The 72089-nt window shown below is 32.1% G+C and overlaps 4 protein-coding genes across 4 annotated transcripts in view; all 4 read right to left on the bottom strand.

Annotated features, from left to right (window-relative positions):
- Positions 1–472, bottom strand: part of LOC129003384 (zinc finger protein 425-like) — a 20379-nt gene extending 19907 nt beyond the window's left edge. The window contains exon 1 of the mRNA XM_054431677.1: positions 433–472. Within this exon, the coding sequence (XP_054287652.1) occupies positions 433–472 (40 nt within the window). The remainder of the gene's footprint in view (positions 1–432) is intronic.
- A 12489-nt stretch (positions 473–12961) lies between these two features.
- Positions 12962–22108, bottom strand: LOC129003383 (zinc finger protein 761-like). Its single transcript, XM_054431675.1, has 6 exons — positions 22099–22108; positions 20899–21147; positions 19412–19588; positions 18302–18436; positions 14954–15055; positions 12962–13125 (listed from the first exon to the last, which is right to left on the bottom strand). The coding sequence occupies exons 1-6, from the start codon at positions 22106–22108 to the stop codon at positions 12962–12964; spliced, it is 837 nt and encodes a 278-aa protein (XP_054287650.1).
- A 2767-nt stretch (positions 22109–24875) lies between these two features.
- On the bottom strand, positions 24876–33463 carry LOC129003382 (zinc finger protein 62 homolog). Its single transcript, XM_054431674.1, has 5 exons — positions 33211–33463; positions 32122–32172; positions 29741–29842; positions 28243–28455; positions 24876–25141 (listed from the first exon to the last, which is right to left on the bottom strand). Exons 1-5 carry the CDS (start codon positions 33461–33463, stop codon positions 24876–24878), a joined length of 885 nt encoding a protein of 294 aa, XP_054287649.1.
- A 677-nt stretch (positions 33464–34140) lies between these two features.
- On the bottom strand, positions 34141–71840 carry LOC129003381 (oocyte zinc finger protein XlCOF6-like). The gene is made up of 12 exons (XM_054431673.1): positions 71768–71840; positions 65281–65478; positions 64541–64645; positions 62608–62712; positions 62171–62275; positions 58824–59021; positions 56498–56772; positions 55492–55662; positions 44215–44374; positions 37839–37976; positions 37365–37462; positions 34141–34500 (listed from the first exon to the last, which is right to left on the bottom strand). The coding sequence occupies exons 1-12, from the start codon at positions 71838–71840 to the stop codon at positions 34177–34179; spliced, it is 1950 nt and encodes a 649-aa protein (XP_054287648.1). The 3' UTR covers positions 34141–34176.
- Positions 71841–72089: the final 249 nt, after the last annotated feature.

Here is a 72089-nt window from a genome sequence, read left to right as displayed (position 1 = left end):
ATAGATAGATAGATTAGTTCCAATTGTTTAGTTAATATATTTAAATACTGTCTTCAGTGGCGCAATTTCATTATTTTACCAAACAACGCTGTAAAAAGGGTTTGTAAAGAAACATGCACAATTCTTTTCAACTTTTTATTGATATAAAAATACAACAGGTTGTATAAAAATCTTCAACAAATAAATTAAGTTTTTATAAATATGTATATCTTTAGTTTTAATGTATCTTATTTCTTTAAAGTGTCTAACGTTACTTACAATCTTTACTTAAATATATCACAGAGTTGTTAATTTAGAAAAAGGCCATGTTTAACAGCGCAATGTCTCTTAAGGTCAGATTTACGTTTCGACTTGTAAGGACATAGAGTACATGGGAACTGACACGGTACGCCGCATTCCCATTTCAAATGTTTCTTCAGGTTACCTTTATACTTGTAGTTGCCGTTGCATCTTGGACAGTAGAACCGCCCATCCTTCACTAAGTAGTCAGAACTATCGTCACCTAGGGACCAACTTTAAAGTAAGTTTTACATTTATAAGGAATCAGATGTAATAAATCTTAAGTATAATAATACTTATTTAGTGCTAATGAATTAGCGGTGTTAGTAATAATTACATTGTATAGAAAAGCCTAAAGACAATAGTCAGAAACATATTTTCTTTCAGTTACCCGACAAAGCGGGCTTTCTTAGCTAATTGATGCAATTACAGTACTTACTTTTGCAACACTCATTTTACTTTTGCAACACTCATTTTACTTTTGCCACACTCATTTTTTGTCGCACTCCAGTATAAGGCAAGTAATACGTGTAGGCCTACGCTTGAAAAAATAAGTTGGCAACAACTTCCCATTTCACGTTCACGCTTTTTATTTAACCTAACCTAACACGTGTTGTTTACTGTTTTTTACTAATTATTTCCATGCTTTATAGAAACTGTTGGGAAAATGTTAATGAGTAACGTAAGTGCCACATTGGACTTTACCACTATACGTAGTAACTAAACACTTTGCACACTACATATACAAATAATTATTGTATATTAGATCCAATTATTTAGTTAATATATTATAATACTCTCTTAGGTGGTGCAATTTAATTACTTTACCAAACAACGCTGTAAAAAGGGTTTGTAAAAAAGCATACAGAAATCTTTTAAACTTTTTATTGATATAAAAATACAACAGGTTATATAAACATCTTTAAATAAATAAATTAAGGGTTTATGAATACATCTTTAGTTTTTTTATGGAAGAAAAGGTGAGAAAAACTTCCTATTAAATTAGCAGAACTCGACAACTAAGAAAAGTATATATTTTCTTATTTTATTGATAGAAGTTGTCCATGTGCAATACCTTTTTACAGTTGAAGTCCATCACAGTATTGTATTATTGGAAAACATAGCCACATTATACCGATTACCATTTATAGAAACCATTAATCTAAACTGATAATACAAAATAAAATTCATTTAATATTTAAAGGCGGTCAAGTATGACTGCAATTATGTAACGAAATGAACAGACTTTTATAATTAATTTTATTTCTTTGAAATAGTGGTCTAGTGTTACTTACAATCTCTACTTAAGAGTCCTTGTAGCCTAGATGTTCTAACTCGTTAAACAATTAAAAAACTACAAACACAATTTCTAATCTCGCAGTATACTAGATATTTAAATTACAATCACTGTGGTGTTTCTACAAATATTTTGAGATGGTAAAGAACTCCTCAGCGGCTGTTTGAAATGAACAAAATCAATATTGCTCTTATGGCGGGCAAATTCAATAGACTCAATAAACTTTGTGGACTCCTTTGGAGAACAATCCAAAACTACAAAGAACATTTCTAATCTCACAGTATACTAAATATTAAAATTATGATCACTTAGGTGTTTGAAAAAATATGTTTAGCCAATAAATAACTCTTCAGCAGGTGTTTTAAACTATCCAAGATGGCCGCTAGCCTCCAAGGACTCTTAAATCACGGATTTGTTATTTTAGAAAATGGTTATGTTTAACAGCGCAATGTCTCTTTAGGTCAAAGTTACGTTTCGACTTGTAAGGGCATAGAGGACATGGGAATTGACAAGGTACACCGCATTCCCATTTCAAATGTTTCCTCAGGTTACGTTCATACTTGTAGCTGCCGTTGCATCTGGGACAGTAGAATCGCCCGTCCTTTTCTAAGAAGTCAGAACTGTCTTTACCTAAGATCAAATTTAGAATAAGTTGAATTAATAAATTCTAAGTTTTTTAATTACAGATATAGAGATTATTAAGATATGGTTCTTGTAGCATAAAAATAAAACTAGGTGTAAAATGCAGTTATCTGCTTGCAATATTGAGCTATCATATTAATCCAATAGTTTTGGGAAATGTAACCACGAAATAGTTCTTAATGGGCTCGGGTTCACATACAAATGGGTTGTCTATTTGCAGAATCTTAAGTCAATGGTTCATAGGCTCTAATTGGTATTTCATTTTTATGATACGCTCAACAGTATCAGACCGTTCTTTCTTTTTATTTTGTACATGACAAGCACTAGCTTGTATGCATTGTTTGTCAAAGACATGTGTTAAAAAACCTTTTGTTTACCTTTGTATCTATTACAAAAACTCAATCAGGACCATGGACTAATTAATAAGCCCAACAGTCCGATTTATACCATTTCACAATTCTACTTTTCCATAGTTAGTTACTATGACTACTCTGAATTCCATGTTGATCCTTTCAGCCGTTCTGGAGAAGCATATGGAAAAAGCACGAGTGTAGTATACGAATTTCGCTCAGCTCAGTTAAAAACTTTTGGTTGGTAAAAAAATTAATAAATCCTTCCTTAATGTACACGGTGGCAACCAGGTGCATATTATTTCCAATTAGATTAACTGCAAAAGAAGATGTTATAAACAATAACAGTACTGTATGTATTTTCTCTTATAGTACCTAAAAGTTTTTGTTCTTGATTCTTGATTAACATAACTTAAAATACTTAAAAGGCATGTCAGTTAAATACTATTGCAGTATGGTATTGTAAAAAAATACAATACAATGATCTCCAAATAAAAAACACTATTCTACCAAATAAAGTTCGGTAAATAGATAAAGACGTAATATAACAACAAAACATAACATTTTATTTCATAGTAAAACATATTCTAATAATATTTTTAGTTTCCAAAGGTTTCCAACGTCACATAACATACAAAAAACTATAACAAAAGTGTTAATCTAGTAAACTATTATGTTTAACAGCACAATGTCTCCTGAGGTCAGAGCTACGTTTCGACTTGTAAGGACATAGAGGACATTGGAATCTATGAGGTACACCACATTCCCATTTTAAATGTTTATTCAGGTTGCGTTCATACTTGTAGCTGCCGTTACATCTGGGACAGTAGAATCGCCCGTCCTTTTCTAAGAAGTCGGAACTCTCTTTACCTAGATCAAATTTAGAGTAAGTTAAATTAATAAATTTGAAGTATTTTAACCACTATGGTTCTTGTAGAAAAAAATTAAATCTAGGTGTACAATGCAGTTCACACAAAATAGTTCTTAAAAAGCTCAGGTTTAAATAAATGGGACATAAATGGGATATTTGCAGTATCTTAAGTCAATGGTTCATAGGCTGTAATTGGTATTTAATTTTTATATTATGCCATTGACTATGCTCAACAGTACTAATCAGACAGTTTTTTTTCTTTTTGTTCTGTACATGACAAGCACTAGCTTGTATAAATTGTTTGTCAAAGACATGTGTTACAAAACCTTTTGATTACCTCTGTATCGTGTTATAGCAAAAAATTGCATAAATGAAATGACTTGATTCTTGATTGGCCTGACTTAAAATACTTATAAGTCATGTCACTTAAATACTATTACAGTTCGGTATTGTTGAAAAACAGACAATACTATGGTTTCCGCATCAAAAACATTATTCTACACTAATACTGTAATCACAAATATATTTCAGTAAATAGATAAAGACGTAGTATAACAACAAAGCATAAAATGTTATTTCATAGAAAAACAGATTCAAATAACATTTCTAGTTTCCAAAGGTGTGGTCTAACGTCGCATAACGTATAAAAAACTATAACATAAGTGTTAATCTAGTAAATGATTATGTTTAACAGCACAATGTTTTCTGAGGTCAGAGTTACGTTTAGACTTGTAAGGGCATAGAGGACATTGGAATCGACGTGGTACACCACATTCCAATTGTATATGTCTCATAACGCCACCTTTACTCTTGTAGTGGCAGGGGCATCTTGTACAGTGGAACCGCTCTTCCTTAACAAAGAAGTCGGAGCTATCTTCACCTAAGGGATAATAAACAGTAAGTTCAACTTAATTTATTGTTGGATATTTAAAAATCCAAACCAAAAGAAGAACATTTTGTAAGTCAAAGAGTGATGTTAATGCTATAAATTATTAGAAGTTGGGCCCTTATGCTGTGCTTTAAAAAACTTCCAAATCCTACTTAGATATGTTTATTTTTGGTCACAGAATAAACAAAACTTGAATGTTATTTGAATAAATGCAATCATCAACAAAATATGTAATTCACGAGAATATGTAAGAATTGTTAAACCCATAAGGCCCATGTTGAATTTCCAAGTTCGAATCCAAGTAGATTATAAGAAGGAGAATATATGTAACTAATTCACTAGCATCTGATATGTAAAAAAAGTTACAGCACATCAAGACTTAATAGCACTTTTTCAATTGATGAAAACTATTTGCTTTAAAACTTGAAAAAATATTCACAACCAAGATAAGAAAAACAATAGAACAAAATAAACAATATACCTACCAATATAACAATACATTAGAATCTATAACTAACGTTTTTTAAAGATAAATTTTAATAGTTTTTTTTCTCTTGTTAGAGTATAATTAGATTAAGGAACCTTGATATAAATTAGATATAAATTGACCATGTACCAGCTTGGGAATTACTTGTGTAATTATTGTATCAGGTGTCATGTACAATAAAGCTTCGTCTATTGTCTATTGTCTAATTTATATATCTGGCCAGGGTGTAAAATTCCTGGGGTAAAAATTCGGGGGGTAAAAATCTGGGGGGTAAAATTCTGGGGGTAAAAATCCGGGCCGTATATTCTAAGTTTTTATAATTTGATGTGTTCTGATTAAATATGCTTATTTCCGCGTTTAATCCATCAAGCTGATGTCTCGAAACTCAAAAGTTCGCGGCCAGAATTTTACCCCCTGGTTTCTGAGATCACGTTTGCCCAGGGGGAAAAAATCAACTACCCCAGAGATCAGTGCAACAACCGCGCGCCGGTGTCAGTGACCAATGACAGTGACAGTGACAGAGTAGTGACAGAAATAGTAATAAATCCTGTAAAGGGGTTGGTAGAAGCATTGCAAATTAGAATAATCTCGGCATTAGTTAGGTTTAGGTAGGCTTAGTTAGGTTATTATAATTACTGTTTTTAAAGAATATTAGTGTTAATAAATAGCTATTATAAAATCGCCAAGTGTTATTTGTGTATTTATAAGTATTTATTTATAAGTGTATTTGTAAAGAACCTGTAAGCCTGCAACAATAGGCAACCTTTAACTCAACTAAACGTTATAAATTATTTCTCAAGGCACTGCCATCAATTAAAATTCCCTTTTACATAGTTTGAAAGCCATTGTAGTATTTTTTTGAAACTTAATATTGCTATGTATACCATATAAAACTATAATTCCTACAAACAATAAATAAATTTAAGTAAATAATTAAAGATGGTAACTGCAATGCATAATATACAGGGTGAATTTTAAATGAGTTCCCCCCCCCCTACTTTTTTCTACATTTCTTAAGACATCAACTGCGAACCACGTCAGATCATTGTAGAGTAGTAAGTACTTCATTTTGACTAGGGGTTAAAATTTTTGGCCGCCATCTTTTTTCAAATGCACAATGTTATAATGGGCTAAAAATAAAGTTAAAAAAGTTCTCATAACTTTAGAATGGATCAATATTTTTTTTAACGGATTGCAGCATCGTATTCAGCTTAAAAATCTAGTTTGAAACGGTGGGTAACAACCCTACCTTTACATTTGAAAAAATAACTTTGTATCCAATATGGCGGATCCAAGATGGCGGGCAAAAATCTAAACCCAGTCAAAATGAAGTACTTACTACTCTACAATTATCTGACGTGGTCCAGAGTTGATATCATAAGAAACTTAGAAAAAAATAGGGGGGAACTCATTTAAAACTCACCCTGTATATTTCCATAGCAAAATAAAAATTATTATAGTCTCTAATTTCCCAAAAGTGTGGTCTAACGATACATTATTTAAACGTGTGTGTCAATTTACAACATGGTTATGTCTAAGAATGCAATGTTTCCTGAGGTCACAGTTGCGTTTAGACGTGTAAGAACATAAGGGACATGGGAATTGACGAGGTACACCACATTCAAATCTTGTATGTCTGATGATGCATCTTCTATTCTTGTAGTTGCAGAAGCATCTTGAACAGTAGTACCGCTCGTCCTTTTGTATGAAGTCAGAACTATCATCATCTAAAAATAGAAAGCAAGTTTGGAATTTGTAATTATATATGTTATTTTTTATTTCTTGGCAACAAGAGAAGATGATGTAAGTTGAGTTGCATCATCCTAGGGCACTTGTGCTACTCGGAAGTCGAATAAAAGTAATAAAAATATGCATTAAAACTTCTATATACAGTACAATTATTTATTATAAATTATTATTAAAACTAGAATATGTTTATGGTTTATATGAGGTAGCCAATAGGAAAAATATAAAACCTTCGCTGAAATGTAAAAACAACCGTTAAATTCTGCTTTTTGTTGATCAGAAAATATAAATAAACATAAAATCCTTTATCTGAGAGGGTGAAAATAAATAATTAAATCATTGGTTAGTATAAAAATATATTTTTACATTTTATTTATCAATTGTTACTATTGATAAACTTTGGAACACTAATTGTATTCGTCAGGATTTGAATCCAAACTTCGGTTCCTAACATTAAGTACTTTAATATGTAATACTTTAAAACAATTACTGAAAAAAATAATAAAATCAGTCAAATAAAAAAAAAATAAATTAATTGTGATGTAATTATTGTGACAGTCAAACTTAATTGTTATTTCACAGCCTAAGAGCAAAAGTGAACAAAGACATTAATTATTTTACAGAATAAAGTTTTGCAAAAATATATAAAAAATGCTTACAGCACACAATTGCATTTTAGTAAACATATTGTTGTTTTGCTAAAATATAGTTCAAACATTCTTCTCGTTCGTTTGAATCAATTTTTAAATGTTGTATAATCTCCTATTAATCTTAAGGTAATAAGATTAAATCCAGATGTCATTCTATTAAACTACCAATAAATAACCTTAACAAAGTATGCATATTTTACAATGCATGCTTCATAAAGAGGACTTACTTTAAAGACTTGTAAGGCGAGTTCTAGTTTTAAATGTCCTGGTATTTAAATATGTGTTTAAAGGCCATTTGAATATTGTCTTGATGAAATACAAAATGGGTTGTTATATTTACTAGACCAAAATCATTACTCCATATAACAATCCATAAGATTAATTTTGGTAAATAATCATGGCAGTGTAAATATATAAATGTGAAATGTATCATATTTACATAGCAAAAAATTGCTATTACAACTCTTTCATTCAGAAACGAATGGCCAAAACTTACGTAAATTACTAACCATAACAATTGTGTTAAGTTAATTTACTAAATACTATGTTTAAGGACACAATGTTTCTTAAGGTCTTCTTTGCGTTTTGTTTTGAAAGGGCATAGAGAACAGGGGAATTGAGGAGGTACGCCACATTCCCATTTCAAATGTTTCTTCAGGCTACGTTTATACTTGTAGCTGCCGTTGCATCTTGGACAGCAGAATCGCCCGTCCTTCATAAAGAAGTCAGAACTTGCTTCTCCTAAAGATCAAATTTAAAGTAAGTTCAACGTTTAATGAAATATAAGTTTTTCTTTACCACAATATCTGATTATTTATCTTATTATCTGACTACAACCGATACGTGTCGATACATAACTACTACGTAGTAGCATAGACAAAAATAATTTAATATTGACCGTCAGCTGTGCTGTGGTTACCATGGTTACCATAGGTTCTGGCGCACACCGCTGGGAGCGCCGTGTTGTATGTAGCACGTACGCTGTAACTACATCACGCTCCCAGCAGTGTGCGCCAGAACCTATGGTAACCACAGCACAGCTGAAGGTCTATATTTAATTCCTTTTTTGCCTATGGCAGTAGTTATAAAACTGTTACGTTGTTTGGTTTCTAATCTGAAGAGTTGGTTTAGGGGTTTTACGAACTTTTATCTGGCACTAGAGAAACATATTTAGCGTCCTAGGAGTCAATGATTTAAAAACATGATTTAAGCTAAAATTGGTTAAATTCTAAAATGTACTAAGAAAATGTCTACAGATTTAAATTAAAGTGACTTTAGATACTTATACAGCTTTACTGTATATCTAAATCTTAATATACGTAAAACAAACACATTACATCTTGTTAAAACAAATATACTGTATTGTATACGACCAAAAAAATTATTGGTGCATGAATAATAACAATAACTGTAGATAGTGGAGTAGGCCTAGATAAGTTATATTGAAAATAAATAACATTTTAAAATTTTATAATCTCAGAATGGTTAAAATTTCAAAATTTAAATGCTCTCACAAATTATAATTAGCAGGTTGTTTTTACAATAAAAGATTCATAAAAATAGTAAAACTGAAACGGTTTGTCTTAACAATAAAAGATTCATAAAAATATTAAAACTGAAAAGCACCTTAGTTAAAGAAAAGTACAACACAACTTGTGCTACAGGGTTTCAAGATTCTCAAAGGACACAATACTTGTACAGTACATTATGATTGTGTAATCGCTGTCATTTGATGAGTTTTTTAAATGTTTTTGGGGTATGCAAGATATTAAGGCATAGAGGCCAAAATCCAAGTTTAAATATATGACATTAGAGTTAAGCATGAAAGAGTGATTCACCAACTGAACTTTTTTGTGTACAATTAAATCGTAACGCATATTTTAAATAAATTGTATTGGCAAGTAATGGACAAAAAATAATATAAACTAGGGTAAGAAGGAGAATAAAACAAAAAAGCATGTTCATAAATATTTGAAAGAAAACATTTAATGAATTGAAATGACTAACAATAACAAATTGAGTTATGAAAACCCGAAATAAACTAAAAATTAGGAACTTCGAAAATTCTTAAGTACTACAATCGAGTTTAGAGATACTGTAGATGTGCTCTAACATTCAGAGTAAAAAACCTTAATTGCAATAAATGGAAATATTTTTGTGAGTTTGAACTAAACAAACGGATTTATGATAATAAGTAATCATAAACACAGTATTATGCATAATCTAAGTGCAAACATGAGTGCGAATAGCACAAAACGCTATGAACCAGTAGCACGAAACATACCACCAGTACGGTATTACTTTTTTCAACAACCAAAATACAAGGGTATACTTTTTTGGGTTTTGATTACAATCGTTTTATTCATTGCATGTAAGAGAGAGAAAAGTAAGTGTTCATAATTATAACTTATCTCTCTATCAACATTCAAACAAAACATATCTTAACAACTTTGTTCGAAAACGTAACATTACAAAAAGCCTAAATTAAACAAAACATAATGGCTTACAACATGAAAACATCACATTCTCATTGCACTTTGATTGGAATGAACCAAAATCACATGAGTATTTTAAAATGTAGTTTAGTTTTGAGACATTTTAAGGCTAGTTTCACAGTTGGACAGGTGGTTTTCACCATTGGAACTTTCTCACAACGCAATATGGGCATTTGAAACCGAAAATTATTCAAATTATCTGAAAACCAAACAGATAATATTTATGTTAACCGTATGTTTAACAGTGATTTTAACATTTTCAAACTGTTAACATAAAATAATTAGGTTACTGGTGGAAAGAACATTAGCTTTTTAAACAGTGATTCATTGTATAAAAACACTAAGTTTTAATTTTTGAAATATATTTTGTAAGTACATTTGTAGTTAGCCTTTTAATGCTATAAAAAGAAGATATAGTAAAATATGGAAACTACCACGTCTTGAAATGGTTGATAATATATTCGCACCATTTTTAAAAAAGCTATCAAACTAACAATGAGTGATCAGATTAACAATTTCTCTTGCTCCTAAAGTCCGAACAAAAATTTTCGTAGGCATCAGCTGTAATAAAAAAAATGGTCTATGACGAGCATGAGAAAACATGTTGGTAATATTTAAGTTGTCTTAAATATTGTTGTTTTCATGAAAACTGAAAATATGCCACTGCAAATGACGTCTCCATTTCGCCTTGTATGAACAAAGATGGCAGGAAAAACTATAAGGTATTTTACAGCTGTTTTTCATATGACGGACCAAACGTGATCTGCGGATGAATCTTCCACCGCAATCGGCACACTCAAATCGTCTTGCAGTGGTCAACTGTTGTATCTGTGATTGCATGCAGGTCCCCTCATCAAAATGTCTTGATATCCCTTTTCTGTCTCTGTAACCCTTCTTGCAGATAGCACATATGTAATTCTTACCAAACGTTGCCTTCTGGTCACTGCCTAGAATCAAAGATATTCCGTGGAAAATTGCAATGATAGAGATTTTTGTGGGATAAAAATTGTTACGACAAGCATGCAAAAAGTCCCTATTCTAGAGGTTAAATAGCTTTTAGCCAACGTAATCTTAGGCCGTAAAAATGGCGACCGGTTTTGTTTATTAGTTAATATGTTTGTTTATGTTCGTATTCTTCGTCTTGTGTATGTGTTTTGAAGAGTATCTCACTACTTCTTAGGAGCGACAACCATGTCTAAGGCTTGACAATGACACCAAAAGGGTGTCGAAACCGGTAGCCACACAGACGACCGAGGATAACGTTGGAAAAAAGAGTATTCAACCTCTTGAATGGCTACTGTTCAGTAATCCGGAAAGCAACACATAAATTGATTAAATGCAAAATGACATTAATCAAAAAGGGATATGTTTTTATTAAATTTTCACACTTCATTTTGGGCATATATATTTATATAATTTTACTGTGGTTGTTGCATAGTTCATAACTTAAAATAAATAAAATAATAAATAAAATAAACAAATAAAAACAAAACAAAATAACATGCAAAATAAGTGCAAGGAAAACTTTCCACTAGCGTAGAAACACAAAAATAAAAAAAATATATAAAACATGCAATGAAGGTAGTTCCTTATTCACTCACATTAAGATTTATAAACCTAGAAGCATATAGAAAACTGAAGTGAACAGTCTAAAATGAATATGTGGCATAACTACATACTTTTTGTCCTAATATTCACATTACAAATTTTTTTTTACCTTTTTATCGAAAAGTTAATGAATATTCTCATAACATTATATAGATGATATGATATGTGAATAAGATAAAAAGACGGTTGAGCTTTTTACTCACACATTAATAAAAAAAGTTATTTATTGGCATAGACAAAATAGGTATAATAAAAACATGCATGTCTTTTAATACTTTACTCTCAACATACAATACTCATACAGTCTTGAAGGTATTAAGATGTGTAAAAACAAGTATTGGAAGCTTTGAATAAACAGTTTAGCCTTCTTTGTAAATTAAATTTAGTAGGCAGATAAATCAAATGATTATATTACTTGCAGCAACAAAATCAGTGTTAATATGAACACCCGCACATCAAAGGTTACTTAGGCAAATAATATTTATGTCGGACTAAATAGATTCAGCATTTTCAAAACAAAATACAGTATAACTTAAACTAAGGTTAACAGTGATGTTATTAACAAGTTTTAACACTCATGTTAACTTAAAGCATTGACTTTTGGACAGTCAAAGTTTAAAGGTAAGCATGAATAAGTTCTTAGTTGAATAAACAATCAACATACTCAAAATGGTATTAATGTACCAAAAACATCGTTTTAGGTTCGTTTCGATCGATGTTTTGTCGTTTTTCGTGCAACGCTGAAATCTCTTATCTTGGGTTGATTTTAGCGCATTACAAATTAATTTTTCGTTTCCTGTTGAGTTTTCAAAAAGTGAATAACTTAGATATAACAATAACTAATTTAGTTAATAATTTAAGATAAAACAAATTACTGACTAACATTGTTTGTATTTCACAACTAGGTGCATTAATTACATTTTCCGCTATAGCAACATAAAATGCAGCAACTGTACACGTTCTAGTGTGTGCGTATTTTAGTGATATGACTACAACCACGTTTCCAAAACTTTTACACCAAAGTCCAATTGATGTTCAATTGGATTTTAAGATTTTTAAATTTTTACGACCAAATGAAAAAAACTTAATTTGGGAAAAGGAGATATTTTAGAATTGAAGATATATAGAAAAACAATAAATCATAACAATCTTTAATAAAACAATTCCCAAATGGGGCTACATGCCAATGTTCAAGAAAAGCAACATTTTCTGCAGAAAAGACTCGTTTTCGAATTTAAATTGTTTCATTTTTGACAAGCTAGGCTTGGACAGTCAAAGTGGACTTTGTTGAATATTGGTCTTCCGGTGATAACAGAGCCGTTCAACTGGCGAAAAAGTGGCTTAAATACATTGCAGTCCATCTTCGCAAGCTACACTTGACCCAATGGTATTTAACGCAACAATGTACTGAAATTGTTGAGCTGCAGCTTGTCCGAAGATGAATTGCAGCAACCATTGGCTATCGGATCAATAGTGAAAGCTGCAAAGCATCCAAAACGTCAGCCAGTGTTTTCACCGGTTCGGTCACGTAGTCTTCAACCAAAACCCAAGAATGACATGAGGTTTTTGGATACACATTTTTAAGGTTTAATACACTTCAAACAATTCACTGGGTTTCAGATTGTTTATAACACTGAATAAATACTACTATACAGGAGTTCCGTTTCCGTCAGTGTTGACGACGAACATGAATGGTTGATCTGATCCGCAGACTTCCTTTAGATGTTGCAACAAATCTCGCTTGTGAAGAAACCTGTGACGACACCTCATGCAGACGAAAGTATAGTTGAAGTTGTCCACGTCCTTGCCAACTGCACAAAACAAAATTATCTATTGAATTTTGTTTTTAACTCGTATATAAAATGCACGTGAAAAGACTAGTGCCACTCTTTGAATTTTGTTGAGAATCTTCTAACTAAATTAAAAGTATTTTAAAAATTATTCCACCATCAATTGGTGTAAATGTTGCAAAAAAGCCAGTGACACATAAGTTGGATGTATGGTTGTTAGTCATGCTTTGCTTTCAGTAATTTTAACTCTTGGTGGGTGTAGGACGATATAACCCTATTGAAACGAAAAGTTTTGCTTAGCTTTCGAGTGTGAACTGCGAGCGCGGGTGAGATGGTGACTCCAAGTGCAAACTGATTTAGGCTCTGACGATAGGCAAGGACAACTAAGTAAGCAACTAGTTGGGTGGTTGCATGTACACCATTACTTCCAACCCCTTTACCCATTCCAAAATTCAATCACCAGTTTTATACGTATCGGTAACTACTAAGGCACATTGACACCCGATGTGAAATGGAATGAAAATTTTTCTTTAGGAAAACTTAGGATCGGTTCTTTTCTAACTAACCTCTGAATGTTGAGATTCTATTAGAAGTAAGTTAACGGCCCCTAACCTAATCCAACTCAACCTAAATGTAAAAGTTTTATTTCCTGTAGTATTTGAATTTACAGTATAGTCTCCAAAAACAAAAATGTTAAGGAAATGTTACAACTATCTCTCCAAATATCACTGTGATGTTGGCCTATACAAATAATACAGACACTTTTCTTAAAGTAGCTCCCCCCGTGTAAATTAAGGTGCTCTCTTTACCACACCAAATCTTCTTACCTCAGGTACAGACCTAAACCTTTGAAGAAGTGTTTATAAATCTTGAAGGGGGAGGAAAACTGATTAAAAGGCTATCGTCCATTTCCCCCAGTTATTAGCCATTTTCACATTTCCAAAATACCAAAAGCCGTTTTAGTAGGCAAGCAAAACATGTTTTAACTTACCAAAACAGTGTCCACACGTCAATTATGGCAGCATGTTTAAATTAAAACATCAGTTACAACTGAAAACAAGTATACTATACACACAATTTTGAATAAAAGTTCAAACAACGAAAAACACATTGAATTAATCGACTATAGCATTAACTTTAAGTATGGTAATTGCAACCAAACATTGATCAAACGCAATAAAACAATGTTGATAATAGCATTAGTTTATAATACCTAGATTATTATTTTAAAAACAGAATTTCACATTTTAAATGGTAACAATACCGTATATTTTACTTGCTTTGTTCAATATTATATTTAATGTGACTAAATTATATATAAATAAATATTCAAATATTTCATACCACTTACACACAGTAAGTTTATGTCCCAAAACAGATGTAAAAAAATCAACTTTTGCACTTTTTTTGCTCTAAGCTCTCAGCTATAGCCACCTATCTACGAGTATAGAAAAATATAGCTTTCTCAGATTAAGATAACTGTTAATGTATTCTAAAACCCTATCCAACAAAATCCTAACTATAACTAAGTTATTTTTAATTAAAATAATATATAAAATACACTACAGAAAGGTGTAGTATAAAAAACAATTACGATTTTTACATCACAAAATATCTCTTTATTTATAGATCACATCTATTCAACAGTTTAAAACTACAACAGAATTATATGTAAATAGAAAGAGATTGTAAAATTTAAATTTCTAAACTGTTATATAGGCGTTTCACTATTGTTGGACCGTAATGGACTCCAAGGCCCAAGGAAGTTCCGAGCCAAGTTCCAAGTGCTTGGAGGCGATGTGGTTCTTGAGATGGGCTTTTCTACGGCCTCTATAGGGGCAGAACTTACAGGTGAACTTGGCCTCCGTGTTACAATCAAACCTTTGATGATCCTGAAGATTGCGTTTGTATCTGTACATCTTCAGGCAGTTTTCACATTGGAACGGATAAGCTAAAACATTATAAAGTATATGTTAAACACCACAAAAATATTTGTAGATTGGTTAGTGATTTTGTGGGATGCTAAGATAAGATTATATTAATTTAGAAGAGACATAGGTTATATAATATGTGAAATACAAGAAAGTACAATACATGATTTGTAAAAATTTTAAATTGAAACCCCTGTAAGTTTAGTTTTCAATTTTCACTTTACAAGAAAGAGGAAACCTTTTAATTGCATGCTAAATCGCTTAACATTCACGAAATATTTTTTGAACTTCCTAAAACCCCCCTATTTTAGGAACGTCTATGATTATTTTGTGAATGTTAAGAGATTTGGCATGCAATAAATAATTATGATATTAAATATAAACTGGGCGATTAATTCTTTAAACAATTAAAGATATCTTCAAATTTGAAGGAATAAAAGAGAATTTTGAGGAATTTTTAAAATCGTTAATTTTTTAAGGATCCCAATTTAAGAATCATTCATGGACCAATAAATTCCCTAAAACACCCTCTGTTCACTTTAACGGGAGTACTTTTTCATATTTAAGACCACGAACAACTTGATCCTTTCTAAACGGCAGTTTAAATTACGTAAAAGTAATTAACTTTTTGATCGTGTCTCAGCCATACCATAAAGTTTAAATAAGTCATTTTTGTTTATGTTTCAATCAATAACAATGTGTAATTGGCTGTGTTATCCCTAAAAATAACACAGCCAATTAGGTAATAAAAGTGTTAATTTCAATGACTCAATATTAGGATCCAATTCAAATTTGTCAATGGTAGCTAAACAATGTACAGAAAACATTATAAAATGTCCTAACATGTTTTTATTTACATTCTGTATAAACAAATGTGCACTTCAAAAATTAATTCATGAGTGAACTAATTTCAAATCATTTAAAGAGTTGGATACGTTATTGATTGTTCAAGACTGTAGTGAGGTGACGGATATCTGTTCAGAGTGTTTGTTGATCAGATGAGATGTAAGATGAGCCCTTCTCCGTCCCTTGTAGTTGCAAAGGCTGCATGGAAACATTGGTTGAGTGTTGCACTCGTAGCGTCTATGTTGGTTAAGATGGCTCCGTCGTTTATATCGGTGGTCACAGGTTGGACATTTGAAGGCATATTCTGTGGAGCAGTTAAAATGTTAAATTATGGGCATGTAGGGGAGGGGGAGTAGAGGAATAAGTAGGTGGTTCCAATTTCCAACCGAAATCTTTAAAAGATTCAAGCACCAATATAAACGTAGTACTTGAAAACCCATTGTGTAAGGTAATTTGAATTATTGTTAACAATTTTAATATTCTCTTCCATATAAAAATATCACATTTTGACCAACGCGCGCAATATTTTGAATAGTTACTAAATCTTTTCATGTTATTTAAATATTATTACAGTAGACTCCCTCTTATCCGAACACCTCTTAACCGGACATCGATTTAACCACACTACACTCGTCGGAAATGACATCTCTTTAACCGGACAATTTTAATCAGCACATCGGTTTAACCGGACTAGATCAGCAGGAAGTGGGCGGTACTGTAACGACTGTTCTCGTGGGAAAGATTTGAGACCAGTGATTACATGTCTGAATACAATGCTCTCCTAAATTTAAGTCTAATATCACTGTAAACGGTCAATTTTAACGAGTTTTTAGGGACATCGGCTTAACCGAAAAACCGTTATCCGGACTGGCCTCGGTCCCGAGGAGTCCGGATAAGAGGGAGTCTACTTTAATTAATTATAAAAATTTAAATTATTTCATGTTAGTGGTGAGTGGAAGTCCCCCAGATTTAGCAGGGGTAGTTTTTGCGTGATGCATGTTTGTTATGTTGCCTTAGGGTGGTTTGAAGGAGCATTTTATGGGTAGTTTTGTGTTAAGGGTAGTTTTAAGTTTTAAGGGTGATTTTGTGTTTGGGTAGTTTTAGGTGTGGTTTTTTTGTTTATGGGTTGTTTTAGGGGTAGTTGTTTTTTGGGGTTGAAATATCCTCCCTTTGCTACCCTTAAGAATGTGATTGTAGGGATAGCAATTGTGTAGTCCATAGAGATATGTATGTGTTTTAATACTTTTAGCGGATTTTCATATACAGAATAAGGTATTACCGTAGTACTCATGGTAAGACCTGGACACGGGACCGATTTTTTTTTTTGTTTTGAGGTCCTTTTTGTGTTACCCTCCCTGTTGCAACAAACCTAAGTACTCGTTAAATCATTCTATTTGAATAGGGATAAAATGTGATATTTTTAACGAGGCTTTTTAGTGTAAATCCAATCAGGCAAATGGAAATTTACTTAGTCTGTAAGATTGCTGTGGCGGGAGTTTTTATAGTTATATATTATTTATAAATATAATATAATTTATATGTATTCTTAAATATATATATATTTATAGTTCTGTTCACTTTTTAGGGCTACTTTTTCAATAAATAAGTGAAATAGTAAAAACCATTTAATTAATAAAAATAGTTTTAAAAATTTAAACTTTATTACACTAAATATATAACTATGAATAAATTGTAATAAAATGAACTTCAGGATGCTCTGGTTTTTATTCACTTATATATACAAATTTGAACGTATGGTGTTTTTGGCCTCAGAGGACATCAAAACGACATAGGAAATCGGCCCCAGGTCCAGATCTGACCATGAGACCTACGGTAATAACTTATTTTCCCACATGGAAAAATCGCTCAAAAAATATAAATGTTTAATCAAACACACAAGCTAGATTTTTTTTGTCAATAAAACATAAGATTAAAACACTGAGAAAACACAAATGAACTTCCCAAATCAAAGATACAATTTATTAACATTTATTGTCTAGATACAATACACAAGTAGTTTGTTACACATAAGAGTTATTGCATTGTTTCTACCATTTGTTTTTCAAACATAGACATAACATCCCAATGAGTTTTTCCATGTGATTTTTGTGTATGTCTCCAAAATTGGTTGTGAGCTTGAAATTTCTTTGCACACCAAAAACAAGTTAAACCTTTAATTCCATTACAGAAGAAGTAGCAATGCACAAAAGCTTGAGGATATGATCTAGAATAATAAGATCTAGTTATGATACTTCGGGTTGCTCGGCTGTAATGATTAAATCTGTTTTTACAGTTTAAACATGTATATGTCTTGCCACTGGGATATAATTTAATTCCACGTTCCTTTAAACTATTGCCACAGAAAAGTTGCTTGTGGATTTCAACAAAGGTTGGATAGTAAGTTTGATCGCAATCTTCACATTGGATTCGTTCCAACTTAGGCTCATCTTCAGCAACTTGTCTCTGTGTATTGCTGTTGTCAGCTGACAGAGTTAGAAGCTGCTGCTTTGTTGTATGTAGATTGCTCTCAACACTGGTAGCCGAGGAAATGAGACCTGTTACAACATAGAGGTTAATGTGTGAATTAATGTAATTGATAAGGTAATGTTCGTCAAGTATAATAATAATTATTAACCTAGTTTTATTTGTTACAGGTATTGTAGTTTTAAAATTAATTTTCAAACAACAGTAATAGGATCATTTTTACTATAATTGTTGATGAAGATCACAATTCTTGGAACAAAATTTATCAGTTTTTCATCCCCCCAAAAAATAACATGCATAACACTAAAACATAAGTTTAGTGGGGAACACTGAGTAAATAAAGGTCTGATAACTCAAAAAGACTATTTATTTATTTTATTTATAATGTTTATTACATATATGCAATACAATCAAAATACACAATAAAAATCATCATCATGGACTATTTATACCATGTTCTTCTCAACAATTTCACTTTTTCCATGTGATTTTTTAAGTTTATCGAAAAAAAGATTTTTTCATAGTAAAATGTTTTTTTATAAATTATAATGAAGCTTAACTTGTATGTTCATTAACAAACTAAACTAAACTGATCCAAATTTTCACACAAACACACGTAGAACTTTTAAGACTAAAAATTTGTAAAGTAAAATTTGATTTTCCAGGAATTTCATAAAAGTTTGTTTAACAGTATTTTTAATTTTAAAAATCGAGATCCAATAAATTGATTATAGTTATATTCAGTCAATTAGTGGATACTGTAGCTTCAGCCATGAATTTTTCAAACATGGACAAACCATCTAATGGAGATTTTCCATGTGCCTTTTCTATATGTGTCCAAAACCGTTTACGAGGACAATAGGACTTTTCACACCAAAAACAAACAACAGACCATCCCGCATCACAGAAGAAGTTGTAGTGCACAAACATTTTGGGGTAAGACGTAGTTTTATAAACTTTAGCGTTTGTTCCTTTTTTTCTACAGTTCCCACATGCATAATAGCCATCAACAGAGGACCCAAAGCCTCGTTCTTTTATACTTTTACCACAGAAAAGTTTCTTGTGTATGTCAACAAATGTTGGGTAGTAAGTTTGATCGCAATTTTGACATTTGATTCGTTCCAACTTAGGGTCGTCTTCCGCTACTTGTCTCTGTATGTTGCTGTTGCCAGTTGACAGTGATATAAGCGGCTTCGTTGCTGTAACTAGCTTGCTCTCTAAACCTACCATCGAATTGAAATCTGTTACAAAACAGAAATACATGGATCAATTAATGTAATTGTTAACTAAACAGATATAATAGTATCATATTATGTTGGTCATGTATAAACCCTTAATTAACCTGCTTTTAGTTACAGTTTAATTACAGTTATCGTAGGTTTAAACTTAAGCTTTAAACTTAAGGGACACATTTAGCTCCTAGTAAAGCAACTAAAAAGAAGCCTTTTTTTAATCAACTCTAATGTTGGTTACGACCGTTTCAGAATCACAATGGCGTCAGACATAAATCTTGGCTGAAGCAGTTCGTCGAAGCTAAAACACGATAGACACACCTACGAATATTTGCAATACATATTAAAAATACAAAATGAACATTGTTAAAAATGTGTAATATACCTGCAATATATCATAGAGAAATGTTTTATATAGGCCTATACATAAAAATTTTCAAGAGGCTACTATAGAAGGTAACTCATAAGGCTTAGAGGAATGATACATATATACAAACTTTACATAAGGGCAACACCACAGTCTAAGGAAGGACCAAAGGAGGGAAATTTCGCCTCCCAAATACAATTACACCTAAAACACAAAAACAACCCCTAAACATAAAACCTACCCTAAACATAAACACCACCCCTAAAACTGACCCTTCAAACCACCCCTAGGAAACACGCAACACTCAAAAACTACCCCTGCTAAATCTGGGGGGCTTCTACTACGGTGGCGTAGTCCTGTAATCCAGCTACTAGGAGGTCACGATTTGTGGATATTTGTAGGCATGCATTGTGAATGTAATACATCAAACGAATGTAATAATGTATGTGAATGTAATACTCTCTTGTGTTGATTAACGTCCGCACTAGTGAGTACTACGACTATCCTCAGTACTATCCTGATAATTCGGGCAGTTAAAATGTGGTTCGGATTCCACTATAAACTTGGTCCCTTAGTTGCCATTGGCTGTATGGGCTATTAAGCTGTATCTAAGGAATATGTCGGCCTTAGTCACTGACAAAACTCGCGCCACTCATCCTACACTCATCTCAATTCATTCTTGGCTTAAAATACGTCCTACATTCGTATGGTCACCATTTCAAAGTAAAGTATTAAAGTATTAACACACACAGAACCTGGCTAACAGATATTTTGTAAATTGGATGTGATAGAGAATATTAATTTTATAAACATATACTGTATTATAAATTAAAACACCACTATTTTGTCACCGAAGACATCAACAACTCGTCTAAATGGCCTGGATGGGTGATGTTGTCTATATGTTGAGTGATATAGTGCCTCTTCATATTACTTCGCTGTTTAGTCCAGTAGTGACAGAATGAACACCGGAAGTTGGCCTCTTTGCCGCATTCGTTTTTCCGGTGTTGGTACAAGCTGCTCTTATGGCGATAGCCTCTTCCGCAGTTATCACAGTGGAAATCCTTGGTTTCTGAAATACCACATGTGACCTCTTTGCCGCACTCGTGTTTCCGGTCTTGGTACAAGCTGCTCTTATGGCCATAGTCACTTCCGCAGTCAACAAAGGGGAAATTCTCGTCTTCTGAAATACCAAATGTAAGATAATTTTATATGGAACATGAAGAAAAACTTAATATTGTTGGAACATTATAGCTTACTATATATTTTGCCTATATGACCAATTAAATTGGGAGGGTGATTTAAAAATGTAGAGTTATTTTTTATCAGAGTAGAAGTAACCATGTGTTCAAGAACCCTACTGGCTCGGTTGATGATAGCAATTAATAGGTAAGAGTAACAATTTCCATTTCTTAACAGTTAAGTATCCCATTAAATGCAACTTCCTTGTAAACAGTGTGAAATGTATGTTTCACTTCACTTCAATGAGACAGAATTGAAAACAACTGAAAAAAATATTTCAATGTGTATATTAATTCTGTTAAATTATGTAAACACTAGTGCAAGTTTATTGTCTTCAATGAAATACAGTAAAAAAAAAAACTACTATTGGTTCGACGTAACATAGTAACAAGACCAGGGTTTGAACCGTTCCCTTTTAAAAAATAAAAATGCTACTGTCGTAGAAAACACAAAATAAACCATAATATGACCACCACAAATAAAAAACAAACTGCATATCCGACTACAGTGCTTAAAGGGTGTCAAAAAGTAAAGCCAAATTCATAATAAATCTTACAATATTTTTATTTATATTGTATCTATACATTGAATGAATCATTAGCGTTAGAGTAAAATAGTTATATAATGTAATCACCATTTCAACAATACCTGAATTAAACATATGTGAATAAAATAGTGCAAAAATTGTAATATAACCAAACACGAACAATTATATTGTACACATACATTAGTATTTCTTGAGCAATGAGTAAAACCTAATTCAAATATACCAACACCCACTGTGTAAATTAATTGAAAATCAAGCTACTGAAAAACTTAGATAGGAGCGTCTTTTATGAGCGCCAAAATTGTAATGCCGTAAGAGGTAATGTGTAAGAGCGAGACAGTTTACCGCAGGACATGGACTCGGAAATCTCAGCTCGGGCTTTAGTAGCTATGTTGTGCCAATGAACAGCGCCGCAAGAAGCACTTGCAGACGTTCACGGCAACTGCCTTTGTAAACTACCCATACATGCTAGTAAAAACAATGAGTGGAGATTTATATAACAAAGAACAATCTATGCATCTCTGGTTTCAGAATTTTAAAGTAACAATTCTATAATGAGTTAAAGCAGTTTAAAACTGCCGTTTTTCGTCTACATTCAAAGAAGATTTTCAGCCTTTATGGTACGATATTAAAAATATTGAAACCGCAACACTCTAGATCATTTAATCCTCGTAAAAATGCCACCCTAACTTTCATTCTACGTTAAATGTAGCCTTCGGAAACACGGTTACCCCAGACCCTTGCGTTTACACAAAACGGAAGAGATAGGGCGGACCCTCGTGGACAGACCAAAAACTCAGCTCAGAGTGCACGACCCAGTCAACTTATCTAACACATCAATGGTCAACTCCATTGAACGCGTCTTCTCTATTTCCCTTCAACGCCATCAGTCGAGTCTGCACCTCGTCCACGATATAGTTTGTGATGTTGCCAAGGTTGTGTTTGCCAGACAAGTGTATCTTGAGGGAGCTCTTCTGCTTGCATCTGTATGGGCAAAGATGACATTGGAAGGCCGGAGCTTTGCCACACTCGTGCTTCCTATGCTGATACCAGCTGCTCTTATGAAGATAACGTCTTCCGCACCCAACACACTGGAAATTCTTAGTAGGCATATCTGAAATACCAAATGTAAAATCATTTAAGTCAGGATCGTGATGAAATACAACATTTTGTTTACACATATTGATTGAAATACTGCAACAATTTTTGTAAAGCCAATAAAGTAAATGAAAAACCATATAAATCCCGAAGTACCCAAGAACTTTTGAGAAAACTAAAAGTCACACCCCCATAAACCACATACTTAAAATGTTCGTCATAATGAAAAACTTGCGCAAAACTATCCATTATTTTATGAATTGTCCTTTAAGGTCGTAATTCCTTTCTAAAGGGAACTTTCCAAGTCCTAATGTTAAAATACCTCAGCTGTAGTAATTTGTTTGTTATTCCTTTAATTTATTAACATATTAAAATCAGGCGTGATTATTTGTTGGTATTACTGTATTCTGTTTTCTTTATTTCAGCTTAACTTAACGAATCAATAGTTTTTAATGATTATGAAGTCAAACAGGGTGAAGCCCGTGGGTAACAGCTAGTATAAATAAACAGTTACCACATACATTTGTATTTCTTGAACGAGTGAAATAGTTAGTAGAAGTAGCATTGAGCTTGAATGATTTGATTGATTAATTTAAAATTCTTAACGTCAACATAAACAATGAAATATGGAAAAAGCTATTAGCAATTATTTGATTTTTCAGAAATTTAACTATATGTGTACAAAGATATTATTTCCGCATTGGCTAATATATTGCAATAATTAGAGAAATGTCTTAAACAAGATTTCTATTGAATATAATATAGCCTTTTTTTAGACTGTCTGCAATGATGATTAATTTCATTTCAGTGAATTCATATAGAAGAAAATAGCTCAAAATTTTTTTTTCAAAGTATATATTATATATATTATTGTAGACAGACTTTAAATATAATATTTGTAAACGATAGTATTAGTTTTCTGTCTACTGTAATACATAAAAAACTACTGTAGTTCTAAATCTTATTCCTGTACTTTATAAATCCGAAATAAACTGCACATCTGGCCAAAGTGTGTTGAACAGTGTAAATCAATTAAAACAGAATCTTTAGTAAAAAAGTTTATTAAAATTCTTTATAGTTATATTGTATGTATACATTGAATGAGTATTAACATAACAGTAAAACGCTTATATAATGGTAATCACCATTTTTAACATACCTGTAATAAACTGAATTAATCTATAATCCACCTAAAGTAAATGAAGTACTGCACCAATATAACAAAACTAACAAAGAAACATTACAAAACAATATTGCTTAACAATTAACACACGTATGGTCACAGAGTTCTTGAGCAAAGAGTAAAACACAAATAAAACATATTAACTAAATAAGTATAAAAAATACCGAACAGTATCATAGTACGAGTAACACAGAGCGAACATTATTGAACAAAATAATTACAGAAAGTAAATATAAATATTCCAATCATTGTCAGACCTAATTCGCCTAATGGGCTTGACAACGATGATGTCCATCCAAGATCCAACAGAAATCAATTTCCGCTTACAATTTATATGTATTTTGAGTGTCAACAGTATGGATGTATGTTTCATGTGTTATTAGACGTATACGTACGTACGTTTTTGTATACCTTAACTTTCCGTAAATTTGCTAACACAAAACTGATCAAGAAGTTAGTTACTAAATAATTACAACAAATTTAAGAAATCAATATAGTACATAGCATTAAGATAAAAATCATAAACTATACTTGATTCTTAGTACTGCAATTACATTTTGATACAACATTAGTAACTTATTCTAAAAAGGCAAAGAACAGTACGTCATTTTTGAGAGAATAATAAGCTTCATTACCATTTAAGCAATACAAATTTAAAAACGAAGCCAATAATTTGCAAGCATTTAAATTTGTGCAAGAAATTAAACATTTCTCCAAGCAATTTTCTTATAATTTCCACTACACTGATTGAACATTTTACATCTAATCACTTAATAAAATCCTAGATAATTATAAATTATTCTTCTTAGAACAATCGCTTATTCTAAGCCTTTTCAAAATTCTAGTAACGTATCAACCCGTTGGCCGTATCTCCTCCCATTCCCTTACACGCCAAGCGCATCTGCACCTCGTCTACGGCAGAGTTTGTGATGTTGCTAAGGCTGTGTTTGCCAGACAAGTGTATCTTTAGAGAGCTCTTCTGTTTACACTTGTATGGGCAAAGATGGCACTGGAAGGCTGGCGCTTTCCCACACTCGTACTTCCGATGCTGATACCAGCCTGACTTGTATTTGTAAAAGCGACCGCACAACGGGCACATGTAGTTACCTGGAAAATCATGGCTTTTAACATTTAAAGTACAATAAGCAAAAACGTCTCGTAGGGATTGGACTTGTTAAAGGTTTCAATGACATGTGATAATGGGTTGAAACTCACTATCTAGGACTTACTATTGAGGGTCTTATTGGATTCCACTGTATTTTTAAGTAAGCCGCAGATCCTTGAATTAAATAAGGTCAAGGTGTGTTTTTTTGTGAAATGTTCTCTGTTAAAACTACTGTAACAGGATAATAGTGTGGTAAAAGGATAATGGTGTTTGTCAATTCGTTGATTAGATCCTCGAAGAGCCACTGTTGTAGTAGATAATTTCTTATCGGGTTAGGTGCCTGTTTATTTACGTATTTACCTGTAAAAAGTTTTTTCTACAAACCGATATTGGTCTCTGTACAAATTAAAGACTTTTTTTTATGATTTGCTAAAGATTGTGTATTTCTGTGAAAATAATGCCAAACTACAATTTGGACTAATTATATTTAAAGCACCATTTGAACAGAAGAAACCCGGTATAAATTAATTGTATGTGCTACAAGTCATTGCTGATCACAGATTTGCCAAAAGTTGGTATTGTAACAACGTAAAACTAAAAGCATAATGTTCAAAAAAATGAATTGGAGGTAAAAGCCAAAGTTTTTGAAGGATTTAAAAGCTGTTATGGTTTTGCAAACTTTGGGTTTTGTATATACCTGCTTTTAGTAGTCCTAAGATTGCACTCTGTAACAAGGTTTGGACAAAAACTGCCATCCTCCGATGGATATCTTTCTTAAGGTCACAATTCACCTGATATATATACTATAGTCTGTATGACATAGCCGTCCCATAAACCTTCGTCTACCTGGGGACTGGCCTATGGTAGAAGGGAAAGAAAATAGGTTCCATCAAGGAAACTATAGAACAGGTTGAGAATGGACTTACGTAACCAACTACTGAAGATGATTTTTATCTGTGGCATAAGCAGGGTTTTGCACTGTTCTCGTTTCAAAAGTATATTTATCACAGACATCTAGTTGTTGCTTTAAAGGAAAACTCTACAAAAATTTAAATAAAACCATAGCGTTTTACAGGTATAAAAAATATATGTAAAATCTTTACCAATTAAATATTTCATTTAACCATTGGGGTACTTGAATATTTTGTGAAATGTCAATCACGATAGTAAAATCACTTGCAAGAAAATGTGTTAGTAAAACACCTACTATGTGAGTTAAAATTTTAAACACGTCTCATAACAATACAGTATATATATTAACTCAAAATTATTACAATTCATGCAAACCCCTAGAACTTGCAAGAGATTGATTCCTCTAGTGTTTTTTTTTTTCAATTTTGAGCAATAAATGATTTTCTAAAGTGGAATAATTATAAACCTAGCAAATCAAAGGGAAAGAAGAAAGGTTTCAATACACCAAAACCAAAAATCTTTTGTATCTATAAAGTCTTTCTAATGATATATCATGAAAATAGTACTGATACATCATAATCTGTTTGTTACTAAACCCAATCCCAATACTATAACTCCACCAATATGCTCTCTTTACCGTATAAAGGGCTAAAAAAGTATTAAATGGGGGGGAAGCATGAAGAAGGGGGGTACGAAAGGGGGAGGGGAAGTATGAAAGTGAGGGGGGGTATAAAAGGGCTAATGATTTTGTGCTAGTTAAAATTATTTGTATTCAAAATTTAATTATTAAACTGCTTACAACTACATAATTAAATGTGAGATCTATTTCTTATAAAAAAATCACAAAAGTCTCTTGGAAGAAAATTGTTGACCAGTCGTACTTTAATACAAAACCAGACATTATTCAATAAGTAACGATTGCTTAAAAAACAGGGGTTACTAAAAAATTTAAGTAACCTTACTCTACAGCATTAAAATAAAACTATTTAAGAACTACTGTACTATAAACAAATTAAGTATTAAAATTAACAAAACACATAAAACTTCAAAATAACATAGGTATAGAAAGAGATCAAAATGGATTTCCTTTTTGTCACAAAACAAAAATGAGATTTTTCTTACATTACTGTTAAATTACATAATTTTTCATGATTGCTATTTAAGCATAATCAAAGGCAAGAGTTTTGTATACATGGGGGACCTTTTCCGTTAATTCACTACCACTATTAGAATGTTGTTAGGTTAGGTTTTTCCAACTCAATACTAAACTCAACAGCAACCTAACATAACCAAACCAACGTTCAATTCTCTACCACTTCTATTAATAATAATCTATTCTTCTAAAAACTAGTGGTAGTGAATTAACGGAAAAGGTCCAAAAATTATTCGTACTTAATGGCTGAAAACAAATTCAAAACTAAATTTTTATTATTATTAAAGTAGATCGTTGTTGCAATATAGCAATTAGTTAATTCATCACTTGTTATATACCATTACAATGTGTAACAACTTATAGGTACTTTAATAGATAATAAAAGAACCTTTCATAGTTAAAACCAGTTACAATTTCAACCAACGTGAATAAAATAATACACCTACATTTTATGTATCTTAATACATGTGGGCAATAGTTTTTTTTTTTTTTTTAGTTTCAATGTAATTAATACTGATGAGTTCCCAAAAATAATAATTTTCTGATCATTTGTTCTCAAAATAACGCACAGGTGATTTGTATAAGTTGTAAAGGTAAACAGGTTATGATGGGGCTAATATAAATAAGAATATTAGGCACTTAGATGTATGGAAAGGTAATTAATTTACAACCATATACTCTACTCTTGAATTATCTACACATTTCGTATAACATGTTGTATTGAATTAAGCCTATTGTTTTTGCAAATTAAAAACACGATACTTTATATACTCGATACTTTGAATATTTCCTTTCAAATGTTTAAGTATTGCGCCACACAAAGTTCAGTATACTACATTCCTCCACTGTACTGGTTCGCCCTTACTTCAATATCCACGGGCTCGAGGCAAATGTAGACAAATTAAATCAAAGTTGCAACAATATCTAAAAACTTAATTAGTGGACATCACTGGATAATACTATCTTGTCAAGGGTCCTTAAATGATTAAGAAGAGTTCAACCTTGAACGCCCAGGATTAGAATCTCTAACCAAATCACTAATGTGACACTGGTCCATCGACGATACCATGTTCTGGTGCCTGTGTGCATAGTGGATCCTTAAGTTTCCTTTGAGTTTGCTCCTGTAAGGACACAGTTCACATTGAAACTTCGCTTCTTTGCCACACTCGTGTTTCCTGTGTTGATAAAGTCCTGCAGGATACGTGTATCTTCTGCCGCAGTCGACGCAAACATGGTTCTTCCTCATGTCACCTGCAGGGAATGTTTTAATGTTAGTGGATTTTACTAGGTATATAAATGATGGTTAAAAGTTAGTTTTTGGACCGTTACTACTCTTTTATTTACACTGATTTTATTGACTAATTTGGTCTTTTGGGCAACCAATCAATGCCAATAAAACTAACTGCAAGAAAATTCAATAGGATTTTTATGCGAAAGTATCAAAATACTGTTTGTGGGTTATTTCGATTCATAACAAAAACCTTCAACTTTGAGTGTGACATAAACAATATTAATTTAACCTTTCAGTTTAAAGTTAAAAACAACTTTGCATAATCACAAATAACATTTAAACACAAAGTCACTATTTTTACCAATAGAAACTTTCTCATAGTTGAGTTTTTAATTGTTTTCTAGTATGCACTATTTAAATTGACAAAGTTGATTACAATGTATAAAAAATAACAATAAAGCTTGGTAATACCTAAAGATTTTAATAAAATTTTCCGCTTCTTGACGTTAATAAATAGTATAAATTTTTACACAAAAAGTATTTACCTGTCTAGGATGCAGCAGCTTTTAATCTCCACATGAGAGAAAATGTTATATTTATTGGTTAAGACATACTTCAATTGCAGAATCTTTCTGAGAAAGCTACAAACACAATTTCTCAAAGGATTGTTATACAATTAGACTTGAAATACAATTGAACCTCGACAAACAGTCTAATGGGGAGTATCAATAATTAAGACTTGTCATCAAGTTGGCTTCTATCCAGGTTTACAATATAATAATGAATTGTAGTATACTTGAAAGGTATTTAAAAATTACACTTGCTATCAATAGCCAATTAATTATTATCAATGGTCTTCTTTGCAAAATTCCACTCTATATGCAGATGGGCTGTAGCAAAATAGCTTTCGCCAAAATGGGATTTTTCAGGGAAGAATCTCCACCCTTCAAAACAGAAACTGCTTAAGGAAACTATCCTCAGAACAGAAAAGGGTTATCCCTAATCCCAACCATTCTTTATTATCTCTTGATTACGTCCACCAACAGAAGAATGAACTAATATTTGAGACCATCTCAATTCTTAAAACACAACAAAAGGTCACTGTATTGTCCACGTTCACCCACATCCAACAAAACCTCCAACCAAAGTACTTAACTAAGAGGTGCGGGGGAAAGAAACAGTTGTAGAAAATAAACTATATATTTAACATGTCCAACTAGTAATGTTTGATATAATGAGTGCGCAGTGTATCCATGCGGCTAGCCCGATAGGGGCACAGATGGCACTGGAATTGCGCAGATTTGCCACACTCATGTTTGCGATGCTGGTAGAGGCCGCTCTTGTAGGTGTATCGCTTGCCACAGTCACACACGTATTGCTTGCAAAGCTTCACGACCGCTGTGGGGCCTAACAGAAAGTGAGGTTAGAATCAAGGACGCCTTTGTTCTTGTAGATTGATTGTATAGCCTAATATGTGGAAATGTTTCAAAATGGACGTTTAATGGCTTTTGGATACTAAGCGGGACACTAACCTTCATCACAAAGAAGTAAGGGACAGAGGATGGTACACTTAAACAGTGTCTAAGGCAAATTCCCACACCCCCCCCCCTTGCCCATGTGTACTACAACGCTCACTGTGGAGGAGGACCCTGATCTCTGTGCAATAGAATTTCCACAAAGTGCTCGCAGTTCGGGCTCTTCCTTGGTTGTAACAAGTACATTTCCTCAAAGTAGTGCTGAAACCACTTGGTTGTCTCATAAGCGTGTTTCCTCTGAACCTTACTACTCTGTGCCTAAATGCAGCAAATTGTTTATTAAATTAGACTATAGCAGAATAAACCGTTTGAATGTGCTACTTTCGAAGTTTCATTTTCTCTTAGTTATCGATACTGAATTGACGGTAAATACTATAATTCATCTGATTTTAACCCCTCAGTAGGTTAATGTTTTAGAAAAAACATCACTAAGGTGTATTTAAACTTATCCTGTAATAATTTACAACCCTTTTTAAAATATCTTGATCCAATATATCAACTGTAAATCCTTTCAGAACGAGAGTAATAAATCGAGTGGATTAGGTTATTTTGTCACTACAGACGCACCTAAATGCTGATCAGTTAAGTTACTTTGATTAAAACTAAATATTTTCGTAATATTACTGTCAAACAATATACAAATAAACAAAATTTTGATATTAAGACTGTAACTTTAAAACATCTTTTGTTTACTAAAAATTTAAAACTATTGCATTATACTTGGGTAGTTTGAATCAAGACATAATGAAAAAAATTCCCAGGATTCATATTATTTCACATAGATATGGAAAATATATTTCTTTATTGATATAAAATCATGACTTTACATCCAATTATTGGTAGTAAGTAGTAAGTTGTAAGTAGTAAGTCATTGATTATTGGTAGTAAAAAAGTAATTGGAAGATGTTAGTTTAGTAATAATGAATTAAGAGACAAAACCATACTTAGTGCACGACATGTAAGTAAGAAGGTATGACACGTAAGAAATTAAAGCTTTTTGTTAGAAGGTAAAAATATTATTTCCACTTACGAATACTCTTCATCCGCATCAGTGTACAGTGTCAAAACTAATTATTTGTACATTGCAAAAATAAAAATAGGAAATCACATTCACAATCTTAATGAGACAAATTACACTTAACATAGGGATATAATGATTATTTGTAGATAAATACTATGTCAATGCAGACAATTTTGCTCATTGAGATATAATTTAAAGAATCCACACAATCAACTATCCACTTGATAAAACATTATGGATTTACTTACAAAAATGAGCATATCACAATCTATATATTAATAGGCAAGCATGTTTCTTTAAAACCTTTTTTCTCAGCTCGTGTGCATCGTAGGGAAAATCTATGCATACCGTTGGAAAGCTATTTTCCTGTAGGTGTGCAGAATCCCTTTATAAATTTAAATAGGCTCAATGATAAGCACAAAAATGAGTTTAAAAATTTGAAAAAATTAACATGGATCTTATGCGTTGCTATGCTGGTTACGAAATAACAACGAAATATAAACAGAAAATCAAAACAAATGGAAGAAACTCCAATCACATGTTTTATTTACAGTGTGGGGTGAAAATAGATAAGTGAGTACATTACATATTTTTGGTCGAGTTTCGACCACTGGACGACCTCTCGTTACTTTCTTAATCCATAAATTTAAATGATTGTTTTAAAGTTATACAACTGGTCTTAACTTAATTTTACGGTAAGATCGAGAAATTTTAATCTAATCATCATGAGAAGTCATCTCTATCAATGCATTTAGCATATGCTCTCTTCCTGCTAAGACGCCATGTTTTAGTGCCTTGTGTTTCTTCAGCGTATCCTTCCTCCTTGCCTTGAACGAGCAAGCGTCGCAGGAGAAAGAGGACACTTTGGCGCATTCATACTTCTGATGACGTTGAAGTCCTTTCTTGTATTTGTAACTCCTCAAGCAAACCTCGCAGACAAATCCGAAAACATCTGCATTCAAGACATCAAACATTCAGTATTTGTCAGTTAAAAAACTGCAAAATAATCATTTTGTATGTGGTTTATTTTTCCCCTATTATTATTGTATGATTTCTGTGCTTTGACATATTTACTGAGGACAAGACCCTCGATAAGAATTCCCTTGATAACAAGGGGCATTTTAAAATACCCATGAGAGTCTTGTTGTAGAATAAGGGCTTGATGTCCAACAGCTCAGGGGCTACACACATGGATTTAAAAAAAGAGTCTTGTTATCAATGTCCTACTGTTCTGATAATTGTCTTAGCAGAAAACCTTAAGGTTTACAAAATAAACAACATACTTTTGGCTACATGAACACATTAAGGCATCATTTCAGTAGATCAATTATAAACTCAACAAACTATAGGAACTTTGTGTAATGAATGGAACACAAGTAAAAAGGCATGACTTTTATTTGATAAAAATATAGCTTACAGAAGCCACACCAACGACTATGAATGTATTATTTTCTGACTAGATACTAGATCATTATCATTAAACAGAATAATAACAAAGCAAACAAATAAGCATAAATAGACAAACTCTTTAATTTTTTTCTATGGCACTAACAATCCTGAATACATTACAAGTCACACTTTTATGAAATATTAAATATTCATTGTATTTCCAAAATGACTGTAACAAAAGTAAAATAATTTCCAAAAAAGGTCAAAAACATTAATTATCAAAGTCTGCACATAAACCTTAGTTACATAGAAGCATAGATTAAAGGATTGGACATATTGATGTAGACATATTGAGTGGCATATGTCCACTCCTTTAATCTATGATAGAAGGGTTCTGTACTTAATACATTTGACATTTCTGATACCTGAAATAAAGCTTTTAAAGAAATCTTAGGTTAAAATTTGAACAATTTCCTTTAAATGTTATTTCATAAAAAGAATTAAACATCCTTTTACATAGATACCCAAACCAAGTCAAACCAGTCTTTCTACGTGGTCTTTGGTTTCTTTTTAAATCATGCCCATGACACAATTGAATTGTAGTTCTTCATGGCAGTAGGTATGAAAATGTGTTTCTGAGTCATTTTCAGTAGTAGTTATAAAAAGGGAGTTCTGCGTCGACCAAAGTGGTTGGGGATATAGGACTGGAGTAGCAAGGCAATGGAGGAAGAAGTGAGGGGAGAAGGTAGATCTTCGTGAAGGTTGAAATGAACATAAAGGAATGGGGATTGGGGTCATCATGTGTTTCTGTTAGTAAATTTCCCTGTCACCAAAACCGTCTAGAAGAGAATCAGACGCAGCGTGTTTAATGTAGTTAATTTCCTTTTCCGACAGGTGCCTCAACTCTGTTGCAGTCTCTATTCCATGCTTCATGCTCAGATGTTCCTTCAGCTTGTACCTTCTGGACGCTCGGTAGTCACAAAGCTCACAGCTGAAGTTGTTTTTGGAGGATCCGCACTCATGATAACGATGTCGGTTTAGCGACTTCTTATACTTGTATCGTTTTCCGCAGTCTCCACACATGTAATTTCCTGTACATCATAGGTGTATAAGAAAATACAAATTCAAAGCTATATTCAATCATAAGTGTAATTTTAATAACTTGTTATCACTCTTTAATATTGTAAAAATCTAATGATGGGATTTATTAATTAAATATTTAAATTATCAGGTTGGTAGTCAGAATTTAAAATAAAATCTCCAATCCTAATGTGTTATACTCATTTGAATTTTAAAGGTGTTTAGTGACAGATTTAATAATAATTTTAACAATAACTAAGTTCATTACATGAACCTTTCTCTTAAATTTCTTACATATTTAAGTTAGTCTCCAGTACAGGTAAAGTAGTACGGTAGTTAGTGACAGTTACAAATAGTTACTAAGTTATGCTTTAAAAACTGTTATTTTGTGGTAGAATGTAAAATTAAAGCTTCAGATGAAATAAAAAAAAAATTATTTATTTGAATAAAAAGTTACATAACAAAAGTAGTTCTTCACAACAATAAATATAATATCACAAATCTATAATCAAAAGTAATTCTGACGTATCTCATTACACTTTAAATATGTTTAAAGTTTTAATAAGTCTTAAAAAACCCAAAATAAGACTTGGAAACGTAAAAAAAATTGAACTTTTTTTTTTTTTTTTTGAAATTGAAATTTCAGACTTTTCAAAAAATCACAAACATGATAAAATATTCAACATAGACAATAGTCACACAGATTCAAGATGCAATCATATAAACAGCGGGTTCCATTCTGCTAAATCGGGGAAGTTGTGGGCAAAGTTGCCGGAGCGATGTTTTACCAACACGTGACTGCGAAGATTTTCCCGCCTTTTTGCTCTATGTGGACAAAAGGTACACTGGAACATCGCTTCTTTTCCGCACTCGTACTTCCTGTGCTGAACGAGCCCATGTTTGTACTTGTAGGAACGATTGCAGCGCTCGCATGTATATATAGTTTGATTCCTTGCTGAATTTCCAGTTATAGATGATGCTGAGGAAGGAAATGAACAATTAATACATTTTCTATGTTTAATGAAACAATAAATTTCCAACTAGGGTTTTGTAACATTTAGTGTTTGCTTCGGAACTCGGCCCGATCTATTTTTGTTTTCAACAGATCCAGTCATAAAAACTAGTTCCGGTCAAAAAAGGAGGTAAATACAGATTTTAAAAAAAATATGCAATAACATGGAGAGGTAAGGTACCGAGGAAACACGCTATGGGACAACAGTGCGCTTTCAGCTCTAGAATGGTGGGACCAAAATATTCGTGTGACAAGCAAGAGCCCAAACAGCGGGATCAATTCCTATCGCACAGGGCAGAGGGTCTTCCTCCACAGTGAGCATTTTCATTGTACTATGTGCAAGGCCAGGGGGGCTTTGTCCTAGACACCAGCATAAGTGCTGGACACCATATTAGTGCAGCAAATGTTGCTGCAAAACACAGATAAGTACATGTATTTTTATCGGTTTTTACAGGTGTCTGCGCATACTATAGTTGAACAATTTTGTATCGTTTTTCTTCTAAAACAAAGAAAATGAATATAAAAACTTGACATTGTACCTATAGCATTTGGTTCTTTGAAAGGTTCTATACATTTGGAGATGACTCACTATTGTTAAATTCTGAATAAATGTATTTCAATTAAATTGGCAAGCCTATTTTTTATGGACATTTATTTTATACAAAGTCAACTTTTTGCTCAAATGTACCAGAACCCTAAGCAATATGATTCTGGTACATTTGAGACAAAAGTTGACTTTGTATCAAACAAATGTATCTTCTTTTAGCTACAAGAGATTATAGTTAACTTAGAGCAATGTCATAGGATTAAAGCGGAGATGTGTAACTTTTTAACAAACACCACTAAAAAAACTTGGCGTAATGAGTTGATACCAGATATTTTGTGGAATTTATTTGATACTGCAAACAAAATCGCTAATATTTTTTAAATAATTTTATTTACACCAACACTTTTTTGTGTTTTATAAATACATGTCTCTTCAAGTTTCCTTTCTGGGATGTCTTAAATGCACAAAAAGAACACTGGAACATAGCTTCTTTGCCACATTCATACTTCTTATGCTGAAACAATCCTTGTCTGTACTTATAAGTTCTACTGCAACCCTGACATCTGTATGGGTTTTGGCTGCCTGAAGTGCTGTCAATGTCATACAAAGCTGAAAGATTAAGATATAACATGTTATATAAACTACATGATGTTGTAATAATACTTGGAACCTCGATAAGAAGACCCTGACAAGTCACCTTTGGTAACAACTGTAATTTTCTTATCCCCTTGAATTTATTTCATCTCCAATCACATGTTATTGCAAACCTCAATAAGACAACCTTGACAAAAAGTCTTCTAATCCCCATAAGAGTCTTGTTATCGAGGTTCTACTTTAAAAATTGGAATAGCCCCATGACAGTCTTGTTATCAAGGTTCTACTTGAAATATTGGAATAGCTTATTGTTCCTATAAAGGATAAGTAAAAGTAAAGGAACTAAAACATTGTTTTCCTGTAACAATTTTATTTTCAAATCATGTTGTTCTTATACATTAGTTCTCCATGTAACGCAAACATGTGGAGCTTCAAGTTGCCCTTCTGTTTAGTTCTTTTTGGACAGAACTGACATTGAAACATGGCTTCTTTACCACACTCATTCTTCACATGCTGGACAAGTGAATGTTTATGCTTGTATGTCCGATGGCAGCTCTCACATCTGAATATCTGGCGAGGTCCAGTATCCTTTTTAATTGTGTAAGCTGAAAATCAATATACAAGTAAAAGTAACACCATTTCTTTAATTGATAAAAGAAAAAATGTGAAATTAAATCAGATTTTTTATTGAACACATGAGCATTACGGAACACATGTATTATGTACATATCACTGAATAAAGATTATGCGGCAAGCATATTTATGATTGTGACAAGGCACATTGTAGTCTACCAAATTACAAAGTGGCATTGAAATACACGTACAAATGAGAAAGTAAAAACTAATTGCTGTGTAAATTTTGCACCACGATTGATATTTCTTGGCGCTATGAGAATATTATTTTGTCCACGGATGAGAAGGTGCCTAAAATATTTCAATCTCAGTTAAAGCTCAAAAAGGTACTAAAAGTAGGTAAAACCCTACTATGCAAAGGGATGATTTCTTTTGTTAATCATATGTAAAATTATTGCAATATTTTTCAAATATCATAAACTACCCATAACCAAAAATGAATTTCAAACTAAGAAGAAAACCCATAGCTCATTATTGCATAGTTTACAAGCATCTAAAATACGAACTGTAATGAAATTACTAAAAGTATATAGGAAGAATAAAGTTGCTAGATGTTAGGAAAGTAAGTAATTAAATGTATTATGTAATGTACTGTATAATCAAACTTACAACCAAATGTGGTAGATTTAATAGAAAAAATAGATAACAAATGTTGTGTATATAGGTGAGACAATAAGCAAAATCGCCCATTCGACATGTTGAGGATTATTTTCTTCGATTGTAGCATTGTGAGACTAAAATTATCAATGCAGTACAATTTATACAAATGTTTGTAAACAAATCACTTTTTTTGCTAGGATATTTTGTTCTCAGAGTCCATTATATTTATTATTATATTTTTAATATGTTGAATAAAATAACTTATTGGCTTTATCTCTTTAGATAAAAAATTATGTTTACTAAATCAACTACAAATAAAACTAATAATTAATTAGACAAGTACAAGAAGTTAAGCATTATTTCAGTTTCAAAAAAATTTTACTTTAAATTACTGTATTCTTTTACAGAAGATCTCCATGTTTGGCAAACAAGTGAAGCTTCAAGTTGCCCTTTTGTTTAGTTCTATGTGGACAGAATTGACACTGAAACATTGCTTCTTTTCCACACTCATACTTCACGTGTTTCAAAAGTCCTGTTTTGTACTTGTATGTTCGATTGCAAGTTGCACATCTGTACATGCCAGTGCTTCCTGTTTGGTTTTGAATGTCGGAAGGAGCTGAAAAATCAGGATGTTTGAATTTCTTTATATGTGTATGTGCATGTCTTTTAACATTGGTGTATCAATTAATGGCGCTATTTAACAAAAGGTCGGCGTTTAGTAGTAAAAATAACTAATTTGGACCGTTTTTACAAAAACATAAAAATACCAATGAGGTAAAATTCAAATAAACTCCACTAGGAAATATATACCAAAAACTACAAACAAATGAAACCTACTACAAAATAGCTAAATATACAATATTTTAAGGAGTGTCAAATTAGACATTGTAAAAATCAACTCGTTTTATTCAGATTTATCAATGCTGCGTGCTTGGTGAACATATGGATCTTAAGGTTGCTCTTCTGTCTGGATCTGTGTGGACAAAAGTCACACTGGAACATAGGCTCTTTCCCGCAAGCGAATCTTTGGTGTTCAACCAGCTTGTGTTTGTACTTGTAACTGCGGCTGCAGGTTGTACACGTGAACTTCTCTAGAGGTCTTCCAGCATACTGCAGAACCGCAGACAATCCTGCAGAGCCAGATAATGTTAAAGATCAAACAATACCGTTTGTATAGTATCTAAAATACGATGGTTAGTACTTCTGCTGGTACGCATTAGATTGGTGAATTTCTAGCATATTGCAAAACTGTAGACAATCCTACAGAAACAGTGCAAAAAACCATGTTTAACAACATATTATTTTGTGTATAATATCCACAATGCAATATTTTGTACTTTTAACTGCGGCTGCAGGTCGTATAAGTGTATTTCTGCAGATCAACTCTAGTCTTCTGCACAGTTTAGACAATCCTACTGATGCAATAAAAATATATTATGTTAAACGCCAACAGTTTTTTTTAGGATCAAAATGTCATCAAAATTTATTTTTTCTAAGTTTTACGAGGAACATTTTAAGTATTTGAAAAGGAGTATTTGAAAACACCCAGTAGTTGAGAAGTTACTAAACAGAGCAAATGAACTTATACAGAACATTTCTAGCATAGTGCTGTGCAAATAGGTAATGTTAAACATCAATCTACAGTACATTATTATTGGGATGTATGGTACGATTGGGGTTGTAAATGTTATGAAATTTATTGATAACGATGTTTTGATCTGAGCATTTTAGATAATTAAATATTGAAAGTCTTAAAGCTAATTTAGAATTAACTTATTTACTAATTATAATTACATAAAGAAGATAGTTAAGTAATATAGTCTGTTCCATTGTTTTCAATTTATGTATATTACTAAGAGAAAGATGGTGAATTTACCACAAATTTGCTTTATTAAAGCTATCTGGAAAGTAATGTACTATAATAACTCCTCTTTTATGCTATTATAAAAAGATGTTATGGAAAAATACGAACTGTAAACACTTTAGCCCTACTTAACACAAAAATATTATAATTTTCACTACATATTTCTAGGGTTCTCTTTCTATACAGTATATCCACAAATAAAAAGGTGCTAGGTGTGTTATTACATCACAGCATTGTAAAGTGAGCAAATAAAAACAAAGTATTTAAAAATAAAATGTGTATTTTGCTATTACAAAATAGCAATCTCAATGATTGCATGTTAAAAAAATGTGGCTTTCCCAGGAAAAGGTAACCAAAGAGTCTTCTAATTTGTTATCTAAAACTGTCAAAACTATAAGTACAAATAAAACAAATCAAAACAATAATCACAAAGGGTTAACATAATCAATGTTAGGTTTCTGCGGAAAGATTTTAGGAATAATTTGAACTTTTAAATATCAAACTTAACAAAAGACCTATATGGACTGGTTCCAACGAAATTTATACTTGAATGGAACACAGTTAAATAAAACACCCAACGATTAAAATATTTAGATAAAAATATCAATTGACAGCAGTAAAATATATTCATGGCTCAATAAAATTACAATAATTTTTATTCTAAAACTTGTAGCAGAGCTTGGCTGTGAATTAAGTAATCACCATATATTGTAAATGATACAGAAAGTTTCGGATAAAATTGGACATAGTTGAATTTAGGCTAAGGTAGCGCTAGTGTTAACCATTATGGTTTCATGTATAAGTAAACACATTATTATTCTCATTATATTCTTATCCTGCCCATAACGTAATATTACACGTAGTAATTTGGTACTATACCAACCACACCTATAAATAAATACCCTTAAGGTTAGGTTAGGTTAGATGGGTGGTCGGTATGATGCCAAAGTACCTATTTTTCTTCTAGGAAAAATAAAATAAAACCTTATATCAACTTTATAAATAAAAATAAAGTAATCTAGACTGTAACACACACACAGAGTGGCTAATTCAACAATTTAAAATAGAAAATCAACTCTAGCTGTCCCGACGAATGGGATGTATACTTAACAAAAAAACAATTCCAAAACTTCAATGGATTCAGATACATCCATAGTCAAAATTAACAGTATCTCTTCATGTTGCATTTCCTTCATTGGATTCTTCCATTTCCTCCTCGTTCTTCGAGTGCTTCAAAATGACGTGGGTCCGTAGAATGCTATACTGCTTCGCCCGATGAGGACAGTGCGGGCATTGAAACGTCGGTTCTTTTCCACACTGAAAGCGCTGATGGTACGAAAGAGATTTTTTGTATTTGAATTCCTGTCCACATTTTTCACAACCTAGCTTCGGTCTGACCCTGGGAGCCAACCGGCTTTCAACAGTTCCTGAAAGTAAGATATCAAGAATATTAAGCAATATACGATTTCTTTTACACTTTTAAGGGTATTAAGAGTTCTAAAACGAATGTGGTTGAATTAGTTGCAAATTGTTCCCAAGTTTGATATAAAGAATTCCAGGGCTAGGAGATCGCGTATTCATGAACACTACGGAAATATTTCTAGGATATAACTTAAAATATCTATTTCAACACGAAAGTGTTATATTTCAACACGACACGTCTACATAACACATGTCTAAGTGCCATAATCCTACAAACTACAGTAGTGTAAAATGACAGTTTCTAGTGCATTTGACTTTGTATTTTGTATACATTTCGGGTGGGATCCTCTATGCAGATACGTCACTTGTCCAAAAGTGATGAATCTTCAAAGAGAATGTTCATGTTTTTGTAAACCTGATGAAGAGTTAGTCCAAACCGAAATCTAAACATAGTCAAATTCACTAAAAGAATTTCGTGGTAAAATACCTATTCTTGATTACTTATAATTTACTGAGCAATTCAGGAGGCTTAAACAATGGATAATTGAACAGGTGTTGAGTGCAATCCCCTATTTAACTTACTAATAAGTGCAAGCTGGACACCAAGCATTTAAGCTGATCCCTCCCGCTAGCTACAACACAGAATAGTAAGCTCAACATGAATTGAACACGCAAGGAAATAGAACCCGTACATATAAAAAGACCTTCGAGCAACGAATTACTCAACACAGTCACTGTGTTACCGTTGGCCCGGACGAGGGACTCAGGAACACAAAATTTCACGTGCGGGGTGAAGACCAGCAAGTGGGAATTATTGGAAAGACGGAAATAATTTGAGTAAGCGCAGGGAAATCACTTTGGGTACAAATAATGAACAATACTTTTCACCACGACGCAAAAATATGCACATACAGAATATCAAACCTTAGTACAATTAAAACTGTTATATTTCTTAATTAAAATAAATTTTATATCAAAATAATAGCGAAAAGGTTATGGCAATACTCCCTGACAACGTATGAAAATAAAAAAGTTCTAGTCCAAGGTTATCTTTGTTATTCAGTAAATCTAAGCTAAAAACACAACAACACAAGCTTCTGAATATTTCGGTTCACTTTGTATTGTAAAAACAGTAAAAACAGCTGATTCCAAAAATAAGAATACATTTTTAACAAAAACACTAGTGCTTGTAGTGATCAGTGGATAATTGATTGGCTGCAAAGGAAAGTAAATTTAGATCAAGGGAAAATCATCCAATCGTTTTTTCATGCTCTAAATTAGAGCTAGGGAAACATTTACTTTCTTTTAAATGAACTATTATCGTAAACATCTACTTTCTGTACGGTGTGATAAAAATAAAATGTGTTTCCACAAAAATTGCCAATCGTGCTACAATCTTGGAAGACGGTCTTCAAGGGTTAATATAAACTGGTGAATTTGTTTGGGGATATGAACTATTACATTAACAATAGGAAATATTATAAAGAGTGCAAAATATCACAAAAACACACATTAAAAGTTTTGATTTATTGGCTTGAAAATACAAATTCAATAACAAAGACAGTTTTCAAACACTTTCTTAAATAAAGTATAACTTAAGTCGCCATATGTATCCGATAATGGACGCATACATAGCAAAAATATATTTTGACTATTCAGTTACGTACCATTAAGTATATTTTTTGAAAAAATGAAAATTCATTTCAGTTACAGTAAATGAACAGAAAAATACAATAAATTGGAAAGCAATTAGGTGGTAACATATAACACAATATAATAGGGAGAGGACAATTGAGCTGTTAAAATTGGCCATGGTTAACAAACTATTTCGTTACCTATTAGTTGTATACAGTTAGTAAAAAGTACTCAGTACATAAAAAAAGTATAGGTGTAAAAAAATTCTGATACAAATACAAGAACTGTTAACAATTCCACACACACAAATTGTGATGGACAGTTAAGAAGAGAAAATGAATTACACTTAACTAAATCTAACTTGTACAGCTAAACAAATTTTTAATCCAATAAATTCATTGAACAGATCAAAAGTAGTCAGATTGAACATGCTTAAGATAAGAACTTAAGTTAAATTAATAGGAATTCAATAACTAAGCTAATACAAAATATTATCAAGCAAAAATTAACATGCAACATAGTTAGTGATAATCCTAAGGGCATTATCAGAACAATTTCGTTGTTTTGCGACTTTCATCTTAATACATAATTATTATCTAAAATATCTCCTTCAGGTCACGATTCCTATAGCTTTGTCTTTCTTCCTGATTTCAATTTATGAGCCGTTCGTTTTGGCTTCTTCTCTCTGTTTCCTAAAGCAAATAGAAAATTGAAATAAATTAACTTACAATAATATTTAATTGTCGTTAGGCTACGTCTTTGATTTTTATGAAATTATTCTCATAGGCTAATGTTAACTTACCTTTCTCCAATGTATAAGTTACTTAATCACAATTTAATAAGTATAATATAGAAATACAAATTTAAATCCAAAGTTTTTATGTAATTAAATTTAAAATTTAATTTAATTTAATCTGATGGGAAGCTTAAAAACATAATCAAACAGCATTTAATCATTCAATCTAATTACTCATAAATCCCAAACCCCGTGTATAAGGACTGTGCATAATTTAAACACAATTCCAGCTTATTATTTATACCTATAGATGGATAGATTTATGCCTATAGCCTATACATTTTATACACAATTGACAGTTTTTATACACAATTTATAGTTTTTATACACTAGGTTATAGATTTTAATAATAATGTAGTGCAAAGTACAATAAAAATGTAAACAAGAGGAATAGCATTCCGTCTGTTAGAACATTATACCCTTTTTAATCTTGACTTTCATTTAAGTGCCCAATCGCTAATTGAAGATTTTCTGCACATCCTAATTTTACAGTGTAAAATCCATAAATTTTGCAATGCATGTATTATGTCAAAAGAAATGATGTCGTGTAGGCACAAAAAAATAGTAAAAGAAGATTGCAGTTTTGTAACAATTAGAGATTAAACCGTGGACAAAAATTATTATATATAATAAGACTGTCAAGCTATACGGTGGTTACCATAGCTTCTGGCGCACACCGCTGGGAGCGCTGTGTAATTATGTTGCACGTACGCCGTAACTACATAGGGCTTCCACCGGTGTGCGCCAGAACCTATGGTAACCGCAGCACAGCTGACGGTCTATATTAAATTATTTTTGTCTATGATGAAACCAACCTGGATTCCAATCTATATCTTGCACTAACGAGCCATCTTGAAATTATGGGTATGATTTCTTTGTTGGTTGCTTTCTTTGCAGTTCTGACAACTTCTGCAACATGAATAATAACCTGGTGTATAATCCTTGAAGAAGCAGATAATAACACAGAAATATCTCCCCATAAATTTATAAAAAATTTTTAATTTTTTGTTCTCAAATAGATTATGACTTTTTAAATAGAAACTAAAAACTAGACTAGACTTTTTAGAATAGGTTATTGTTTACCGTATTTTACATTGGATGGTATTTAAAAAAATAGGACTGATATTTCGCTGACGAATCGTGTTTGAAAAGAATGTATTCTTGGTATTCGTATTCTTTTGAGCAAGTAAACCTATTCAAAGATTTCTTTTACTTAAGCGAAGTCCAGCCTATACGGTACACTATTGAATTATTGTCCGTTTTGATTTTTGATATTTTAATATGCCGTTTTGATAAGTAGAGCCTAGATAATAAGTTTTTCGTTATTAAAAAAGACTTGTAATCGAGGTTCGATAGAGAGTTGCAAAACATGTGATCAGGTGTAATATAAATTAAAAGGGGGGTGTTGTAAAGGTTCCACTGTACCATTTTGTATTTGTTAGCATTTGTGTTTTAATTTTATTCTTTTCACGTGTCTTTTCACTAGTTTAGAACTACTAAGGAAGAATTTATAGAGTCATTAAGTTTATTTAAATTCAAGGAAAAATGTATCGTCCATATGAGTACTGAGATTTTTATTTTTATCAATTAGGATGCAAAATGTCACCAACAGTCTTTTTATACAATATAAAGTCTTGTTACGGAATCTTACCAAGAATAATAGAGTTCAGTCTAGCTAGGGCGAAAACCTTTTTCCCCTTCTTTCCCAAATAGCTGTAGTGCAGGGCCAATTCATCAGTCATTAGATTTTTCAAGATTGTTACAGTCATATCCTTTGCACGAAACCCTCCAAAGATGGTCAAATACTGCATCTAGAACAAAAGTGATAAAGATATCTATAATTTCCCTTAAGAAAACCTTGAAATATTATTTACTTTGGTTTCTGTAATTAAATAATGTTTTCTTCCACAATCTTATTCAAATAATGCAAATGCGTTGTGAATAAAAGATTTAGGAAACGACAATTTAGCATTTCAGCATAATCCAAAGGCAAGAATATAAAAAATCTAAAATAACTATGACTCGAAACCTGTGTACATAATCATAAAGACTATGATGACAAAAACATCCGATTTCAAGACAATCCTATGTCAAATAGTTGCGAAGTTATGATGTCACAATCGACACCCCTCTCCATGAGTGGAATAAGGAAAAAGTTTGCCTCATTTTCAGAGCCTCCCTTTCAATTTTTTAGGATATATTGTCCAAGAAAAACAATGAATAAATTAAATTGATGTACAAATTAGCAATAACCCATTACCTCTGGGTTCATTGCAAAACAGTAGGTGATGCCGCTCATCCCCTTTAAACTAGCAACATTTTTCAGATCGAATTTGTATATAGTATACTGTAGACAACGTTTTAAGTGAAAAACACATTTAAAACTATCTATTTATATACATGCTGGAAAAAGTCCTGGGACAAAAAAGCCCTACATTCCCATATTTCCACCTATCGAAAGCTCAAAAATTTAAAACAATAGATTTGGTTTCCCAACCTACCAATACGTCACGTTTTTTTTTATCCTCAAGCTGTTTTTCAAGTGCTTCCAATTGTTCCACTGACGAAATAGGTAGCAAGTTCTTTATTTCTTGAAGAAAACCGTCTTCAACCAAAGATGAATTGATGGATTTCACACTAAGTATTTTCAACCCAGAGTTTCTCGATTCGCACCGTCCTTTGACAACTTCTTCGTACACCAAATCAGTTTTTAGCTCAATGTGTTCCAATAAAGATTGCAATCGGTTGAGTTTTTTAAGGAAGACTCCCTTCATACCTAAAATAATGAACTTGATTAGTACTAAGTAGCATTTAGACTGTGGAAATTTCTTACAATATGTTTTACAGTAATATTTATAGTTAACATATTTAATAGTAAAAGACAGTTAGAAAGATTCTCAGAATTAATTCCTAAAGCTTTTCCTACTTAAATCGTTGGGGGAAATCAACTAGACAAAAATGCTATAGAGGTTATATTGCTGTAAATGTCTTTTAGCCACATGAGCCTTAAGATTATTCTTCTTCTTCGCTTTATAAGAACAAAACTCGCAAGCATTCTTTATTGCACTCGTCAACACTAGCGCTTGTAGTGATCAGTGGATAATTGCTTGGCTACAAAGGAAAGTAAATTTAGATCAAGGGAAAATCAGCCGATCGTTTTTTCATGCTCTAAATTAGAGCTAGGGAAACATTTACTTTCTTTTATATGAACTATTATCGTAAACATCTACTTTCTCTACGGAATGATAAAAATAAAATGTGCTTCCACAAAAATTGCCAATTGTGCTACAATCTTGGAAGACTGTCTTCAAGGGTTAATATAAACTGGTGAATTTGTTTGGGGATATGAATTATTACATAACAATAAGAAGTATTATAAAGAGTGCAAAATATCACAAAAACACAAATTAAACATTTTGATTTATTGGCTTGAAAATACAAATTCAATAACAAAGACAGTTTTCAAGCACTTTCTTAAATAAAGTATAACTCAAGTCGCCATATGTATCCGATAATGGACGCATACATAGCAAAAATATATTTTGACTATTCAGTTACGTACCATTAAGTATAATTTTTGAAACAAATGACAATTCATTTCAGTTACAGTTAATGAACAGAAAAATACAATAAATTGGAAAGCAATTAAGTTGTAACACATAACACAATATAATAGGGAGAGGTCAATTGAGCTGTTAAAATTGGCCATGGTTAACAAACTATTTCGTTACCTATTAGTTGTATACAGTTAGTAAAAAGTACTCAGTACATAAAAAAAGTATAGGTGTAAAAAAATTCTGATACAAATACAAGAACTCTTAAAGTTAACTAACACAATTCCACACACAAAAATTGTGATGGATAGTTAAGAAGAGAAAATGAACTACACTTAACTAAATCTAACTTGTACAGCTAAACAAATTCTTAAACCAATAAATTCATTGAAGAGGTCAAAAGTAGTCAGATTGAACATCCTTAAGATAAGAACTTAAGTTAAATTAATAGGAATTCAATAACTAAGCTAATACAAAATATTATCAAGCAAAACTTAATATGCAATATAGTTTGTACTCAGGGCATTATCAGAACAATTTCGTTGTTTTGCGACTTTCATCTTAATACATAATTATTATCTAAAATATCTCCTTCAGGTCACGATTCCTATAGCTTTGTCTTTCTTCCTGATTTCAATTTATGAGCCGTTCGTTTTGGCTTCTTCTCTCTGTTTCCTAAAACAAATAGAAAATTGAAATAAATTAACTTACAATAATATTTAATTGTCGTTAGGCTACGTCTTTGATTTTTATGAAATTATTCTCATAATGTTAACTTACCTTTCTCCAATGTATAAGTTACTTAATCACAATTTAATAAGTATAATATAGAAATAGAAATTTAAATCCAAAGTTTTTAAAACCGTGGACAAAAATGATTACATATAATAGACTGTTAAGCTATATGGTGGTTACCATGGTTACCATAAGTTCTGGCGCACACCGCTGGGAGCGCCGTGTAGTTACATAGCACGAGCGCCGTAACTACATAGCGCTCCTAGTGGTGTGCGCCAGAACCTATGGTAACCGCAGCACAGCTGACAGTCTATATTAAATTCTTTTTGTATATGATAAAACCCACCTGGATTCCAATCTATATCTTGCACCAGCGAGCCATCTTGAAATTATGGGTATGATTTCTTTGTTGGTTGCATTCTTTGCAGTTCTGACAACTTCTGCAACATGAATTATAAACTGTTGTATAATCCCTGAAGAAACAGATAAAAACACAGAAATATCCCCCCATATATTTAAAAAAAAAAAAATTCTTTCTTCTAAAATAGCTAATGACTTTTTAAATAGAAACTAAAAAATAGACTAGACTTTTTAGAATAGATAATTGTTTACCGTATTTTACATTGGATTGTATTTAAAAGGTGTTTAAAATCAATGTTTTAAACGCGCAAAATATGACGGATATATTGCTGACGAATTGTGTTTGAAAGGAATGTTGATCTTGGTAATAATTTTCTTTTGACCCAGTAAACATATTCAAAGATTTCTGTTACTGAAGCGAAGTCCAGCCTAAACGCTGCAATATTAAACTATTGTCCGTTTTGAATTTTGATATTTTAATATGCCGTTTTGATTCAAAGTATAACCTAGAAAATAAGTTTTTCATTATTAAAAAAGACTTGTAATCGAGGTTAGATAGAGAGTTGCAAAACATGTGATCAGGAGTAATAGATATCAAAAGGGGGGTGTTGTAAAGGTTCCACTGTACCAATTTGTATTTGTTAGCATTTGTGTTTTAATTTTATTCCTTTCACGTGACGTTTTACTAGTTTAGAACTACTAAGGAAGAATTTGTCGAGTCATTAAATTTATTTATATTCAAGGAAAAATGTATCGTCCGTACGAGTACTGAGATTTTTATTTTTATTAATTAGGATGCAAAATATCACCAACAGTCTTTTTATACAATATAAAGTCTTGTTACGGAATCTTACCAAGAATAATCGAGTTCAGTCGAACTTTGGCAAAAACCTTTTTCCCCTTCTTCCCCAAATAGCTGTAGTGCAGGGCCAATTCATCGGTCATTAGATTTTTCAAGATTGTTATAGTCATATCCGTTGCACGAATCCCTCCAAAGATGGTCAAATACTGCATCTAGAACAAAAGTGATAAAGATATCTATAATTTCCCTTAAGATAACCTTGAAATATTATTTACTTTGGTTTATGTATTTAAATAATGTTTTCTTCCATAATCTTATTCAAATAATGCAAATGCGTTAGAAATAAAAGATTTAGGAAACGACAATTTAGTATTTCAGCAGACTCGAAACCTGTATACATTATCATTAAGACTTTGGCGTGATGACAAAAACATAAGAATTCAAGACAATCCTATGTCAAATAGTTGTGAAGTTATGATGTCACAATCGACAACCCCTCTCCATGAGTGGAATAAGGAGAGAGTTAGCCTCATCTTCAGAGCCTATCATTCAATTTTTTGGGATATATTGTCCAAGAAAAACAATGAATGAATTAAATTGGTGTACAAATTATGAATGACCCATCGTCTTCGGGTTTATTGCAAAAAGGTAGGTGATGCCGCTCATCCCCTTTAAACTAGCAACATATTTCAGATCGGATTTGTACATAGTATACTGTAGACAACGTTTTAAGTGAAAAAAAAAACATTTAAAACCATCTATATATATGCTGGTAAAAGTCCTGGGACAAAAAAGCCCTACATTCCCATGTTTCCCACTATCGAAATACAAAAATTTAAAACAATAGATTTGGTTTCCCAACCTACCAATACGTCACGTTTTTCTTTGTCCTCAAGCTGTTTTTCAAGTGCTTGCAATTGTTCCTCTGACGAAATAGGTAGCAAGTTCTTTATTTCTTGAAGAAAACCGTCTTCAACCAAAGATGAATTGATGGATTTCACACTAAGTATTTTCAACCCAGAGTTGCTCGATTCGCACCTTCCTTTGATAACTTCTTCGTACACCAAATCAGTTTTTAGCTCAATGTGTTCCAATAAAGATTGCAATCGGTTGAGTTTTTTAAGGAAGATTTCCTTCATACCTAAAATAACGAACTTGATTAGTACTAAGTAGCATTTAGACTGTGGAAATTTCTTACAATATGTTTTATAGTAATACTTATAGCTAACATATTTAATTGTACAAGACGGTTAGAAAGCTTCTCAAAATTATTTCCCAAAGCTTATCATACTTAAATCGTTGGGGGAAATCAACTAGACAAAAATTCTACGTAAGTTATATTGCTGTAAATGTCTTTTAGCCAAATGGGCCTTAAGATTATTCTTCTTCTTCGCTTTATAAGAACAAAACTCGCAAGCAAGATGGGGTTCTTTATTGCACTAGTGCTTATTAGCTGCAAAAAAAGGTAAATTTAGAGCAAGGGAAAAACAGATGATCGTATTTTCATGCTCTAAATTAGAGCTAGGGGAACAATTACATTATTTTATGTGAACTATTGCCGTAAACAACTACTTTCTTTACGGAGTGATAAAAATATAATATCGTGCTTCCACCAAAATTGCCAATTGTGCTACAATCTTGGAGGACAGTCTTCAAAGGTTAATATCATCTGGTGTATTTGTTTGAGGATACAATAGGAGGTGATGTTAAGAATGCAAAATATCACAATAACACGTTAACAATTTTGATTTTTTTAATGGTTTGAAAATACAAATTCAATAACAAAGACATTAATCAAACACTTTCTTAAATAAAGTAGAACTTAAGTCGCCATGTGTATCCGATAATGGACACATACATAGTACAAATATATTTTGACTATTCTATTATGTACGGTTAAGTATAACTTTTCAAATGGACGACAATTCATTTAAGCTACAATTAATGAGCATAAAAAAGGAAATAGGAAAGTAATTCAGTTGTAATATAGTTATTTGTGCAACTAGTGAGAAAAGTGAGCAATTGACTCACTCGAGAGAAATCCTTACTCACGAGCCGTAGGCGAGTGAGGAATGGTTTCTCGAGTGAGGCAATTGTACTTTGAACTCGAGTTGCACATTATACTTTTCCTACAGTTACCATAAAACAAATAAATTGGTGAAGAAGCATAACCTATTTTTACACAGAAGTGAACTTTTAATATAACATTTAATGTGAAGTGACAAATACAACAGTACAACAGCTGACAAGCTGATTTACAGCCAGTGCTGCCAATGTATTTCGCGTGCATACGACGTTACAAACGTACTGCATGTTACGTGCTCACTATTTCGTGCCTTCACGTTGCAAATCTGGAGTGAGACAAAGTAATTAGAGTGAGACAAAGTTAACATTGTCTCACTGATGAGCGAATTGGCCACTTTGCTTTCTCAAATCAGTGAGAGAACATGTACATTGTTAGGTAACTGTAGGAAAAAATATAATACACTAGCTAAATATAACTTGTATAGCTAAGCACAATTTTAATCCAATTAATTCATTGTTTAAAGATTCAAATTAGTCAAATTGTTCACCCTTAAGAGAAGAACTTAAATTAAATTAATAGGAATTCAATAAATACTACTACAAAATATTATCAAAGTAATGACGATGTAAAAACAATAATATAACAACAACATGTAATTTTAGACTAAATCTATAATGCACAATGAACAAATAATTTAATGCTGGTTTAATTACCATACACAAATCAAGGATAACACAAAATAATATATGTTCAAAGACATCATATTCTATTCTAAACCAATTGAGTGTGTTTACCACTACTCAAGCAAAAATAAATATGCAATATAGTTTGTACTAAGGGCATAATCAGAACAATTTAGATGTTTTGTGACTTTCATTTTCCTACTAATATTATAAATGAGAAAGTTTGGATGTATGGATGTATGGATGTATGTTTGTGACAAGTGAACGCGAAAAATACTGGTCGGATTGGGCTGAAATTTGGCATGATGATAGCTCACATTCTCGATTAACATATAGGCATATTCTTATTTCAAAAATCCTTTCGGGCTCCGCCCCAGTGGCTCTGAAGTTTCCCATGTTAACCTTATGAGAAATGGAATTATTGAATCTTAACAGCTGTTTCAATTAAATAAGTTGGTTCTGTTCTATGATGTTCAATAGCATTAAAGTTACAAGGATTACCAACAGGGAGCAGCACTATTATTTCTTTTACATTTATGACAACAGCTAATTTGCAACCAAAAGGTGAGTGAGCGTAGCGAACGAACTTCAACCTGGAGGCGAGTTAGCGTAGCGAACGAGCTAACCTGAAGGCAAGTGAGCGCAGCGAACGAGCTCCAACCTAAAGGTGAGTGAGCGTAGCAAACGAGCTCCAACCTAAAGGTGAGTGAGCGTAGCGGACAAACTTCAACCAGGATGTGATTGAGCCATGCGAACGAGATAATCTTGAAAATTAAGAAGTTAAATGGGGCAAAGCCCGCGGGTTACAGCTAGTAATACATAATTATCAGCTAAAATATCTCCTTCAGGTCACGATTCCTATAGCTTCGCCCTTCTTCTTCATTTCAATTTATGAGCCGTTCGTTTTGGCTTCTTCTCTCTGTTTCCTAAAACAAATAGAAAATTGAAATAAATTAACTTACAATAATATTTAATTGTCGTTGGGCTACATCTTTGATGGTTATGAAATTATTCTCATAATGTTAACTTACGTTTCTCCAATATATGTTTTGAAGTTACTTAATCACAATTTAATAAATATATCTTAGAAATACAAATTTAAATCTATTTTTTATGTAATTAAATTTAAAATTTAATTTAATTTAATCTGATGGGAAGCTTTAAATAACATAATCAAACAGCATTTAATCGTCCAATCCAATTACCCATAAATCCCAACCCCGTGTTTAAGGACTGTGCATAATTTTAACACAATTACAGCTTATTGCGTATAGATTTTATACACAATTTATAGTTTTCATGAATCCTGACTTTCATTTAAGTGCCCAAATTAGTTTAGCTCATTGAAGATTTTCTGCACATCATAATTTTACAGTTTAAAATCCATAAATTTTGCAATGCATGTATTATCTCAAAATAAATTATCTCGTGTTGGCACAAAAAATGGTAAAATAAGAATGCAGTTTTGTCACAATTAGAGATAAAACTTACCTGGCGTCCAATCTATTTCTTGCACCAGCGAGCCATCTTGAAATTATGGGTATGATTTCTTTGTTGGTTGCATTCTTTGCAGTTCTGACAACTTCTGCAACAGAAATTATAAACTGTTGTATAGTTCTTGAAGAAACAGATAAAAACACAGAAGTATCCCTCCATAAATTTTTTGAAAATTTTTTAAATTATTTAATTTCAAATAGATGATGACTTTTAGATAGAAATTAAAAACTAGACTAGACTTTTTAGAATAGGTAATTGTTTACCGTATTTCACATAGATTGTATTTCAAAGTTGTTTGAAATAAATGTTTTAAAAACACAAAATATGATGGATATTTCACTGACGAATTGTGTTTGATAAGAATGTTGTTTTTGATATTTGTATTCTTTTGACCCAGTAAACCTATTCAAAAATATGTGTTACTTAAGGCATGGCCCTGCCTAAACAGTACAATTTTTTAATATTGTCCCTTTTGATTTTTGATATTTTAATATGCTTGATAATAAGTTTTTAATTATTAAAGTAAGACTTGTAATCGAGGATAGATAGAGGGTTGCAATAAAATGTGATCAGGTGTAATATAAAATCATAAGGGCGATATTGTCAAAGTTCCATGGTATCGTTTTGTATTTGTTAGCTTTTGTGATTTATTAACTTTGCTATTCTTTTCATGTGTCGTTTCACAAAATTATAATTCCTAAAGAAGAAGTTGTCGAGTCGTTGGGTTTATTTAAATTCAAGGAAAAATGTATCGTCCAAATGCTTATTAAGATTTTTAATTTTATTAATTAGGATGCAAAATGTCACAAACAGTCTGTTTATATAATATAAAGCTAATTACGGAATCTTACCAAGAATAATCGAGTTCAGTCGAACTTTGGTGAAAACCTTTTTCCCCCTTTTGCCCAAATAGCTGTAGTGCAGGGCCAATTCATCGGTCATTAGATTTTTCAAGATTGTTAAAGTCATATCCTTTACACGATGGCCTCCAAAGATGGTCAAATACTGCATCTAGAACAAAAGTGATAAAGATTTCTATAATTTCCCTTAAGTTATGTATTTAAGGTAAATGCACCAGTGGCTGACAGTATAAGAAACTATACGCACTTAATAATCCGTGGTTTTGAATAAATAGGAACTAAAGAGATATTACGGATTTTATGTGATTCTAAATTTAATGTAGTTTTCAAATTTGTCATACAAAAAGGGTTTTTTAAATATATTTTATAACATTTTTAAACTTAATTCAACCTTTGTACGTGTTCCAGTGGCTGACAGTGAAAAAAGTGCTTGTACCAGTAGCTGACAGTCAGTTGTCCCAGTAGCTGACACTGGAACTATACATGTACTAGCTGCTAAACCTAAGGGTTTTATAATTTATAAGACGAATAAAATCTAACTTAATAATTAAATTATAAAATCATTTAAAACGTTGTTAAGAAAATTTATTTTTCATATTTTAAAATAAAAAATATTTACATTAAAAAATATACAGGGTGGTAAAAAAGTCCCAGGACGGCTAAATATTTTAAAAAATAATGAAGATAGAGCTACAATACTTGGTACAAAGTTACAGGGCATAAACCTCTATTTAACACATATTCAGTGATCCAATAACTCTTCAGGGGGACGGCCCACAAGGAGTCGTAAGACAATCTTAAATGGAAGCATAGGCCAATATGCACATCAAATTAAAGATATTTTTTAGTAAAATACAATGCCGCAAACCGCACTTCAAAAGGTTGATCCTGCGCAAAATGACAGTTGTTCAAAGATTCATTTAATTTACATTGCTATTATACGCTTACTTCTCCTAGGGCACAGCCCTAGGAATCGGAATAAAATTGTTAACGTAAGCATAGGTCGATATGCACATCAAATTTAAGGTCTTCACTAGTAGATTACGATGCCGTAAATTCAAGCTCAAAAGAATGACTGAGTAAAAAATGGCAGTCGTTCAAAGATTCAAAATGGCGGATTCAAGAAATCTTTGAACATCTGCCATTTTGCGCAGGATCAACCTTTTGAAGTGCGGTTAGCGGCATTGTATTCTACTAAAAAAGACCTTTAATTTGATGTGCATATTGACCTATGCTTCAATTTAAGATTTTCTTACGACTCCTTGTGGGCCGTCCCCCTGAAGAGTTATTGGATCACTGAATATGTGTTAAATAGAGGTTTATGCCCTGTAACTTTGTACCAAGTATTGTAGCTCTATCTACATTATTTTTTAAAATATTTAACTGTCCTGGGACTTTTTTACCACCCTGTATATATATTTTATATATATTTAAAAAATATACATTTTTTAAGATAATTTTGCTAATAAATTAAAAAATTAAAATCATTTTATAAAATAAATAGCATGCAAATTTCGATGGGTAAAACCAATTTAATATTGTGCAAGTAGCAAATATCCCCTGTCAGCTATTGGAACTTGTATGGATTTTGTGTACCAATGCCTGACATTGATATAATTTTAAATCCAAAACCCCTAACGCCCCAATTTTTTCATGAAATTGTCAACAAAGGTATAATTGATCAAAATAATGAGCCTAATCATTAATACTATTTAAGAAATTTAGCAAAATGACAAAAAACCAAACTTACTTTCTTAACAATTTCATTAAGGGAATCGACTAAATGTGATGTGTACGGACAGGGTCGCTTTCAAACCACCGCCATTCCGCAAGTATGGGCTAAATTTAACTGATTTTTTTGTAAACAAATCAAGAGTAAACATATGTTCTTCTAACAATGCAATCATGTGTAAATATTTTTAAGAGACCACATTATAATGTAAAGAAACTCAAACTGTCAGCTACTGGAGCACTGTCAGCCACTGGTGCATTTACCTTATTAGGTTTATGTATTTAAATAACGTTTACGTCCATAATCTTATTCAAATAATGCAAATGAGTTGTAAATAAAAGATTTAGGAATCGACAATTTAGTACAGGGTGCGGCAAAAAAACCGAACCATTTTCTGCAGCAAACTGTTCAGCGACATGTCGTCTGATAGTGGTGGGTGTAGGCTCATTGGAAAGCCTATACAATGCCATTTTTTGCAGTCATAGAGCAGTGGTCATATGAGCTTCGTGCGGTTTTTATCGAGTTGTTTTTTAAGTAATGATTTAGTCATTGCAACTCAGCGGCAGTTCCTGCGTTTATTCAATTAGGTCGACATAGAGAGGTTCCGTCGTGATTATCTGAATGGATGATAACCAAATTACACAGATTATTATTCTAACCCATAGTGATGAAAATTTACCTCAAAATTTGTGTACCTGTCAGACATGTTCAAGGCAGCCGCTTGTTTTCGGGCTGGCCTACGAGGACAGTTTTCCACTGCAGCACGAACTCTATCGAATGTTTGTTGTCTGGCGTCCGATCTGACTTTGGAAGGCCTGTCAGCTTCTTTTTCAACGCAGAAGCCGTTGTCCTAAAATAAGTAACCCACCGCATTATTGTGCTACGCAACGGAACTTCTCCTTGTCGCTGTCGCCTTAATGGAAAGAATGCATGAAACTGCCGATGAGTAGCAATGAATGAATTCACTATTTTATAAAAACGACTCCATAAAAACCGCACTAGCTCAGGCGACCACTGCTCTATGACTACAAAAAATGGCATTGTGTAGGCTTTCCAACGAGCCTACTCCCACCACTCTCGTACAACCTGTCGCTGAACAGTGCTCTGCAGAAAATAGATCGGTTTTTTTGCCGCACCCTATTTCAGCATAATCCAAAGGCAAAATCTAAAATAACTATGACTCGAAAACTGTATACACTATTATAAAGACTATTGGAGTGATGACAAAAACATCCGAATTCAAGACGATCCTATGTCAAATAGTTGTGAAGTTATGATGTCACAATCGACACCCCTCTCCATGAGTGGAACAAGGAGAGATTTTTCACCGCATCTTCAAAGCCTCCTTTCAATTTTTCAGGATATATTGCCCAAGAAAAACAATGAATGAATTAAATTGATGTACAAATTAGGAATAACCCATGGTCTTCGGGTTCATTGCAAAACGGTAGGTGATGCCCCTCATCCCCTTTAAACTAGCAACATATTTCAGATCGGATTTGTACATAGTACATAGTATGTACATAGTACATACTGTAGACTACGTTTTAAGTGAAAACACATTTAAAACTATCTATTTATATACATGGTGGAAAAAAGTCCAGGGACAAAAAAGCCCTACTTTCCCATTTTTCCCGCTATCGAAAGTTCAAAAAAAAAAAAATAGATTTAGTTTCCCAACTCACCATTACGTCACGTTTTTCTTTGTCCTCAAGCTGTTTTTCAAGTGCTTCGAATTGTTCCTCTGACGAAATAGGTAGCAAGTTCTTTATTTCTTGAAGAAAACCGTCTTCAACCAAAGATGAATTGATGGATTTCACACTAAGTATTTTCAACCCAGAGTTTCTTGTATCGCACCGTCCTTTGACAACTTCTTCGTACACCAAATCAGTTTTTAGCTCAATGTGTTCCAATAAAGATTGCAATTGGTTGAGTTTTTTAAGGAAGATTCCCTTCACACCTAAAATAATGAACTTGATAAGTCTAAGTAGCATTTAGACTGTGGAATTTCTTACAATACGTTTTATGGTAATATTTATAGTTAACAAATTTAATAGTAAAAGATAGTTAGAAAGCTTTTCAGAATTCCTAAAGCACTTCATACTTAAATCGTTGGGGGAAATCAAATGTTATTGGAGACATAAAGCATTTACTTAATATCAAATATCACAGGAGGTAACTAGACAAAAAGGCTAAGTAGGTTATTTTGTTGTAAATGTCTTTTAGCCACATGAGCCTTAAGATTATTCTTCTTCTTCGCTTTATAAGAACAAAACTCGCAAGCAAAATGGGGCTCTTTATTGCACTCGTACTTCATGTGTTGATTCAAACTCCTCTTGTATTTGTAGATCCTTCCACAATCTGGACAGATGAATAGTTCTGGTGCTTCTATAACACAAGCAATTAAATTTAATATAAACTCTATAGTCCAACCTGTAATACTACTAAAGTGGTTGAGGTGTTAATTATTCATCTTGAAATTGGAATTCTTCCTTTCATAAATGTTCTATTTGTACCTTCTGTTATTCATATTTCTGTTATTAAATTAGTAGCTTTGACAGGTTTACTTAGTTCCTAACTGCTTTATGTTTAAAGTTAAAATGAAAAAATAAGAAAACTGCTATAGTAAAATACTAATTTTTGTAGAAAACAATTGTGTGATAAAAGTTTAAATCAATTTGGCCAAAGATTGTTTAATTTTGAAACACGTGTGTCAGGAGGTGTTTCATACAATTTGCCTTGTTTAAAATAATTGCGTATATCCAGGAGAACAGCAAAACAATACACTTTAAGGATAGCAATTTGCAGCAACAATATATGTTGGTTTGTAATAACTAGAATAATCAGAAGCTCTAACTTTGATTAGTATTATAAAATTAACTTCAGTAGTGGATTACAAGTTTAGTGTGTAATAACCAACGATCAACATGGCACAATACTTTATTCTATAATTCACTAAACATTTTATTTAATACTGAGGGATTCTTGATGTTTCAACACCATGTGAGATTTCAAATTATTTTTCTTCTTAGCTCGATAGGGACAATAAGTACACAGAAATGAAGGTTCTTTTTGGCACTCATACTTCAAATGTTGACAAAGATTCCTTTTGTACTTGTAAACCCGTTGGCAGGTAGGGCAGGGAAATATACCCTCTCCAACGCCGAAATTACCTGAAACTTACATAGATTAATATAAATAGATACAAAATACATTTTGAATATTTAAATAGAGATTTTACATACATCTATTCTACAAATATTCGAGGTTATACGTTAAAAAAATCAGATTTTGGCGTGTTACCTTATAAAAAATATATACCAATGGCAGTGGTGAAAAATACAAAATATTATTTCCAAATAAATAATTTGACACTTGCATATTTTGTTCATTGTAAATTTAGAATATTTTTAACATTTAATAAAATGTAAATTTCATATTTTGAAATGTATCTGAAATGGTGTGATAAAATCAATTAATATTCCTTGTCAATTAATGCAATCTTTCCAACCTAAATACCAGTACTAAAATTGTAAAGTGGATAGTGTATAACATAAAATCATGGGGCCTATTAATTTAACATTTTATTGCAAATATATTCAAACTACATACACATAGAACGATTGAGGGCAGCAACGAATTTGTGTTTAACAATTATAACTCTGTATTAAACGTGAATGATTACAGTTTTGTTTGAAATGTAGTTATTTTGTTGAAAAGTAAGAACAAAATAATCAAATATAATATAATAAAATATATTAGCAATCAATGCCATTGACAGTCTCTAAAAAAACTAGATAAATAGGATTTTTTAATAAATGAATAATTAAAAATATAAATGAAATTTTAATCCTGAACCATGTCTTTGTTTAAATTGTTTAAAATAATTTGGTTAGCATTATTTTAATACTGCTGATTTATATTTATGACAATTTTAAATTTTGAGGTCAATACTATTATCAATGAAAATAAAAATAAAAATCATTGTTTATAACAACAAATTTAAAATGCTGTTGGCAGAGTGTGAGTGTTTTATGGCCACGTGGGTGTTGAGAGTGTTCTTCTTCTTCGCTTTATAAGGACAATGTGGACAGCTGAACATGGGAGGTTTTCCGCACTCATAACGCAAATGTTGCATCAAACTTCTCTTGTACTTGTAAACTCTGCCGCAAGAGTCACAGGGAAACGACTCTTCCCCATCATTTACATCTGCAAAATTAAAATATTCAAGGTTATAGCTTCATCAAATGCAACTATCAAAATATTTAAGGATAAAATATTGTTCATCGTTGCCAACTCTAATATTTAAAATATCCATGGTTAGGCTATAGCTTTTTTAAGTGCAATTATCAAAATATTTAAGGACAAAAATTCTTCTTCTTGCCAACTGCCATAATTAAAATATTTAAAGTCAACATTTATAAGCCGCTCCCAATGTAATATTTTTAATTGATTGTGATATTTGATTAATGTTTTTTTAGATACTGAACTAACAATTAAATACCCCTGCCGCAGCAAACCTGCAGACTAAGCGAATTTCAACTTGTCTGATTACATTTTTACTAAAATATTTCCATATATAAGACATATTTATTCTCAATTTAAATAACTAATAAATGGGAAAAACCCCATTTTTACCCCATAAAACCCCCATAAACCCCTGTTCCCATGGTCCAATCATGCTGGTTTGCGAACTCGTTCAAATAAATGTAGGTTTACACGTTTATACCAAATTTCATCAAAATCGGATAATTTTTGTTCGAGTTATCGTGCTGACGGATACATATATATATGATATATATATGAATTTGAACGGATGGTGTTTTTGGCCTCTGGGGACATCAAAATGAAAAAGTAAATTGGTCCCGAGTCCAGGTCTTACCATGAGACCTACGGTAATAGCTTATTCCCTATATGGGAAATTTGCTAGAATTAACATTTGTGTATTTGCCTATTATTAGCGATATCTAACTAAAAATAAGCTAAAAATCCTCAAATTCAAATATTGTAACCTAGCCTAACCTAAACATATAAGTCTGTATTGTACGTCCATGATTTTATTGGTGGAAAACTGACAATCGTGTTGAACCTAACGATTAAAAATAATGTTTTATCCAGGTAAACTCGCACAGACACTGTGATCAAACTCCTTAAATAATTATTTTTCCTAGGTGGGTTGCATTTGTTTTTACGTTTATAGGAGTGCATACAATTCTAAGAAAGTGGTCTTTTTAATGGGTCATAGCTCTCAATTACTTGAACACTTGGAGAGTTTTTATCTTTACAGAAAGATACATCTGATTTTTTTAATTGAGCAGTCTTCTTCGCTAAAATCTTGTAAATTACTTGATTAACCAATTTATCTATTTCTATTTATTTAAAAGATGAACCCTTATTACCGTATTTATATTTGTTTTATAACAATAAAAAAATTTAAAAAAAGGAAAAAATAAACAATAGTTTTTGAAAAAGGGGTATTATGTTTAGTTTTTTAATAATATTACTGTATTTCTTTTTATATAAGTTTAGTGTAATGTTTTTCTTGCATTATTAGGAAAAACTTAAAGTGGGGTTATTTACTCGTTTATTCACATTCTTAAAAAGAGTAAATATCATATAACACCAATAAGTACATATCATTCCTTGCTAAAATAATATAACATACAATATACAACACAGATATAATTTCAAGACATATACAACCATAATACGTTATTAACAACAATTTATGTTACTAAAGTTATAACAATTCAAAACATTTAAAAAAAAGGAAAATAATGTGTATCACTTCACTGTACAAGATCAGCGCTTAAATACTCAGCATGTCTCATGATCGTGTGTGTATTGACATATGTTTTCCTCTTCGCCTTATATGGACAATAAAGGCACTGAAACGTGGGTTCTTTGCCACAAAAGTACTTCTGATGCTCTACGAGGCCATGTTTGTATTTGTAGCTTCGGCCACAATGACACAGGAATTTATTGTCTGCCGTCATAGCAACATCTCCTAAGACAACATATGGGAATAAGTGATTGGATTGGCAAACCAACACAGCATGATGTTAATGTGATATGTCAAAAACCCTCACACTTCACAGGTTATCCTGCATGTACACATGGGAGCGTAGCTTTAGTGGGATCTTCAACCTTATAACTTTAGTTATGAGCTGGGTGGCTGTTAAATGAGAGAACCAGATTAAATTCAAAGCACTGAACCTTTTTATTATCTTAAATCAATCAACTATCCTAAACAACAATAAAACAGTTATAAACCACAAACCCACTAATGGCTAGTCAGAAACGTCCTGGAGGCAACTAGAACTCTATATATAAAATCCCCAAAAACAAATTCGACCCAAAAGAATTTTCCTTATCAAAAATCACAAATCCTAATTAACTTATACTCCCACTTAAACAAAACTTCCCCTTACAAAAACTCGCGACTAAAAGGCCTAACCCTAAGATAGAGCAACGTGTACTCACCCAACTCTTCTGGGCACCCTGTCCTGGGCGACTGACCCCTTTCTCTACCTCAGGTGGCCTATTTATTCAACCCCATAGCTACTGAGTGCAAAGCCCTCAGTGTTTACAAAACACCTCCAGCACGCTTCACAGCAAGCAAGGCCTGACCACAGGTCATCAACCTAGCTTGCCTAGGCTACCCTCCATTACATTAAGATCTTATTATTACATTAAGATTATTTCAATCAATTTACTTAATTGATGCTAAAGTTAGTAGTTAAATAAATTTACAAATATTCATCAAATTTTCAAATTATCAATTTTTAGCTTTCCTGTTAATGTTTCAAAAATTAAAATTTAAGTATATAAACACAAAAGATAAAAGACTTGATTAATTGAGCTTATGTAACTTCAATTGTATTTAAATGTCTTAAATTTATTTACTGTCAACTGTAAGTTTAGTTAAATTAACCAAGTCAAATAGGATGCCTTAATCAGTTAAACGAGTGGATGGATTGAATTAATACAAAAAAGGATAATTTCCGGAAAACCATTTTTACAAAATACAAGTAACTCCCTTATTTCACAAATTTTTACCTATGAAAGATCTCAGAAACAAGAATTCTTTTTTTCTTTTAAGTTTTATTCATTTAACCACCCCTAACATACAATATACCATAAGTATAACATTGTACTATATTTACATATTACATATAACATATGTGCCTATGGATATCAAACAAGTTTATTGAACATGCAAAAGGAAAACACGTTTTCAAATTAATAATACAAAGCAAAATATCTACAAAGTCAACCCATTAATAGATGTTTATGTTGCTTAACCACATGGTTTTTTAATTGTTCTCTTCTCTTGGCCCTATGAGGACAAAATTCACAGGGAAACGCTGGTTCTTTGTTACATTCGTACTTCATGTGTTGATTGAGATGTTTCTTCCTTTTGTACCTCCGTCCGCAAGGACACGCAAACGGACGTTCCTCAACTGAAAAATAATGTCAAAGTGTTACACAATATTTATTTAACTTTTCAAATGGAATACCATTTCATAGAGCGTGGGTTCTTAAGGTTAAAAAATGTGTTATTAATCTATGAGTTTATCATAATAAAGTCAAAGTTTTGTTTATTTAACTATACCTAACGCTATGGATATCAAAAAGGTAAAAAAATTCAAAAGTAAAACATTTTTTTTTTTTATTTATTGGTACAAAGCAAAATTATAGCATCAAAGGTAACCCATTAATAGATGTTTATGTTTCTTAACTACATGGCCCTTCAAATGTTCTCTTCTCTTTGCCTTATAAGGACAAAATTCACAGGGAAACGCTGGTTCTTTGTCGCATTCGTACTTCATGTGTTGTTGGAGATTTTTCTTGTATTTGTATCTCCGTCCGCAAGGACACCCAAATTGACGTTCCTCAACTGAAAAATAATGTCAAAGTGTTACACAGTATTTAGTTAACTTTTCAAATGTAATACCATTTCATAGAGTGTGGATTCTTAAGGTTAACAAATGTATCATTAATCTATGATTTATTCATAATAATGTAAAAGTTATGTTTATTTAACTACACCTAACGCTATAGATATCAAAAAGGTAAAAAATGCAAAAGTAAAACATTTCTTTTAATTTAATGGTACAAAGCAAAATTATAGCATCAAAGGTAACCCATTAATAGATGTTTATGTTTCTTAACTACATGGCCCTTCAAATGTTCTCTTCTCTTTGCCTTATAAGGACAATATTCACAAGGAAACGCTGGTTCATTGTTGCATTCGTACTTCAAATGTTGATTAAGATGTCTCTTGTATTTGTACGTCCTTCCGCAAGGACACCCAAACGGACGTTCCCCGACTGAAAAATAATTTCAAAGCTTTACACAATATTAAGTTAATTTATATTTTTAGAACATGAGCAGTGATTAGAATATGACAAAAATACCAACCGTAATAACCAGCCTGCTGTTGTTTGCATAACTACTGCAAGTCGAATAGCCTGCCAGGCGAATGATCGTACAAGTGACTGCATTAGAAAATGAATTTACTTTCAAATTGGCGCCGCACTAGATCATGAATGCAACTCAGCTAGTCTGACCTAGAGATCTGGCGCTAAGTTAAGTAACGCTTGCGTACAAGACAAATGTACGCATCTACACATAGTACTTAAGACTAACAAAAAAAGGGCTGGATAAACTAAATATAATTAATCATTTATTTTTTCCAAATTTGTATGTTTGGGGAGTTTTCAGTCATCCCCAAGTATCGTAGAAAGTAAGACTTGCTTTCACAAATCTCCTTCAACTTATCAGTGGTTAATGCCTCGCTGAACCACTTAGGCAAAAATATGCTAAACTAACCGCCCCGTTCGGAAACGCTGATATCCAGAACGATGGAAGCCCCATATATTGTATTGACCATCCTCCCGCTATGGTTTTGCACTATGTTGTAGCCGTCTTTGTTGCAGAAAAGCAAATGTTATGTTAAAACAGCACCCAATCAGCAGTAATATAGCACAAATAGTAAAGCAAGTAAATATATATCAATAGAGCTTAGTAATAATAGAAAATGCACAGAAAACTGGTGCAATACAGAATAAAAAATTATTACAAGCAAGGTTTCCAGCTTGAAACAAGTATTAAATTTATCTTTGATTTTTTCATAACAAGTCAATAAAATAAAAGTTTTATTCATTTAACCACATCTAACCCTATGGATAAAAAAAGGTTAAATAAACATGCAAAAGAATTTTTTCTATTTATTTAATGGTACAAAGCAAAATTATAGTATTAAAGGTAACCCATTAATAGATGTTTGTGTTTCCTAAGCACATGGCTTTTCAAGTCTTCTCTTCTCTTTGCCTTATGAGGACAAAATTCACAGGGAAAAGCTGGTTCATTATTGCATTCGTACTTCAAATGTCGATTAAGATGTTTCTTGTATTTGTACATCCTTCCGCAAGGACACCCAAACTGACGTTCCCCAACTGAAAAATAATTTCAAAGTTTTACGCAATAATTAGTTAATTTTTCAAATGGAACCCCATTTTATAGTAAAAGTTTTTTTTTAACTACACCTAACGCTATATATATCAAAAAGGTTAATTAAACTTGCAAAAAGAAAAATTAATTTTAAATTTAATGGTACAGAGCAAAATTTTTGTATCAAAGGTAACCAAATAGATATTTATGTTTCAAAACCACGTGGCTCTTTAAATTTTCTTTTCTCTTTGCCTTATAAGGACAAAATTCACAGGGAAACGCTGGTTCTTTGTCGCATTCGTACTTCATGTGTTGTTGGAGATTTTTCTTGTATTTGTATCTCCGTCCGCAAGGACACCCAAATTGACGTTCCCCAACTGAAAAATAATATAAAAGTGTTACATAAAATTAAGTTATTATAAAAAAATTAAAAACCATTTCATAGAAAGTGGGCTTGTGAGGTTAACCATTTGTTTTTTTTTTAAGTCGTTAAACAAATTAGGGGAAAATTTTGGACTGCTTTAGGTTTTTGATTACTATGCATTTTTCAGTTACCCTTTAACTGTAAAGGGAATAAATAAAGAAGTCATGAATAAGTTATTTTAATGGTAAAATATATCACAGTATAATGCTAACAAGTATACATAAAAGAAACATTTTCTACTTTGGCACTAAGTCTTCTAAACAACAAAAAACTGAGAAAAACAGCTTGTCTAAAAAATTAATGATTCGTAACGTAAAGACCTAAATCATTCACAAACTAGATTCCTGTTTTTCCATCTTATTTCTAGAAGACGCGTATTTACCGATAATAATAGAGATATAGTATGGGCAATCAGCTTATTCATATATTTACGAAACAAATTTTTGTAACGGTAATCAATACTCCAACAAAACATCCAAGGTGCATTTCAATAAGTGAACTATGCAAAGGTGAATATAGAGGGAGGTAAATTGATTTAAAACACTAATTGTATCTATGGCTAACTCTCTTCTTATTCCACTGAGATACCAACAAGGTTGTCTTTGTGCTTGTATATTACATGTCTATGCAAGTTTTCTTTCCTCTTGGTCTGAAACGTACAGAACATACAGCCGAAGCTTGGCATCTTCCCACACTCGTACTTAAGGTGTTGTTGAAGATGTTTCTTGTTCTTGTAACTTCGGCCACATCCGCAGAAGAAGTTCTTGTCTTGACCAATCGCGAAGGCTGTGCAGAAAGCAAGTGTTTAGTGCCTTGTGTCAGAATGAAATGAGTTGAAACGTCGAAAACTTTGAGATGGTTAAAGGAATTTGTAAGGGGAATGTGATGGTTACAAAAAAGACATTGAAACTATCTATCATGTGCAATAAGTATCATGATGACTATAGAAGTAGCCACTTCCATTTCAGGAATATCGCTAATAATATTTTCCTTCAAAAAATTCTATTATGGCATAACACATATATAGGAGTATAAGTACAAGTACCGGTATTTCGAATATTTTTTAGAATTTCTCACTTATAATTTTAGTAGGATAATGAAAACATATTAAAAGTGTAAGTTGAGGTATTTTGCTCATAATTTAAACTGACAAACATTTTCATTTATAAAAGGACAACTAAATATTAAAAAGAAAATTATAAAAAAAAAATAGTTTAGGTTGCAAATAAGTACTATACAAACAAAAAGTAGTTTAAATAAAAAGAGACATAGGTTTAATCCCCGACATGTCCAAACAAATTTTATGAGTTTGTTCCGTAAGTTAATTACCATGAAGCGTTTTTGATTCCTTAAAATCCTACTTTTTTTTCTCTCTGTGTACTAAACTCAAACTCTATTTATGTTCAAATCACACAACTAGGAATCATCAACAATATAGAGAGTGTAACAAGGATTTGTAAAAGATTACATGTAATTTAAAACAAAAAACCTTGATTTTCAATATTTATTTTTTTGCATTGAATATCCATACATTTAACTTAAAAACAGTCCATGTTTCAAGCCAATGTGTTTCTTCAAGTTCCCTTTCAACTTGGTCCTATGATCACAATGTGGACACTGGAATTGCGCTTCTTTTCCGCACTCAAACTTCTGATGTTGGTTCAAATACTTCCTGTTCGTATAACTTCGTCCACACCTGCAGTAGAAGCCTGCTTTTTCACTTCCGTTAGCTAACACTGAACGAAAAAGCGGGAATTATGAGAATCAATAAGTTAGGTTAAACACGAAAATAGCACAATAACTTACAATATTTGATTTTAAACCAAGACTGACAGGGGATTTGACCTGTAAAATTGTAGGGTTTCTGCAAATGTTTATAAGAACTTTTCACCGTGAGTAATATTTTTTTGCCTTTTGAAAAATTTTGATAATTAACAATGTCATATCATGTTTCAAATGTTTTAAAATCACATTGGGTACGGTACAATAAATCAATCTAAAAATAATTAAGTTGGTTTTTACTACTGTAGTTTATTCGATAACAATGATATAAAATATTAATAATTATTTTGTGGTAATTTACATTTATTTGTGGGCACTTCATAACATGTATTACAAAATATATATATAAATACGGAACTTATATTTAAAGTATGCAAGTCAAATGCATCATTGAAAATTCAGCTAATAAAACCACCATATAAATAAATAAATAAATATATGTATCTTTACCAAACACATTTTTGAACAGAAGCTTATGTTAATATACTTTTCTAATTAAACATGTGTTGAAACTATTTAAAATGTGATACATTGCTTTTAACAAAGTCAAGGCCCTAATATGTCAAATTTGTATCAAACAACTAACCAAAATTTGTTTAAAATCCCAACTGTTTCAAAACAATATAATGTGACTTAACCATCAAAGTGAAAAAAAACTAAACAGGGGGTCCAATCATATTGTTAATTGTATGATGATAAAAGATTCTGCGCTCTCACTGTCTCATTGGGGATTACAAGGAATGCTTTTCCTGTTTGTATGTGTAACCTATACAAACATTTGACTATGTTTCAGAGCCATGTGTGTTTTCAGATTTCCCTTTTGCTTGGCCTTATAAGGGCAGAAGCTGCAGCTGAACTGAGGTGCTTTGTTGCATTCGTACTTTTGGTGATTTTGAAGATGACGTTTATGCATGTATCTCCTGCCGCAGCCGCAGAAAAACGGTTTCTCCACGTCTGCTGAAACTAAAAGTTAAAATTCCTGTAAACACTTTAATACATGGGACTAGAGAGTAACCATGAACCTAAGAAGAACACAAAACAATTCATTAACCACAGATTTATCATTCTATACAATTTACAGTACTCTTCTAAATAGTGTGTTAGTATAATCTTTGACTGTTCAAAGGCCAATGGCAAAAGTTCATTGCAATGATTGGACATATTTTGAATAGCTATTAGGCTGTCGCCACCCAATTTCTGCAGAATTGTCATAATTTTCAAGTTTCAAATTTTTAAACAAAGTACAATGTGCCTATTTTTTTTAAGTTGTGTGAGACCTAAAAATGGCGTGTCGGCATCGAAACTCGTCATCCATTCAAAGAACAGAAGGATAACAAGGCAGTACCAGTTATTTGTAACTTTTAACAATTTATTTCAACCTGTACGTTGAGTCAATTTTGCAGGGAGAAATGAATAGAAGGTATTATTTTTTTTAATGATTACAAATTAAAGGTATTCATAACATTTATTAAGAATATTATCAAAATAGTTTTAACATAATATTCAATTCCTGTAATCCTATCACAGATTATTTGTTAGACAAAAGTGGAATTTAGTAAGTATTCATATTTACAACACCTGGATAAAAATATAGTGCAATGCTAATTCATTAACAATATCAGTACTATCCTAAAACGATTAGTCTTTTATTTAAATTATTTCTTCAAATATGTCAACAAATGTAGAAGAATCGTCTTATATATCTCTTAACATATAAAAATTGAAGACTCATAAGAATTTAGATACAAATTCTTTAATCCTCAAAAATTAGAAGAACAAGGTATTTAATTAACAAATAAACTACTATAACAATGTATTTTATCGTTGGGTCATGTTTGATACCACTACTAACTTCAACCGCATAATCTTTAACTGAGTAGTTACATCAGATGTTTAAGGCATATAAGGTAATATAAGATGACCAACAACTTAGTCAGGCCAAAAACAAAGTTTTTAAAAACAACTTGATGTGACAATTTGACAACAACTTGATATCAAAATTTAAAAAACAACCCAGGGTGTCTAGGGTGTCTAACCATATAGCAACATTGTTAACTGTATGATGATAACAAATTCTGTTCTCTAATTAGAGATTCAATGGAATGCTTGTCCTTTACCATTGTATAAACCTATACAAACATTTCACTGTGTTTTAGAGCGACGTGTCTTTTCAGATTTCCGTTTTGCTTGGCCTTATAAGGACAGAATCTGCAGCTGAACTGAGGTGCTTTGTTGCATTCGTACTTTTGGTGAAAAAGAAGATGATGTTTGTGCACGTATCTCCTGCCGCAGTCGCAGGAAAAAGGTTTCTCCCCATCTGTAGAAACTAAAAATTTAAATCCTTGAAACACTTGGATGCATGGGATTATAGAGTAGCCTAAAATTTGAAAAGACCTTAAACTATTTATTAACTCCACAATTATTATTCTATATAAGTTACTGTTCTAAATAGTATGTTAGTAAAATCTTTGACTCTTCAAAGGTCAATGGCAAAAGTTCTTCATTGCAATGATTGGACATATTTTAAATTGCCAGTTGGCTGGTGCCACCCAATTTTAGCAGACTTTTCTCCTATTTCAAAAACAAACATTTCCTAACAAAGTGCAATTTTCCTATCTGCCTAAGTTTAATGAGACTTGAAAAAGGCGCATCGGCATCAAAACGCGTTATCTATTCAAGGAACAGGATGACAAAGCAGTACAGTAGAGTCCCGCAAACTCGGTGTAATGTGGACTGGAAGGGTGCCGAGTTTGTGAAATGCTGGGTTATCGGGACTAGGGTTAAAAATAAAACAAAACAATTTTTATTCCTTTTACCCGCCTTATTTATTTATTTTTATATTGCAAGTCAGTATTAAGTCATTAGATATAGTATAACAAATCCTTGGTACGAGTTGCGAATGATTTGACTTGAGCCCATGTTTAACTCGGACTCAAAAAATCGCCAATTTTCTGAGCCAGGTGATGGCCGAGTTATCCAGACTGCCGAGTTATCGAGTGCCGAGTTTGCGGGACTCTACTGTACCAGGTATTTGTAACTTTTCACAATTTATTTCACCCTGTACGTTGTGTAAATTTTGCAGGGGGAATGAATAGATGGTATAATTTTAATCAACTAGGTTCAATTATTTTTATTCAATGATTACAAATTAAAGGTATTCATAATTTTTTATTAAGTATATTAGAAAAATAGTTTTAACATAATATTCGATTCCCGTAATCCTATCACAGATTATTTGTTAGACAAAAGTGCAATTTAGTAAGCATTCATATTTACAACATCTTGATAAAAATAGAACGCAATGCTAGTTCATTAACAATATCAGTACTATCCTAAAACGTGTAGTCTTTTATTTAAATTATTTCTTCAAATATGTCAACTAATGTAGGAGAATCTGTCTAATATATCTCTTAACATATCAAAAATGAAGACTCGACATATAAAGAATTCAGATTCAAATTCTTTAATCCTCAAAAATTAGAAAAACAAGGTATTTATTCAACAAATAAACTACTATGAACAATGTCTTTTATCGTTGGGTCATGTTTGATACCAGTACTAACTTCAACCTCGTAATCTTCAACTGAGTAGTTATATCAGATGTTTTAGGCATTTGATAAGGTAAGATAAAATGACCAGCAACTTAGTCGGGCCCAAAAAAAGTCTTTAAAATCAACTTCATGTGACATAACTATCAAAGAGTAAAAAAACAACCCAGGGTGTCTAACCATATAGCAACATTGTTAACTGTATGATAATAACAAATTCTGTTCTCTAAAAAGATTGGATATTCCATGGAATGCTTGTCCTTTACCATTGTATAAACCTATACAAACATTTCACTGTGTTTTAGAGCGACGTGTGTTTTCAGGGTTCCCTTTTGCTTGGCCTTATAAGGACAGAATCTGCAGCTGAACTGAGGTGCTTTGTTGCATTCGTACTTTTGGTGATTTGTAAGATGATATTTGTGCTTGTATCTCCTGCCGCAGTCGCAGGAAAAACGTTTCTCCCCATCTGTAGAAACTAAAAATTTAAATCCTTGTAAAAACTTGGATGCATGGGATTATAGAGTAGCTTAAAATTTGAAAAGACCTGAAACTATTTATAAACTCCACAATTATTATTCTATATAAGTTACTGTTCTAAATAGTATGTTAGTAAAATGTTTGACTCTTCAAAGGTCAATGGCAAAAGTTCTACATTGCAATGATTGGGTATATTTTAAATCGCCAGTTGGCTGTCGCCACCCAATTTTAGCAGACTTTTCTCCTATTTCAAAAACAAACATTTCCTAACAAAGTATAATTTTCCTATCTGCCTAAGTTTTATGAGACTTGAAAAAGGCGCATCGGCATCGAAACGCGTAATCCATTCAAGGAACAGAAGAATGACATAGCAGTGCCAGGTATTTGTAACTTTTCACAATTTATTTCACCATGTGTAGCGTGTCAACTTTCCAGGGGAAATGAATAGGCGGTATAATTTTAATCAACTAGGTTCAATTGTTTTTATTCAATGATTACAAATTAAAGGTATTCATAATTTTTTATTAAGTATATTAGCAAAAAAGTTTTTACATAATCTTCGATTCCCATAATCCTATCACAGATTATTTGTTAGACAAAAGCGCAATTTAGTAAGCATTCATATTTACAACATCTTTATAAAAATAGAGCGCAATGCTAGTTCATTAACAATATCAGTACTATCCTATTTTATTTAAATTATTTCTTCAAATATGTCAACAAATGTAGAATAATCTGTCTTATATATCTCTTAACATATAAAAAATGAAGACTCATATGAAATCAGATACAAATTCTTGAATCCTCAAGAATTAGAAGAAGAAGGTATTTAATTAACAAATAAACTACAATGAACAATGTCTTTCGTCGTTGGGTCATGTTTGATACCAGTACTAACTTCATCTCGTAATCTTTAACGGAGTAGTTACATCAGATGTTTAAGGCATATAAGGTAATATAGGATGGCCAACAACTAAGTCAGGCCAAAAACAAAGTCTTTAAAAACAACTTGATGTGACATAACTATCAAAGTGTAAAAAAACAACCCAGGGTGTCTAACCATATAGCAACATTGTTAACTGTATGATGATAACAAATTCTGTTCTCTAATTAGAGATTTAATGGAATGCTTGTCCTTTACCATTGTATAAAACTATACAAACATTTCACTGTGTTTTAGAGCGACGTGTCTTTTCAGATTTCCGTTTTGCTTGGCCTTATAAGGACAGAATCTGCAGCTGAACTGAGGTGCTTTGTTGCATTCGTACTTTTGGTGAAATAGAAGGTGATGTTTGTGCACGTATCTCCTGCCGCAGTCGCAGGAAAAATGTTTTTCCCCATCTGTAGAAACTAAAAGTTTAAATCCTTGTAAACACTTGGATGCATGGGATTATAGAGTAGCCTAAAATTTGAAAAGACCTTAAACTATTTATTAACTCCACAATTATTATTCTATATAAGTTACTGTTCTAAATAGTATGTTAGTAAAATGTTTGACTCTTCAAAGGTCAATGGCAAAAGTTCTTCTTGCAATGATTGGACATATTTTAAATCGCCAGTTGGCTGTCGCCACCCAATTTTAGCACACTT

This window comes from Macrosteles quadrilineatus, unplaced genomic scaffold (genome assembly GCF_028750875.1).
Source record: "Macrosteles quadrilineatus isolate MER2022 unplaced genomic scaffold, UCM_ALF_1.0 Scaffold_9__3_contigs__length_116548681, whole genome shotgun sequence".
Lineage (NCBI taxonomy): Eukaryota > Metazoa > Arthropoda > Insecta > Hemiptera > Cicadellidae > Macrosteles > Macrosteles quadrilineatus.
The sequence above is the reverse complement of the archived record's forward strand: the minus strand, read 5'-3'. Positions and strand labels throughout refer to the sequence as shown.

Excerpts from the sequence above, each read along its gene's own strand:
- LOC129003381 (XM_054431673.1), bottom strand. The coding sequence starts at position 71,840 with ATGGGGAAAAACATTTTTCCTGCGACTGCGGCAGGAGATACGTGCACA. Across the intron at positions 55,663-56,497 it reads AAGAAAAACGTGACGTAATG|GACAACGGCTTCTGCGTTGA; the intron begins GTGAGTTGGGAA and ends TACTTATTTTAG. Across the intron at positions 37,463-37,838 it reads GAAAGAGCCTATGTTCCAGT|CTCCTTCCGACATTCAAAAC; the intron begins GTGACTTTTGTC and ends CTGATTTTTCAG.
- LOC129003382 (XM_054431674.1), bottom strand. The coding sequence starts at position 33,463 with ATGTGTGGAGACTGCGGAAAACGATACAAGTATAAGAAGTCGCTAAAC. Across the intron at positions 32,173-33,210 it reads TTCTCTTCTAGACGGTTTTG|CCCCTGAGCTGTTGGACATC; the intron begins GTGACAGGGAAA and ends CCATGTGTGTAG. Across the intron at positions 25,142-28,242 it reads GATGGACCAGTGTCACATTA|GTAACTACATGTGCCCGTTG; the intron begins GTGATTTGGTTA and ends ATGATTTTCCAG.
- LOC129003383 (XM_054431675.1), bottom strand. Across the intron at positions 15,056-18,301 it reads TAAGTTGGAACGAATCCAAT|CTTATCCGTTCCAATGTGAA; the intron begins GTGAAGATTGCG and ends ATAATGTTTTAG. Across the intron at positions 13,126-14,953 it reads CACGGAGGCCAAGTTCACCT|TTGGCAAGGACGTGGACAAC; the intron begins GTAAGTTCTGCC and ends TGTTTTGTGCAG.